Source organism: Lactuca virosa, chromosome 8, assembly GCF_052849685.1.
Source record: "Lactuca virosa cultivar CGN04683 chromosome 8, Lactuca_virosa_CGN04683_v6, whole genome shotgun sequence".
NCBI classification, from domain to species: Eukaryota; Viridiplantae; Streptophyta; class Magnoliopsida; order Asterales; family Asteraceae; genus Lactuca; species Lactuca virosa.
The window spans coordinates 391,565,897-391,637,985 of record NC_136433.1 but is presented as its reverse complement, the minus strand read 5'-3'; the positions used below and the strand labels follow the sequence as shown (position 1 = coordinate 391,637,985).

Here is a 72,089-nt window from a genome sequence, read left to right as displayed (position 1 = left end):
AGTCCTCCGTTCTAGATATCGTGCGGACAATTACATGGAACATAGTCATACTTATTGTCCAACAGTTTGTTTCTCGATCTCCGATTCGTCTGACATAGAACTTAATTGAACACATCAATTCAGTCCTGACCGGGCCCGACACATAAGTGAAAACAAATCATCGAGGGGCCCTGATATCGCTTTTACCCTCTTAGGATAAAAGGAACAGATAAACTTCGACTTATATGCATTTACTATTCACTAATCAAATCATACACAACAATGCGTTTTATAACATCAAGTTACTGATGAGTTTACGCATTATCAATGCATAACCAATTAGCAAACAATAAACCATATATCTAGGTTTTAAGACCATATGATATTATCGTCTTGCGATCACTCGTGATAAATTCCATGAAGTGATTCCAGCAAGCGTGGGTTTATTCCAATGCTCAAATCAAACTCATAAGCACTCATGAACGTTGTAGCAAACTTTTGCTATGTCTAATACATTTTAGATAATCTACACACCAATTCATGACAGTCTTCATTCATATCTACTTCCAACATATGAACGACTTTGGACTGTTCGAATAATCTCATTATTCAGGAAGTCAAAACATGCAAAGTGAAACAATATGTAAACAATTAACATAAGACAACAACCTTACTAATAAATAATACTCTTTTATTTAATCATCAAATGTTAATTACAGTTTATCTAGTACACGTTTCTAAACTATGTAATCCAAACTAATATCGTCCTTCAGCCCAATGCTCCTAGCGTGCTGCAAGTGTTTAACCCTACTCAGTCCCTTTGTAAGCGGATCTGCTGGGTTATCCTCTGGCGATACCCTCTTCACTACGAGGAGTCCTTCTTCCACCCGATGTCGAATAAAGTGATATTTTATGTCGATATGTCGAGATCTACCATGATCCCTTGGTTCCTTGGTCAAGGCAACCGCTCCTTTGTTATCACAGAAAATTTCCATGGGCTCCTTTATGGCTGGCACAACTCCAAGGTCTCTAATGAAGTTCTTCAACCATATTGCCTCCTTTGACGCTTCGCTCGCTGCAATGTACTCTGATTCGCACGTTGAATCAGCTACGGTCTCTTGCTTGGAACTTTTCCAGGTCACTGCTCCTCCATTAAGGGTAAAGACCCAGCCCGACTGCGAAAGGTAGTTGTCCCTGTCCGTATGAAAACTGGCGTCACTGTACCCTCGCACCTTTAAGTCATCACTCCCACCGAGGACTAGAAACCATTCCTTGGTCCTCTGAAGGTACTTAAGTATATTCTTGACTGCGGTCCAATGCGCTTTGCCAGGGTTCCCTTGATATCTGCTGACCATGCTCAAAGCGAAGGCCACATCAGGGCGAGTACAAGTCATATCATACATGATCGAGCCAACTGCAAAAGCGTAAGGTACTCGGCTCATCTCTGCTATCTCGACTTCGGTGCTCGGACTTTGAGTCTTACTCAACTTGGCATTACTTTGGATTGGTAACTCTCCCTTCTTTGAATTCTCCATACTAAAACGTTTTAGTACCTTGTCCAAGTAAGTATTCTGACTAAGTCCTATCAGTCTCTTACTTCTGTCTCTCACTATCCTTATTCCCAAAATATAGGAAGCCTCTCCGAGGTCCTTCATAGCGAAGCACTTCCCGAGCCAGGACTTAACTTCCTGCAGTGTCGGGATATCGTTTCCTATGAGTAGTATGTCATCGACATACAATACGAGGAAGCTAACTATACTCCCAATGTCTTTGACATATACACATGATTCATCCTCGCTTCGTAGAAAACCAAACTCTTTGACTTTCTCGTCGAAACAAAGATTCCATCTGCGAGACGCTTGCTTAATTCCATAAACGGACTTCTTAAGCTTGCATACTCTATTGGGATGCTTCGTATTGACAAAACCCTCTGGCTGAGCCATGAAAACATCCTCATCCAACTTCCCATTAAGGAAAGCGGTTTTGACATCCATTTGCCATATTTCATAATCATGAAATGCAGCAATGGCCAGCATCACCCTAATAGACTTTATCTTGGCAACCGGTGAGAAAGTTTCATCATAGTCAACTCTGGGAGTTTGAGTGAAACCCTTCGCAACCAATCGCGCCTTATAGGTGTGCACATTCCCATCCATGTCAGTCTTCTTCTTGAAGATCCACTTGCACCCAACCGTCTTACATCCGGGCATATGGTCAACCAAATTCCAAACTTGGTTGTCATACATGGACTGAATCTTGCTGTCCATCGCCTCTTTCCACTTCGCAGACTCCGGGCCTGCCATGGATTCCTTATAGCTGTTAGGTTCGTCCAGATTCACCAGTGTACTATCACTAATGAACGTATCCCCTTCGGTAGTAATATGAAAACCATAAAACTGGGGTTGAACCCTAACTCTATCAGAACGTCTAAGAGGTAAGGACTCGTCAATCGGTTGAACCGGAGTTTCCTCCTCGGGTTGAGCGCCAGCGTTAGAGGTTCCTTCATCACTCGACTCTTGAATCTCTTCAAGATCGATTTTCCTCCCACTGTCCCTTTGGCTTATGAGTTCTCGCTCTCGGAAAACCCCTCTCCTCGCAACGAAGACAACATTGTCACTCGGTCTATAGAAAAGATATCCAAAGGACTTCTGCAGGTAGCCGATGAAAATACATCTCTCACTACGAGGTTCGAGTTTGTCGTGAGTCTCTCGTCTTACGAAAGCCTCGCAACCCCAAACCTTGATATGTGCCAACGAGGGAGCTTTCCCTGTCCACATCTCGTGAGGTGTTTTGGCAACCTTCTTTGTAGGGACTAAGTTAAGGATATGGGCAGCAGTCTCTAAGGCATACCCCCAGAATGAGATAGGTAGTGAAGCACGACTCATCATGGAACGAACCATGTCCAACAAGGTTCGATTACGCCTCTCAGACACACCGTTTAGCTGCGGTGTCCTAGGTGGCGTCAATTGCGAAACGATTCCACATTCCTTAAGATAGTCGTGGAATTCAAGACTTAGGTACTCTCCTCCTCGATCGGATCGAAGCATCTTGATTTTCCTGCCTAATTGATTCTCCGCTTCTTGTTAAACTCTTTGAACTTTTCAAAGGTTTCCGACTTGTGCTTGATTTAGTAGATATATCCATATCTACTATAATCGTCGGTGAAAGTCACATAGAAGCGGTTCGCATCCCTTGTGGTGGATCTAAAGGGCCCACACCCATCGGTGTGTATGAGATCCAATAGACCCTCACCCCTTTCACAAGTATCAGTGAAGGGTGACTTGGTCATCTTTCCAAGTAAACAAGATTCACACACGTCATCGTCCCTAAGGTCGAATGACTCCAACACTCCATCCTTTTGGAGTTGGGCTATGCGTTTCTTGTTGACATGTCCAAGACGACAATGCCACAAGCATGCTTTATCCAAATCATTGGATGAATCAACACACAACACATCATTTCCTAAGTTATCTACAACCATCACAGTTTCATATATTCCATTACAAGGCAATGCTTCAAAATAAAAAACACCATTAAGATAAGCATTAATAGAACCCTTTTCATTATCAAATGAATATCTAAAACCTTGTCTATATAAACCATGAAATAAAATGATGTTTCTTGCCATATCTGGCGAATAACAACAATTGTTTAAATCTAATCCTAATCCACTATTGGGCATTAAAGAGTAAACTCCGATCTTGGTAACAGGCGACAATCTTCTGTTCCCCATGATCAAATTTATCTTCCCATGCTCCACATCCCTATCTCTTCTTAGGCCTTGCAAATCAGAACAAATGTGAAAACCACATCCTGTATCAAGTACCCAAGAAATGGAATGTGATGAATCATTAGATTTAATTGTGTAAATATCTGCGTAAGATGGCTTGATCTTCCCATCCTTGATGGCTTGCAGATATTCTGGGCAGCTTCTCTTCCAATGCCCTATCTTGTGGCAGTGGTGGAACTCTGCCTCCTTAGGGTTTGAGTTGGGTTTAGCAGAACCAACTTTGGTTCCACTAGAAGAGGTGCCATCTTGGGACTTTCCCTTGTGGTGGCTCTTTGAGGGAGCCTTCCTCTTCTTACCCTTCCCTTGATGTATTGCCAAGACAGGCGCATCAACAGGAGTGGGAGTCGGTGCAACAGACTTATCTTTGAGATTGCTCTCAGTAGTCCTTAGCAAGCCTTGAAGCTTGCTCAAGGTGACCTCTTCCTTATTCATGTGGTAGGTCATGCGGAACTGGTTGTAGCAGGGAGGAAATGAGTGAAGGATGATGTCAATTGGTAGCTCTTCATCGAAATTAACATTTATTTTCAGCAGGCGATCAACATATCTCCGCATCTTTTGCATATGAGCGGTAAGGGACTCTCCATTACCCATTTTGGCAGTGATCATCGAAGTGATGATCTCATACCTTTCTGGCCTTGCACTTTGGTGGTACCGGTCTAGCAAGTCTTGATGCATTTCATAGGGATACATGTCCTCATAGGATTTTTGGAGTTCTGCAGTCATGGTCACTAGCATGATGCAATGGACTTTCGTGGCATCACGCTCATGGGCCTCAAAGGCAGCGATCTCATCAGCAGTGGCAGTGTTGAGGTTGATCTCCTTCAGCTCCTTGTCAAGGACATACTCTTTGTCCTCGTAACGGGTGACCATTCTTATGTTACGGATCCAATCATTGAAATTGTTTCCGTCAAATATCACCCTCCCAGACAAGTTCATGAGTGAGAATGAGCCGGAGGAATTCGAGCAGGAAGCGTTGTTGTTGTTCATGTTCGACATCTGAAAAAGAAAAGAACAAAGTTTGATTAGAAATGAATCCCTAATTAAACTCCCAAATAAGAAATTAGGGCTAGGATGCAACAACATTATTTACATATTAAAAGAGGGATGTCGTAATCCAACATGCAAATAATTTGAAGGTAAGTGAATGACGATTCACTGATTCTCCACCATGAAAAATGAAAAAGAGATTAAGTTTTAAATGTATTGAAAACTCCTAGATCTTTTGAGATTCATTGAACTTTTCAATGGCATGTTCAAATCTCGATATGCCCCTCTAGTTTGTGACTGGGATGCCGAGGATCACAAAGCGGGTGTGAATAACCATGCGAATATACATGGTGCCCTCATTGTTACAGTCACCTATTCGATGTGCTGGTTAACCACACACACTCCATCGAACTATGAAAAACAATGAGTCACCCTTTTCCACCTTTGCTTAGAACCCAATTAGTGTGCCGGTTAACCACACACGCTCCACTAACTTCTTAGCAAGGGTACAAAGTGTAATTTCATGGAATTGCATCAATTCACTTTTGCCTAAAGTAACTAAGATTGGGAATTTTGTAAAAACATTTAGCTACTTTATATGGATTCATTATACTTTTAATGAGGAAAGGTTTGCCCTATCCTACCCGTTCGGCTAACGACCCTCCACCAATCAAGGAAGCGGTAGTGAGAGTGGACACCCATTAAACGACCATTTTATATGCCATAACCTTATACCCCCCTTATATATCGGCTTCGTGAATGAGGCCTACTAACGGTAAGACTAGCATTTTAAGTTATACATATTAATCTTATAATATTATAAAGTATAAGGTTGAATTTTAAACTTGAGGACAAGTCTTGAACTTTTCAAAACACAAAGGATCAAATAGCAAATAATTTTAAATTAAACAATTAATTTAATGATTATCTAAATTTGACCTAATCCATTTTATTTACTAGATAATTTACCAAATAAATCAAATAATCAAATATTATCACATAATTAATTTATTATTCAAATAAATGGTAATTATCTTTTAATTTGGTAAGGATAATCATAGCAAATATATAAAAATCGGATTTTATTATTCAAAAACAATTTTGGTAATTATCCAAACACAAAAACAGCCAAAAATCCGAGTTTTGAGCCATCTGATCCACAGACTCGTTGAGTAGCTAACTGCACTCGTCGAGTCTGTCTGACAGACTAGGCTCACGTTGTGAACTCAGAGAGTCACGTCGTGAGCTGGGTATTTTCAGAAAACGATTTTCAAATCAAGCAATGAATGAACATATAAGCATCAAATATAATTGAAACCAATCAAAGCTCTGATACCACTGATGGGTTTGAGCCACAAGAACATTCCTATGTGCACATGCAAACCCTAATGCTTGGATCTAGGTTTCTCTATTGTACATGCATTCATCCAAGACTTTCTAACCCTAGATCTAGTGATAATAATTCGAAATTATAATGACCAAAACAGATCTAGAAGATTACCTCTTGTTGCTTGCTTGAATCTTCTTGTCTTTGATGCTTAGAGTCACAAGTGTAACTCCTCTAATGGCTTACAAACACCAACTAGCAAGAGGGTTGTATATGAGAGAGGGAGGAGGCACACAAAATCGGCTCTAGGGTTCTTAGAGAAGCAGTGGCCGATTTCTGTAGCCTAGGGGTTCTATTTATACTGTGAGCAGCTAGGGTTTCAGTCAAAACCCTAATGGACAGCTTAAACATTAAGCAACCCATGGAACCTTCTGGAATAAGGCCATGGACGAAAATATGATGGGCTCCCATCATAATTTCGTTCACCCCTTTAATCCATTGGGTTTTCCTAGCCCAAAAACCAACTATCACACATTTGACAGTTTAAGTCCCCTTTATTCAATTAATCTCTTTTAGTCACCAAATTAATTCTTAATTAATTTATGACTGATATTAATTAAATAATATGATTTCTCTTTTAATATATTATTCTTATAATATATTAATAAACCATAATATCTTCTCTCTCTCTCTCCATAAATTACCCTGTTAAGTTGCTATGGTGAAGGCAACCCAAAAGGACCATGCACAACCGGGTCAAGTACTTACCAAATATAGTTACGGGCTTAGACACTAATCCAACACTTTTCAAGTCTTAGAACACGTGGGTCAGGGAGAACTATTGGAGGAGGTGGATGAAGTGAAGCATGATTTCCATTTCCACGATCCAATCGTGGAACATCACCTTCAAGTGGAAAGATTTTTCCAAAGGATTCGGGAAGACCATAGTCATTTGACATCTACAAAACGGGAGAAAATTCAAGTTAGTTGATATGAATCCTTGATATAACACCCAAATGAAATATCAAGGCTAGGATCCAACACAATATTCTGCAATTAGGAAGAGGGATGCCGTAATCCAATTGCAAAATATTTGAAGGTAGGTAAATGACGATTTACCAATTTCCACCATGAAAAATGAAAAGAAAATTAGGTTTTAAATGTTTTGAAACTCCTAGATCTTTTGAGATTCATTGAACTTTTCAATGGCATGTTTAATCTCGATTATGCCCTTCAAGTTTGTGACTGGGATGCCGAGGATCACAAACAAGGTTTGGATAACCATGCAAATTAGCTTGGTACTCTCGATGTTGATCACCACCCAATCAATGTGCCGGTTAACCATACACGCTCCATTGATCAATGATAATCTTACGAGAAACCCATTTCCATCCTTCATTGGTCCCATATTAGTGTGCCGGTTAACCATACACGCTCCACTAACAACCAACAAGGTGCAATGTGCAATTTCATGGATTAACACCAATTCCAAATTTTTCCTAAAGTAACTAAGATTTAGGAATTTGTAAAAGTGTTTAGTTACTTCGTATTTCATTATACTTATAATGGAAGGTTGTGTCCTATCCTACCCGTTTGGCTAACGACCCTCCACTAGTCAAGAGTGCAGTGGGTAAGAGTGGATACCCAATGGCGGTCATTTTACAGGTCGCTTCCTTAAACACCCCTTATAGACCGGCTTCGTGAATGAGGCCTACTAACGGTAAGACTGAATCTTTATCATACATGTATAATATTAGACTTTTAATTTTATATAGTATAAGAGTGTATTTTAAACATTTCAAATTACTAGGGTTTTTAATCAAATTTAAAATTTTCGAAAAATTAATACCTTTTAATTTTAAAATCTTAAATATGAAAACTTTGATTTAATAATTATCCAAAATTATACAATTAATTTAAATTATTAAATCTTAAAGGATTATCCATTAAATTAAATAATTAATTTAACTTAATCCCTTTATCCCCTATATTTCCAAAATTTGGGAAGGGATATTTCAAAATCTTTAAGTATCCATTTAAACAATTAATAAGATAATTACCAAAGATAACATTATCCTAATCCATAAAATTTTGAAATCTAATCTTGGGGAAGAAGGTATTTTTTGAAAACCCTAGGGTTTACCAACCCTAAAATCGAAAATATGGGGCCAAAGGAAAACGGTTCAAGAAACCCTAACAAATTCGAAAACTAGGGTTTTGACACCCTAATTTCGAAAATCCAAGCCCTAGGGTTTATTTGACATAAACCCTAATTTGTCAAATTCATACTTTTGTATCAAATATAATTGAAAACAACAACCAAAAGCTCTGATACCACTGTTGGGTTTTATATATAGCAAACAATCCTATGTGTGCATGCAACCCTAATTTGAGGATCTATGTTTTCACTATTAGACATACAAGCATTGAACACAAACTAGAAACCCTAGGAGGCATATGTAATTTTCGAAATTAACATATAATTAGGGTTAGGATACATACATTTATTGTTATATTGTAATAACAATCAAATCCTTGAAGATCTTGAACTTTGGTAGCAAGCGCCACAAGTGTCACGCCTCTAATGGCTCACAAACAAACCTAGCAACCAAGGATTACTATGTTGAGAGAGAAGGGAAGTGAAAACTCCGCTCTAAGCCTTTCTTGGAGTGCATGTGACGAAATCCAACCCTATAGGGGTTTATATAGGTGATAAGGAAGGTTTAGGATAAGGCAGGTGTATCTTAGATAACCCTAATCCCTTAACTTCCTCCCTAAGGCTTCCAAGGCACCCTTAGAGCCCAAGGAAACCCTAGAGCACTCTAGATTTCGTTCCCTACCTCTAAGGGAGGTTATAGAATGCTTCAATGCTTAACTTTTGAACATTGTCAGCTTTAGTCCCTGTAGTTTCAATTAATTCCTTTAATCCCAAAATTAATTCCAAATTAATTTCTAATAAAATATTAATTAAACAATATGATTTCTAATTAATATATTATATCCATAATAGATTAATAAATCATTTATCTTGATTTCAAATTAATTTATTAACCAAGTAATAAATTAATAAATCATTATTGTCTCTCCAACAGTTACCCTATTCAATTGCCACGTTTGAAGGCAACCCAAAAGGACATTGCTACTATCAATTCAAGTACATACCAATTATAGTTATGGGCTTAGACACCTAATCCAACACATTCCCTCTTCCTTCAATCTTCTCCCTCTTTACTGCAAAAAGCCACACCCTAACTTAGGGGTGAGCGCGGTGCAGTTATTAGCAAAAACCTCACCACTAATCGTAAATGCGGTTAATCCATTTTCAAAACCGCTTGGTGCGGTTATTTTTGCGGTGCGGTTAGGCGGTTATTTTTGCGGTGCGGTTTTGTTTTTTCTGTGTAGCGGTTATTAACCGCATGGATTTGGTGTGGTTATTTTGTGTGGTTTTTAACCACAGTTTGGAGCTCAAACGGCTTTAAAAGTTCAAACATATTACTTGTAATAATAAAAAACCATAAGGTATAAGACAATTAACTTAAATCACAAACAACTAATATCTTAAAAACGTCAAATCAATAGTAATTAACAATAAATATCTTAAAATTGTCTAATTTCACCATTTTTCAAAGTTAAACTTCACAAAAAACCAACACTTTTGTCTTCTAGTATTTTATCAATCTTTCATCCATGAAACTTGTCTTATTTTTAATATTTAATATATTAATAATTAATAAAAAAAATTATATATTATATATGCGGTGCGGTGCGGTTTTTGCGGTTTTTTGAAAACTAATAACAGCACCGCACCGCACCGCAAAGTTGCGGTTTTTGAAAAACAGAAAACCTCACCATTGGTTTTTATTGCGGTTGCGGTTAATCGGTTGCTGTTTATGCGGTTTTTGCGGTTAATTTTAGTTGCGGTGCGGTTTTTGCTCACCCCTACTAACTCACACAATAAGGTGGAAATGAAGATTAGGGTTACAAGGCCGATATTAGGGTTTGGAGGCTGATAAAGGATCAACCTCAAGAACTTAAGGAGGTTATAAAATTTAGGGTTTCTCATTCATCCGCCAAATCGTCGAGTTTTCCTCTCCAGCTCGTTGAGTTGGTCCAAAAAGATCCGCAACCCAAAGTTGTTCAACACGTCGAGTTGATGCCATCAACTCGACGAGTTCCAAGGGAAACTTGCCTTTGAATAGTAAATCTCATACATGGGAATCGGGATGTTACAACTCTCCCCTACTTGGATTAGGCTTCGTCCATGAAGCCTGCTGTGATGAAAAAATCTGGATAATGCTCCCGCATCTCAGCCTCCGACTCCCAAGTCCACTCGGATCCCCTCAGATGCAGCCACTGTACCTTTACCAAAGGTACATCCTTGCTATGCAGAACCTTTACCTTCCTTTCTAGAATAGCTACCGGCCTCTCGACATAGTTCAGGCGCTCATCAACTTGAATATCATCCAATGATACCACTGTATCTTCGTCCAAAACTCTCTTCCACAATTGCGAAACGTGGAAAGTGCTATGAATCTGACTGAGGTCCTCCGAAAGATCCAATCTATAAGCAACCTTGCCAACCCTGCCAATAACCCAAAATGGTCCAATAAACCAGGGAACCAACTTCCCCCTCTTCCTGAAGCGAATCACATATTTCCAAGGTGAGACCTTCAACAACACCATGTCACCGACCTGAAACTCCAACTCATATGGCCGCTGGTCGGCATAGCTCTTCTGCCGACTCTTTGCAGTCTAGAATCTCTGTCTAATCTGCTAGATTATCTCAGTAGTCTGTAGAACCTCCTCGGTCCGAACCGTGAACCTATGGCCAACCTCTCCCCAACAGAATGGGGTGCAACATATCCGCCCGTATAAAAGCTCGAAAGGTGGAGCACCGATGCTGCAGTGAAAACTGTTGTTGTAGGTGATATGTGCATATCTACATATATATTTTACATCATATCTTAATATTATTAGCTATATTTATGATTATTATAGAAAAAGGTGCTTATTATGTTTAATATCTTTTATGAAGCGTAAAAGACATTCTCGGAAGCAATATGGAAGCTGGAAGCAGGAATGAAGAGCTTAGGCAAGAAGAAGACACAAGAAGGATGTTGATGGACAGCTTGACCCCTCGTCAGTATTTTGGCCATATCTCATGACTCGTAACTCCGATTGACTTTATTCAAAATGATTTGAAAACTAGACACAATTTCGGACAAATTTCAAGTTTTGAGAAAATGCCGATTCTCGATAACCACGACGTGGTGATCCAACCACGAGGTGGTGAATGGAATCTTCACGATTCTTGACGCTGGCTTGGCGAATACAGGATAAACACGAGGACCACGACGTGGTGCCTTTACCACGTCGTGGTGGCCATATTTTAGGCAAGTACATATATTCAAACATTATGATGAATTGGGGGACTTGGAGGTGACTTTCTAGAGAAGTATTGCGACAAAAACCCTTCTAAGAACCCTTTGGGATCGATTTTGAAGCTAGGAAGTCGATTGGAGCAAGGATTCGCATTTACACATTCGGTTTGCTTAGTTTAATGATGTTTAGCTTAGTTTACCTTATGTTTATGTGTTCATCAGCTGTGATTATGGGATAAAAAAACCTTGCTTTCGTTTAGTTAGATGAAATCTCAAACTATGAGTTAGTTTCTTACTTTATGGATTATATGAATTTCGTTTATGCATGTGTTTAATTATCATTACCTAACATGTTTAAGTTTGTAACTTTGTTGCTTAATTTCAAGTGTAGTGTAGATTAGTGACCATTAAATTACATGAACTTGATTACCTAGTGATTTAGTGACCATTAAATTGCTAGAGCTAGGATCGACCAAATCTTAGATAAGTAATAAAAGTAACAAATTTAGCTATTCTGGAGAACATAATTGTGACCATAATTGTGTTTTCTTAGATAAATCTTACATAGCCCATCTATAATGAATAACTAATTTTGTGTTTTTCTTGTGTATGACCATACAAGGTAATTCATGAATTGGTGAAAATATTAGTAAATTTGCACTTGAATTGCTAATTACTTATAACTTGGTAACCAACTTCATTAATCCATAAATAATAACTAACCATAGGAAAAAGGTGGATTCGAAACTAAACGAACGTGTTTAGATATATTGATAACAACCATATTAGTTGAGTGCTTAAGTTTGTCTGAACTTTAAAAATCAGATAAAAAAACCCTCATTTTAGCTGTTTTTCTTAGTTTAGCTTTTAGTAGTTATTTTATTAATTAAATACCATTCCCTGTGATCGACATCCGACTTACCTACACTATTCTATAATTCGACTAGGTACACTGTGTAGGTGCATTCTAGCTATTTAAGTTCGTTAGGTTATAAATTTAAACCTAGTGGGTAATTTTTAGCACATCAATAGGAGAACTCAGCAAGAGGTAGCTAGGAGTCTCAGCTCCCACCAAAATCAATAACGCAAGCTCGCAACATATGATGGGTTTTGTATACTACAACATCCTATGGTGCACATACAACCCTAAATACCTTGGATCTATGTTTTCACTAATTATACATGCAAATGGTTTCCAAGGCATTAAACCTATAACTAGCATGCAATTTGTCATAAACAATACAAGATACTAGTTAGAGTAGCATACCTTTTTATGTGGCTTGAAGTCTTGATGTATTTGGTGTTGCTAGATAGACTTTGGCCTTTAAGAACTTAGTGCCCCAAGTGTTACCCCTCAAATGGAATCACAACTCACCTAGGACAAAGGTGACTCTTGAGAGAGAATTCCATGCACCAAAACACCTCCATATTTCTCTAAGAAAAGAAGCACACGTTTTTGTTCATGATACATGTATTTATATGTGTGGATTCCAAGGGTCATGGGTATAACCCAAATCCATACCCATGGGTTTTATGATCCATGGTTCATGTGGCCCAACTCTTTATGTACCCATACATAAACTTGGTCCAATGTGGATCATAAGCCCAACACATATAAATATAACTAATTACCATAATTAGTCCCCATAGATTTAATTAGTCTCTTTTGATCACTAAATTAATTCCAAATTAATTCTTGATCAATACTAATTAAAACATATGATTTCATATTAATATATTATAACTTATAATATATATTAACAAATCATATATAACCTTCTCTCAAGAGTCCATCCTAACAAATTGTCCTGGTGTTATGCAACCCAAATGAACCATGCTACTCTCGGGTCGAGTACATAACAATAATAGTTATGGGCTTAGAAATCTAATCCAATAGTCTCCCACTTGGATAAGTCTAAAACTATTATTGCAAATATAACTCCAAGATCCCGACTAGCAATCGTAGCTCTTAAAAGCCGTTGTCGAACTCTGACCTAATGACGTGTCCATAAGATAAGGGATCATATATTCCTCCATTCTAGATATCATATGGACTGAGAGATGGATTATAATCATTCTCTCTGTCCATTTGTTGTTTTCCGATTTCTGATTTATGTCGACCGACTAATTGAACAAATCAAATCAGTCCAGGCCCGGCCGAGCACTTACGTTTGTCATCACCAAATCATCGAGGGGTCCATAGACATCGCTTTTATCCCTCCAAGGGTAAAAGGAATGGATAAACTTCGACCCCAATGTTCGCTTGCACTTACTCATCAAATTACACACAACGATATGTTTTATAACAACCAAGTTACTGGTTGCGTTTACATATGTCAACGTGCAACCGACGCGCAACTACAACTCACACATCTCCGTTTGAAGAATATAAGATATTATCGTCTCATGATCACTCGTGATAAAATCCATGAAGAGATTCAAATGAGCGTGAGTTTAATCCAATACTCGAATCTCATTCTAGGAGCACTCATGAATGTTGCAGCAACTTTTGCTATGTCTAAACACTTTAGACATCTACAAGCCCAATTCATGACAGTCTTGATTCATACCTACTTCCAACGTATGATTGACTGTGGGGAGTTTGAATAACCTAGTTATTCGGGAAGTCAAAACATGCAAAGTGAAACACAAGAATAATCGAATCCAATATGGTCTCAGAACTTATGAATATAAATAAAACACCTTTTATTTATCACCATATTGATTACACATTATTCATTGTATAATGTTTCGATTTATCAACCTAATACTTGAATTAAAACAATAGTCATGCCATGCTCCAAGCATGCACACTATGTTTGTCCAAAACAATAGTTATGCCATACTCCAAGTATGCACACTATGTTTGTCTACGATCCTTACTTTGTGACATAGATCAATTGAACATGTTCCCAATTATGCTCATTTCACAATCCCAAATCCTTATCACAAATGTAAGAATACAATATTCTTTTCCATTTACTGAAATCTGTTAGATTCTAAACTTATATGCATTGATCCTCTTGTGATGACTATGCACAAAAGTCACAAAGACTTGGCAACAGACATTTACAAAGTATTCCAATGGAGAGAAATTCCATGGAAACGAAGTCTGAAATTCAAAGTACATTCCTTTGAACATCCTTCTTGCATTAAGTTTTCTAATCCTACAAAGATTTAATGAATAACTTCCACCTATGAAACATTTCCATATTCCCATTTTGACTATCACTTCTGAACAAGAGTTGCCTTCTTTCAGAATATGTCAATATGGTCCTTTCCAAAAATAACACTATACTTCCAACTGTCCATGAGCAACCAATCTTTGGTAAACCTCAGATTGTCCTCGACAATTGCTTAATCATTTTAGTCATATACGGTTCTGGTCCTTTTTCCCTCTTAATGCCCTAAGCATTTGGAAGAATTTAGAACATATGAATATTACAGCACATGTAATCGATCCTATATTCTAAGCATATGGGACACAATTCATGATGTCTCACATAAAGACATGATCCTAGACCAGTCTTTTGCTACAATATTTTTTATATTTGCCATGTTTTCATAATTCGACTATGAAGAGGGATGCCGTAATCATGATCAAATTTTGAGAACGCAATATATATAGAATTTTCTTATGTTGAACCATTCCAACATAAAATTCATATATATATATATATATATATATATATATATATATATATATATATATATATATATATATATATATATATATATATCCTTGACTAAAGATGATTAAAATCTCAATCTAAGCTTTTAGAATTGAAATGAAGTATAATTTCCTCTCCCTTAATTATAGCAAAACAACTTTTCAAACCCTGCAAAGTACGACTTGCAAATTGAAACTTTTGTTTTCTATAATTAACATTGCTAACTTGCAACACTTAACATAATAATCATGCTCCCACTAACATGATAATTATTAGCATAACACTTATGCTCCCACTAGCTTTGACATGTATCCAAAAATCAGCTGGACTTCTAGAAATCAATACTTTATTGACTTTCTTACCAAAGTTCAGATTTCTGATACGAGATGCTTTGATAAGACTTTATCGTAATCATACACCTTTCCTTAGATAGCTCACATGTGTGTCTAAACAATTTTTTAGAACTATGAAAAGGGATGCCGTAATCATAGTCTCAATTGTCTAGACCTTTGCCATTTCTCACAAGTCCATGTTAGTGTGCCGGTTACACGCTCCACTAACGACTTTAAGAATGCAAATATCACAATTGCTATCTACTTAAAATCTATCTAGCGAAAACGTTTCTTCACCATCATTTTCATGAATCGGAGAGAAACCTTATGACACTTAGATTTTATGGTGTATGAGTTCCTATCCATGTTAATTTGTCATAACCACAAGAGGAGGTTAGTAACAAATCTAAACTCATATGGACTGAACATGTTTAATCTTAACTTCTTGCCACCTGGTAGCACAAGACCTACCATTGGTTCCAAGTAGTCACGCAAACAACTGAGAACTCATAGAATCCACATGCATAAACACCTTTAACTGGAATGGGAACATAAATAAGAATATGTCAACACGATAGGTTGCAAACCTCAAGTCGTGTGCTAGTGATAAACAATACCCTTGATTAGTTCTTGAAACTTTTCAAGATCTTTAAGACTCCCACTGACCTCTTGATATATAAGATTCTCTTGTCAAGAACTATTCCTTGACAAAGCAAATATTCAAGAGTTAGTGTGGATTCTTATCAAGACAAACACTTCACACAATTGGTCTTAGTTGGTCTTTGTTTTATCCAAAAACATCACAACTTACCAATTTCAGTACAAGAGTAAGAAAACATTTTACTCTACATTTGACAAGTGTTATAAATCTTCTAAGGATTATGTCACTCAAGTTAAAATCTTGGAGTATGACTCTAAGACTTGTTTTGAAACGAAGTATGATTCATCCTTTTGATTTTTAACCATTTCAACAATTCACGATTCCTCTTCCTAGTCAAACAAATGCACTAAGATGTCCTTAGAGGATCAATTGTGATATGGTTTCATAATCACTAAGATAATCATAAAACAAGATACTCAAGTATTCTCCCATCTTTTCAGATTAGAGAAAATTTTATCTTTCTGCCTAATTTGATTCTTCTTATTCGTTCTGCCTTACATTGAAACTTTTCCAATGTTTCAGAACTACACTTAAACTTGTAAGCACAACCATATTTAGTAAACTTTAGTAAATCATGACGAATAGTTTTATCGTTCTTTGTGGTGGAACTGACAAACGCACACGCAAGTGTACCCGATTCCCTAATACTTCACTTGACTCACATATACATGTGATCAAGGAATTAGTCTTAATTTCCCAAAGATGAAAATTCTCATTCATTATACAATACAAGTTGCATGATTCCAAGTATCTATCCAACTAAAACTTGGGTGATGAGAATCTTTCCTTATTTGGTAATTATGACACTACCAAAAACGAAAGAATCAAATCCATTTTCCAATATTGCTATCAATGGAATCATATAAACAACAATTTTTCACAAATGCCATTGTAAGGATATTTAAATCCATTTGCGATACGATTTGCGATACGATTCCGGGATTTGACTGTAGCGATTTCACTAATAAGGACACCGCCACCCCTAAATCCCAAAAAGCTTTGGCGTGTGCCCTTTTTAGCAAAATCGTCCAAGATATGGAAGTCGACTTCGACATGACTGTCAGACAGAAAGCAGTCTTTGAGTGTCTTACGACACCTCATGCTCAGGATTTTCTGCTAACTATCCCTATTGATGGTCTTGGCCAGCATATGTCTCTTGTAGAGTACCGAACTATCCTTCGTTATCTCCTCATGATTCCCATATTCCCAATTGACGAGATATGCCCAGTTTGCCGCAAGGCATGTTTGGATACCTTTGGGGAACACACGGTTCATTGTAGAGAGCTCCCTGGTTTCAAGTACAGACATGATGTGGTTCAGGATGTTCTCTTTGATGCTTGTCGGCGTGCTGATATTTCTGTGAAGAAAGAAGCGCCAGTGAACTTTTTGACAGACCCAGGATGGAAGGTCCACACTTAGACCGGCTGGCATTTTGGTCTTTGGATGGATAGGAGGGAAGCATGCGTGTGTGGATCTTACTGGGGTCTCTCCTCTCGTTGGTTTGGAAAGCGGGGGTTTCACAGCTGGGCAGACCGCTTTGAAAGCCGCCGCGTGCAAAGTGGTAAAGCACAAGAATGCATGTATAGAAAATCAACATGTGTTTGTGCCTTTTGCATTCGATACATTTGGTTTTCTCGCACCAGAGGTGGTGGAGCTCATCAATAGAGTCCAACGGGTCCTGCATTCTAATGTCATATCTCCTAGATCCACAAATGTTGTTTTCAAAAGAATTGGTTTTGCCATCCAGAAAGGGCTAGCGGCGCAGATTGTTGCCCGTTTGCCTTCAATCGATATGTATTGAACTATATTATGAATTTGGTTAATAAAATTGGTTATTTAAAATAAATAAAATTAAAACCTTTTCTTTTATTTTAAAACTTGCGGAAAAAACTTATCCTTACAATGCAAATGCATATGAAAACAATGTTGTTATTTATTCCTAGGCAATCTATCCCAACTCTAAGGCAACAACTCAAAATTCTGATCACCGAACCATGCGATCGAAATCCATCTTCGCGATCAGAATCAACATATTCTTTCTTTCAACTTCCTCTCTTTTTGTTTGATCCTTAAAACATCAAAATGCTACCTAGTCACATCATGTAATAAGAATCTCAAAATAAGAACTTAATAGAGTTAGATAATAGACTTTACCCGTCGAGTACCACAATGGACTCGTCGAGTCCCCTGTCCAGACAGCAAAAAACTTCGATTTTCAGCCTTTTCAGCAAGTATAACTTGAAAACAACCCATGGCTCTGATACCACTGATGGGTTTTGTATACTACAACATCCTATGGTGTACATACAACCCTAAATACCTTGGATCTATGTTTTCACTAATTATACATGCAAATGGTTTCCAAGGCATTAAACCTATAACTAGCATGCAATTTGTCATAAAAAATACAAGATACTAGTTAGATTAACATACCTTTTTATGTGGCTTGAAGTCTTGATGCATTTGGTGTTGCTAGATAGACTTTGGCCTTTAAGAACTTAGTGCCCCAAGTGTTGCACCTCAAATGGAATCACAACTCACCTAGGACAAAGGTGACTTTTGAGAGAGAATTCCATGCACCAAAACACCTCCATATTCTCTAAGAAACGAAGCACACGTTTTTTGTCATGACGCATGTATTTATATGTGTGGATTCCAAGGGTCATGGGTATAACCCAAATCCATACCCATGGGTTTTAAGATCCATGGTTCATGTGTCCCAACTCTTTATGTATCCATACATACCCATGTATTTATATGTGTGGATTCCAAGGGTCATGGGTATAACCCAAATCCATACCCATGGGTTTTAAGATCCATGGTTCATGTGTCCCAACTCTTTATGTATCCATACATAAACTTGGTCCAACATGGATCATAAGCCAAACACATATAAATATAACTAATTACCATAATTAGTCCCCATAGATTTAATTAGTCTCTTTCGATCACTAAATTAATTCCAAATTAATTCTTGATCAATACTAATTAAAACATATGATTTCATATTAATATGTTATAACTTATAATATATTAACAAATCATATATAACATTCTCTCAAGAGTCCATCCTAACAAATTGTCCTGGTGTTATGCAACCCAAATGGACCATGCTACTCTCGGGTCGAGTACATAGCAATAATAGTTATGGGCTTAAACATCTAATCCAATAACATATCCTTGAGGGTCTGAATGGTCAGCTCACTCTGGCCGACGTTCTGCGGATGGTAAGTTGTGCTGAAATGCAGCCTCGTGCCAAGCTCCTCGTGAAACTTCTGCCAGAATCGGGAGGTAAACCGAACATCACGGTCTGAAACAATAGAGACCGGAACCCCATGGCGAACAACGATCACGCGAATATACACATCAGCCAACCTCTCGGCGGATGAGCTCTCCCGAAATGCCAGAAAGTGGGCACTCTTGGTTAATCGGTCCACGATGACCCAAATAACATCAAAACCCTTTGCCGTCTTCGGCAAATTGGTGATAAAGTCCATCAATATCTGCTCCCAGTTCCACATGGAAACCTCCAGAGGCTACAGATTGCCATGCGGCCTCTGATGCTTGGCCTTGACCATCCTACAGGTTAAGCATCTCTCGACGTACCAAGCTATCTCTCTCTTCATGAACGACCACCAATAACTCAATCTCATATCCCGATACATCTTGGTGGCCCCCGGGTGAATAGAGAAGCGAGACTTATGAGCCTCCTCCAGTACGGTATGTCTGACCCCACCAAACATAGGAGCCCATACCCGACCGCAACGGGTCAACAAACCACAACCATCCGGAACAAATCTGGTAATCTCACCCTTGATCCTCTCAATCTTCCAATTCTCCTCTCGAACACCCTCAGTCTGAGCCGCCCTAATCAAACCCACAAGTAGAGAATCCACAAATATCCTCATACATGTCACCGGAACAGAAGATCAAACCGACTTGCGGCTCAGGGCATCCGCCACCACATTCACTTTACCCGGATGGTAAAGGATCTCGTAGTCATAATCCTGGACTACGTCCAGCCACCTGCGCTGCCTCATGTTCAGATTAGGCGGATCCATAATATGTCTCAAGCTCTTGTGATCCGTGTAGATAGTACAGCGGGCCTCATAAAGGTAATGCCTCCAAATCTTGAGGGCGAAAACCACCGCCCCCAACTCAAGATCATACGTGGGATATCTCGTCTCATGCGGCTTCAGCTGCCGTGAAGCCTACCCGTCCTCTCTGCAAGAGGACTGATCCCAAACCGGTGATGGATGCATCATAGAAAACCAAAAAAATCCTCCATTCCCTCCGGGAGGTTCAAAATAGGGTCCTCGCAAAGTCTCTGTCGAAGGGTCTCAAATGTGGACTGCTGCTCAGGGTCCCATCGGAAATCCACCCCCTTCCTCGTCAGACGAGTGAGGGGTACTGCAATCTTGGAGAAATCTTGAATAAATCTCCGATAGTACCTTGCCAAACCCATAAAACTCCTTATATCCGAGGGAAACTTGGGAACCTCCCACTGCATCACCGCCTCGATTTTGCCCAGATCGACCAAAATCCCATCTTGGTTAACGAGGTGTCCAAGGAACTGAACCTATCGCAACCAAAAGTCGCATTTTAAGAACTTAGCATAAAGCCGTTCTCACCTCAAACCCCCAAAAGCTCACAAAGATGCTCCTCATGCTGCTCTCTGGTCTTGGAATACACCAAGATATCATCAATAAACATGATAAGTGAGCGATCGAGCATCAGCCTGCATACCCGATTCATCAAATCCATAAATATCGCAGGCACATTGGTGAGCCCAAATGACATCACCACGAACTCGTAATGCCCATATCGAGTCTGAAACACGGTCTTCTCCACGTCCTCCTCCCTCACCCTGACCTGATGGTACCTAGACCTCAGATCAATCTTGGAGAACCAATATTATCCTTACAACTGATCAAAGAGATCATCAATCCGCGAAAGGGGATAACAGTTCTTCACCGTTAACTTGTTCAACTCCCCATAATTTATGCACATCCGGTGCGAACCATCCTTCTTCCTGACAAATAACATCGGCGCTCCCCACGTAGAATTGCTCGGACGGATGAACTGCTTGCCTAGCAACTCCTGCAACTGAGATGACAGCTCCTGCATCTCAGGCGGTGCCAATCGGTACGACGCCTTGGCAATAGGGGCCGCACCTGGCACAAGGTCGATCCTGAACTCGACTTGCTTCTCAGGTGGCACACCGGGTAACTCCTCTGGGAACACATCAGCGAACTCCCTGAAAACCGGAACATCAGCAACTGACACCTGATCCCCAATTTGCGTGTCCACCGCATAAGCCAAATAACCTGCACACCCGTGCTGAATATACTGTCGAGCCCTGGCTACCGAACAAAACCCTGAACCCAACCTGGTTCCCTCTCCATAAATAACCAGTTCTACACCACTTGGGGTTCGAACTAGCACATGCTGACCCTCGCAGTCAATCATGGCACTGAAACGGCTCAACCAATCCATAACCACAATAATGCAAACATCCCCCATGGGAATCGGAATCAAGTCGATTGGAAAGGATACCCCGAAGATCTCCATAATGCAACCCTGATAAACAGAAGAAGCAGAAACCCCGTGTTCGTTAGCGATAGAAACTCGCAACGGACACTCCAACTCCCCTATGGGCAAAGCAAACTCCCTGCTGAAAGACCGAGAAACAAAGGACCAACTCACACCCGAGTCAAACAACACTAAATCAGGCAAGGAGTTCACTAGAAATGTACCTACCAAAGGTACATACAAATGAGCATAAAACAAACATAATCAATAAGATAAGGGAAAGAAACATACCAGGCATGACATCTGGTGATATCCTGGCCTCCTTAGCAGTGAGCTGGAAAGCGCGACCTCGAGCTCTCGGGCACTCCGCCCAACCCTGACCCCCGTTAGTGATCCTCAAAGTAGTTGGCGCGGGGGCCTGTGCCGGCTTAGCGGTGATCAACGGACAGTTGACCTTCACATGGCCAACCTGATCACAATGATAGCAAATCCTCATACTCTTAACCGGGGCTGACTGGCGGCAGTCCCTCGCATAATTCCCCTCCTTGCTACATTTGTGGCACACACTACCAAATCGACATGCTCCAACATGAACCTTTCCGCACTTCCCACAAGTGCGGCCTCGCTGACCTCCAGACCTAGAATCAGTGGCCTTGAACCGCTTCGGCACCGGCTGCGACTGAGTCGGTTCCTGCCTCTGCTCTCTCAACTGAAGCTCTATCTCAAGCTCACGTTGCCTGGCGGACTCCTGCAACTCTAGCAAAGTATCACACCGCTGAGTAGAAACAAACTGCCTGATGTCTGTCTTGAGCATCGTCAGATAACGGGTCATCTGAGCCTGCTCTGAATCAAACTCAGGGCAAAACATAGCCCCCTCAGTAAACATCTGGGTGATCTCTGTCATTGACTCTGATCCCTACCTCAAGTCTAAAAACTCCTGAGCCAACCTCTCTGGCTCGACCCGAAGAACGTAGCGAGTACGAAAAATATCCATGAACTGATCCCAAGATATCGCAGCCCTCTGCTCAGCAGAATACGATCCTGTAACAAGTCTCCACCAATCCTTCGCTTGGGACCTTAGAAGGTTCAGAGCACAGCTGAACTTCTGGTCATCAGGGCATGAACAAGTGAAGAAATATCCCTCCACATCAGATAGCCACCTCATGGCTATGATCGGGTCCTGGACTCCATCGAAAGTTAGGGGATTCGTATTATCGAAGTCCTGAAACTAAAAGATCCGCCCTGTCCCAACACCTGCAGCCGCCACAGCTGTGGAGGCCGCAACAGTAGCCGTCTCAACAATGGCTGCATAGCGATCATCAAAGAACTCCATCATCGCGATCTTGATAGACCCAAACATCTCCAGAATCTGGCCCCGGACAATAGCAACCATCTCCTCGCGAATGATCTCCCTGATGTGGTCCTCTGACAATACCGGCTCACCCTATCTGCCGGCTCCTGATCCCGATCCGTATCCGATCTCAACTCGCCTCATAGTCACCATACTGAAAATACACCAGGAAGATATCAGATAATCCACATGTCATAACGGGGAACCAACTCCCACGAAGCCCTAGGGGCTGTGACTTCCTTGCTACGCGTACAGGTCCTGTGCTTTCAATAGTACGAGGCCATACTACCTTCCAGACCTACCCGTATTTGTCTCAAGGATCATCACAGCGCCCTAACAATACTCATATGCATAGACGAACACTCAATCCTCACTCCCTAGAGGAAAGGCTAAACATCTCACAACTGGCCGACTGACCCCACACGACTCGCCCATGAAACTTCCACCAACCCTGCAGCACTCGTGTACGTTAGCCATACATAACGCTGGACCCTATAGACATTCGAATACTTGATCCTACCCTAAGCCCTTCATCAAACAAGAACAAGAAATAAGGTCAAAGCATACATTCTCAGGCTATAATATTTTATTTATATATAACCATGATGCATACACTAAGCAACTACAGTAATGATGTCAATTCCATAAAAGAAAGGTCCTAGGTTATCAGGCATCATATAATCTGGCAATTCTATCATGCAAAGGGAAATATGACCAAGAGTGGTTCGAATATATATATATATATATATATATATATATATATATATATATATATATATATATAAAGAATTTCCTTTTTTATACTTCGTACTATTAGATAGTGTCCATAAACCTCATAATAGGTCCCCACAGATTCATAGTGAATTTCGATGGGAACTTCTCTTGCAGTAATAACGCATTGATCTAGTGATCTAGTCGCCACCGCAGCCACAAGGGACTACCTATATTGATTCGTTTTTTGCCGATACGCTCCAATTGCATCATAGGTCACTAGCATGTTGTTCTAACATAACACAATATCAAATAATAGTATGGTATTTTTGGGTCTACTTACTGGCTCCGACTGATCGTACACATCGCATCCTCCTTGAGTATTTTGAAAATCATTTTTGAAAATCTTTTCCTTAGTTTGAGACTGGATTCACACGAGTATCCCTCCAATCACTCAAACCAAGGCTCTGATACCAACTTGTAACATTCGAAAAATTCTTTAAAATTTTAAACTTTTTAAATAACCACAAAACCATCATTTATTACAATTTTTTCAAAATAAGTTTCACATCAGAGTTTTCCCAGAAATCATAACACAAAACATGAGGAGGTGCACGATCAAGCCTTCGCCTTCTCGCGGTCATCTGAGGTACCTGAAACATAATAAAAAACTGTAAGCCCAAAGCGTAGTTAGTCTTCCCCAAAATACGACCACAATACATAATCACAACTATCACACAACAACACGCATACAGAACCCTCAACATGTCTTGACCGCCACACCGGGCCTTCAGCATGACTGGACCATTCTCCAGGCCTTCGGCTTGACTTGTCCGCCTCGTATGCCTTCAGTCTATCCGGGCCGCCCTGGGTCTGTTGGCTTTCATCATAAAGAAGGACCGCTTCAACCCAACCACACACATGTCGACATATACATAACTCATAAACACATAATCAATCAACAGACAAACACAGATCGTACAGATCAATAAGCATATCATCATCCTATCTACCAGAATTCAGATCTAACAGATCACTACAACACTCAATCATACGATAACCAGGATAACAAACCAAGGGTCGTGCACGATTTAAACAAATAAAAATATAAATAAAACTGCTCTATTGCACTAACAGGTAGTACAGGTAAGCAAGGTCGGATCCTCAGGGACACGTCCTAAAGTTTACACCTCTTTGCGTAAGGCGTGAACTAATTCTTGATGAATGCAATAAACATAAAGGGGGGGGGGGAGGGTTATTTCTGAAAATTGGACTAATAAAAATCGAAAATGTCAAAAGAATAACTAAATTTAAAGTGATGAAAATTCAAATAAGAGAAAGCAATTCCAGTTTCGCGGTGACTCCCCTGATCATATAATTAACCTTCAACACAATGTTTGACTGTGCACTTGTTCAAACTGGTACTGAAGTTCATTAACAAGCTCTAATGACCTCTATTACAAAAATTATTTAATCAAAATAAGTTCTTTGAACTAAACCTAACTTTTTACCCAATTAACCAAACAAGCTCTTGATTAACAAAGAAAAGTTGCATTAAACACAATGTAATTTCCCAGTAAAGTTCAATACCCCTCATAAGCTCGGAGACGTTAAAACTTGTTTGATCATTTCATATTAGAGTTAACCCTAAACGCAAAATTAATCTAATATATGTCACTTTTTACTAATTAGTCTAGACAATTACGGATCTAAATAATTAGATGACTAGAATGATTCACAAACAATTTAAGTGACCAACATAAATTAAAATCAAAATCGAAAATTTAATTAAACACATAATTGATCAAACTAAATAGTAATCACAGTCAAACATAGTGCCTAATGATTAATCATACGAAAAGGTTATGTCTTGCGAAACTGAAATCTGAGTTTTTAGCCTGACATGGCTAAAAACGGATTACAAACAGTAGAAAATAGAGTCTAAACGATAAATCTTACTAAACAATGTAAAGAAATTGAATCGCCTCCTTTAGGTCTACGTTCTTCACTTGAAACCCTCTGAAAATCGCCTTAGAATTGCCAGGAATCGCCAATTAGGGTTACTGGATGAGCATGGGGCTCTATTTATACGTCTGGCGGTAAAAACGCCATGTCTGCGATCGCATAGAGCTATACCTGCGATCACATGTATCACCCAAAACGTACCACGGGCATTTTAAATGAAGTACATTACCATTTCGAAGCATTTTGGCCAACCTGCGACCGCAAAGGCACAACCTGCGATCGCATGTATCTCTTTTTCTAAGTCTAATGAATTTTTGGCACAAAAAAACAACGAAGCGAGGCTGCGACCCAACCTGCGATCGCAAAGGCATACCTGCGATCGCAGGTTTTCATTTTTCGGCTCATTTGATCATCGTTCTTCCTTCCAAGCAGTTCTTGATCATTTCTCGGCATCCTTCCTCGTTCTAGACTCCAATTAAGCTCCAAAGCATCCACTAACGCATCCCGAATTCGCGCAATCATCCATGTGCTCCATGTACCCTGAAAAGTCATAACAAAAGTGAGTAGTACGGGCATTCTACAAAATAATCACGAAATACGAAATATATTAGAATAATCGGGAGTTAGTTAGCATTTTATGACAAAATACCAAGGAAATTGTGCTAAAAGATGCATATAAAATGCATCTAACAAACCTCCCCAAGCTTAGACCTTACTTGTTCTCGAGTAAGGAAAGGATAAACGTGGTAATCGGAATAGAGGGCAAGGTTAGTAAAGGAATAAACTAGACACACTAACAAACAAAGGAAAAACCTAACTACAAGAACGACAGAAAATAAACAGAACAAGAAATAAAATATGCATGCCAAAAATAAAGAAAATGAATAATGAACGAAAATAACATGAAAAAGAGAGACGAACAAATAAAATTAAACATGCTTCTCTTTTCTTTTATATTTTTTATTATACGATCAGACTTTACATCGAAAATGGGCTCCAATCACTAACACCAAAGCAACCATCCTGCTACCTTTCATGTATCATAGACTCCCAAAGTGAGGAAGACCACAAAACGGTGTAACCCAATAATCCAACTCTAGTTTTATTTAAACTTTATACCTTAATTAGCTTTATAAGCTAAAATAATACAGTCCGGATCTCATGTCCTTAAGACTAGATGGTCAAGAATCAGAATCGAGGCATCCTTAAGAACTCGCATGACCAAATCAGCTTTCGCCGAAGCAGCAAGGGCCAACCCCCGTAGGAGCCCGAGCTCTATGCTTTCACTTTTTCGAGAGCCACAAGTATCATATCACACAGTTCTTTATTCGCCAGATGTAACTTTAAAATGGCTTCTAACTTGATTGAACTTTGATTTGTACTTCGTTTTGAGCTTGAATTCTTCAATCTCTCCTTTTTTTTTCCTTTTTTTTTGGAATTTCTTGAAATTTCATCACTTGAGCACTTGAAATTCATTGATTTGGGCACTGGATATAACGTTGTATCTTTTCTTCTTTCTTGACTGTGTGGGTCTGAAACTTAAGCTCTTTGTTACCACAGGGGTAACACATGTCAACAAATAGGGCCATGTTATGTGGGTTCAGAGTTGCCGATAAAGATTCTTTTTAAACATTCAGAAGCAAATCATCCTAAAGCTGTTATTACCACCCACAAAACGTTTCAGTACGCCATTTTTTTATTATCAAAGGTTGGGGTCTCGAATCACAGTGTCTTGGGTCCCCTAGTTATGACAGCTGATTCTACACTTCCAATAACAATCAGGTCGCTTCGGATTTTTTCATTTTTAATTCTCAATATCCCACTTCATGGAGCTATCGTATGTAAAGAATATCATCATCTTTTTTTTTTTTTGAAATCATGCAAATGCGAAATGAAGCAAAAAGATTTTTTTTAGAAAAAACTAGGAATAAAATAAAATAAAAATTAAGGACATAAATGAAAAAAAAAATTGGATTTTTTTAAAACATTTTTTAATTTTTTTTATGAAAAATGACATATAAAAACTTTTTACAAAAGGATATCCCCTCCCCAAGCTTAAAATTAAGCATTGTCCTCAATGCTTAGGGAGGAGTGGTAGACGTTTACTCTGGCGAGGATGGAAAGCTATGGAAGAACTCGTCGCGGAAATCGGTAAAGTCATCGCGATAACCTAAGACCTCGTCACGATACCTGGAAATCTAAGTGCTATAAAGCTGGTAATCGAGGCGGAGACCAGTCATAGTCTGCTGAAGAGAAGCAATATCATGACGGAGGTCAAGGAGTTGGGGTCAGGGTGAGATGGTTGGGTGGGGGATGATCCTGAAAGTCAGTCTGCATGGGATCAGGCTGGCTATAGGAGATCGGTGTGGCATTCTTGTAATCTGGATGCATAGTGGACAAAGATGGTCGATCTGAATGCGGACGCGGGGCCTGCTGTGACCTACGTGGGCGAAGAGGTGGTGGTAGGTTTGACGGAAGAAACCACACAGTCTCGCTAATGGGGTCAGCGAGGGCGATGTCATCAGGACCAGTGACCTTGAAATAAGTGGATCGGCCCTGCATCCAAACATACCCACCCGGGGCGGAACGTAACATGTGCATTGCCCGAAGGTTCTACAGGGTCAAACGGAAGGATTCACCCGTAAAGAAGTTGTACTCCAGGGGAGACTGCTCAACGAGGGTGCGAGCAATGACGATGATCAGACCACCACAACGAATGGCACCGCCGGTGTGCAGGTTTAAAACTCTGTGGAATCTTTTGATGATTAAATCACCAAAATGAGGGCGGTACGATCCGGTGACCATGTGTCGAACCCCCAAACCAGAACGGCGGAAACGTTCGGGGGCGGAGGACTTAAGGTAAGTATCACAACACATGTAACATAGTAATCAAAGTACAAACAACCATTGCATTAATAAGTATAAGTTTTACATAAGTGTTTAAACATTACATATTCAAATACTAAAGTAGGTACAGCAGAAGACAAGAGTCGCGATACGGTACTAGGTAGTCTTCTCAAAAGCTTCGGGAGTGTACCTGTCTACTGGATTCCTGAGAATACAAGTTATTTGGAAAGAGTAGATCAGCATTTAAGCTGGTGAGTTCATAAGTATTTTAGTTCTATTAAGTATACCTTAAGTTCTATGAATAAGTTCACTGGTTTCTCCAGGAAATCCTATATCTCCTAAGGTGATTAACTGATAACCTCAATAGTTTCCCTCTGTAATTACTTAGTTTATACTGAATATACATAACATAATATTGAATTGACAGTTAAATGGGTGTATCTGCCCTAAGCCCACAACCAAACAAGGAACAGGAAGTAAGGCGGAAGTCACACATTTCACTGTCAATCGGATATTACTTATGTACAACTCTGATGTAATAACTAAGGAATTATAGAATTAACCACTAAAGGTCTTTTATGTTATACTAGTTTACAAAGATTGAATGACTAAGTTTCATTTGATAAGTGGTTTAATCCCATAAACCGTTTCATTTTGTAAAAGTAGTTTAATCCCATAAACCGTTTCATTTGTAAAAGTGTTCTTAGTTATATCTGTTCTATAGTAAAAACCTTAGTATTAATCCTGGAGAGTATTGTATTATCCATAATACTGCCTTGTGATTTTAAATGTTCAAAACCAGAAGTACAATACATGGTTTCATGATACGTAGCTTTTACTGTAAGTAAAAACTACTGAAGGTATATCTGGTCGGTATGTAATTAACTTTTCTTACTGTTATAAGAGAAGTATATTACTTTGTAATTCACTCGTTGTTTTATCCATGTGAGTCCTATTAACCATACTAATATGACGGAAATGCCTGCAGCGACGTTCTTCAGGCGTCGGAACTGGAATGATATTTGACACCCTAGGCCTGCCGGCCAAACTGTAGCGAACAGTAAAGGTGCGGGATTGTCAGTCCCATATAGATCTATACACAAATTCACGCTCTCCCTACAAGAGATTCTGGCTAATAGTTCAGGACTTAAAAGGTCGTACTTAGATAAGCACACCGTGAAGGGTCTCACAAATTTATTGTTTCAACGAAATTTCCGATGTATTATTATTATTACCCGATGAATGCTAACTCTGGTACTTTGAATCGTACCCTTGGTTAATGCAAACCCGGTAAGATGTATTATTACCTCGAGTTTGCTAACCCGGCAGAATGTATTATTACCTCGTGTTTGCTAACTCTGGTACTCTGTATAGTACCATTGCTAATGCAAACCCGGCAGGGTGTATTATTACCTCGTGTTTGCTAACTCGGGCATTCTATATAGTACCTTTGCTAATGCAAACCCGACATTACCACGTGTTTGCTAACCCTGGTACTCTGTATCGTACCTTTGTTAATGCAAACTAGGTATGATGTATCTTTACTTCTTTAATATGTTGTTCGTATATTAAAGGTATTATACATATCTTGGTATAGTTGAATGAATTTTGGTAATTTCCTTGGAAAGTATACAGTTGTAAATCATACTTGTATCTTTAGTTTTAAATGATAAATTATACCTATTATAATTTATATGTTCTATCTGATTAGCATGGTTTCTCATGGATGAACACCTTTGCTCAGCGTGATACAAAGGTGATGATACCAAAAGGAGTAACCTTTTGTACTCATATATGTATAATATATATATAATTAAGAAGGAAACGACCTTCGGATAAATAATACAACCCTAATTCCACATCCAAACAAGGAAAAGGATATAAGGTAATTCATTAGTCCTAAGCCCTTCAAATCTTATTTATATATTTATACATATATAAACATGATTTTGGCATTTATACTTTGAAATAGCTTATAAAACATTTTTCAAAGATTTTAACGGAGTTTTTACATGACTTTAAAGATTTAACATGGCTTCACGTTATTTTGGAAGTATTTGGTAATTCTTAAAAGCATACGGAAACATTTTGTGTGATTATTATCACATACAGTTATTAACACAATTTAATATTGTGTTAAACATGTATTCTCCCCCTAAAAAGCATTTAAAAACCATTGAACAGGTAAATTATAGGGGTATGAACTCACTTTGATAAGCGGTGATTCGGGCAGCGTTTCGTTTCCCGTAAAGAGTTTATTTAACGAGAAACCGGCTCAAACCGGGCAGAGTTTCGACAGGAGAGAGGTTACTTCTAGGGAATCTCGGTGCTTCGAGGCTTGCTTAGGGTTCGAGACTTGATACCGGGGCTTTAGGAGTTGTATATGAGTTTGTGGAAGTGGAAAATGTGAAAGAGAATGAAAATTGGGGTGAAAAGTGTAAAAAAAATCCGGAACCCTCGCATGCTTTATATAGTCCAAAGGTTCGGACCCGAGCCTATGCGAGGCTGCCACGCATCGGACATATGGCGAAGGGAGGGGGCTTCTTCAGACCGGAGGCTCGCTGCTGGCTGGCTCGGATTGGACCGGACTTCGGTCCAATAGAAGGAGGACACGTGCGAAGGAGGGTGTCCGAGGGGTGTCGCCGGGGCATCTCATGCGAAGCTGTTCGCTTCTTAGTGGACCTCGGCTGCGGTCCAATCAGGAGGTGCCACGCATGGCTTCGGTCCACTCAGCAGCTGCCACGTGCGAGGTGACGTGTCACATGTGAAATTGCCCGGTTTTTCTTATTTTTCTTTATTTTTGTGCCAAAACTTGCGAAAATCATAACATTCGCATACGAGCTCTGTTTTTGGCGTTCTTTATATGCACGCGTAGGTAAAATCATACTCTACGACTTTCGTTTAGACTTCGTCGGCTAATTTTGAATTTATTTTTAATATTATTATTTTAAACAGACCGGGACGGGAATCCGTTAAAAATTCATAACTTCATCATACGACGTCCGTTTTTGTCTGTCTTTTTACCGTTGTGCTACTTTTGACGAGACCTTCGATTCTCGTTTAAGTTGTGTCGGCTAAATATCGATCAATTTATATTTCGAATTTTTAACTGTCTACTGCTAAACCGAAACTTCGAAAAATCATAACTTCCTCATACGAAGTCGGATTTTCACGTTCTTTTTATGAACGTTTCGGTTTAACATATTCTACGAGTTTCATTTAGATTGTTAAGGCTAAAAATCCTTTTATCGAAAATTCGCTTTTTACACTGAACAGTGTTTTGCCGGTTTTACCGTGGATTTTCGATTGGTCATAACTTCTTCTTTATAACTCGGATTTCAGTGTTCTTTATGTTTTTGGAAACCTTGTTACAATCTCTACCACTTGGTTCATCCCAAATTATGATTATTGATCAATTAATTTTTGACCAAACTTTGACTGGTGTAACATTATGCCCTCGTTAGAGGGAATTTCGTCCCGAAATTAAGTTTAAAGTGAGACTCATGGACTAGGTCTAATCTTTCCTTCCCAAGTGAATCCAGGTCCCTGGTTTGTAATCCAGCGAACCTTCACTAACGGGATAAGACTTAGCGTGGTTCTTCAGATTTCCCTATCCATGGTTTTTATTGTTTCTTCTACAGAGTGTAGACTTTTATTTAACTTGATTTCATCGAGTGAAATAACAAGTGTTTTATCGGATGGACACCTCTTTAGATTTGATATGTGAAAGATGGGATGAATGTTATTAAGTTTTTGTGGTAGTTCAAGTTTAAAAGTACAAGACCTATTCTAGTAAGAATCTCAAATGGTCTTATGTACCATGAATTTTGTATTCCACGCTTTCACAAGCGCATCTTGTCCTTCCAGGGTGAGACCTTCATATGACAAGGTCATCAATCCTGGAATTCCAAGGGTTTTCTTTTATCGAAGCCGTAGCTTCTCTGGTTAACTCTGGAAGCTTTATGGCTTTTTCCCGATTCGTATTTTGTTTTTGGTAGTTTCTCGGATGAATTCCAGATCAGCGAGGGTGCTGTGTGGAAATTGGATCTCTAGCTAGTTGCGTATTACCTACTTTAGTCCAGTGCATATAGAATTTGTACTTGTGACCATAGAAGGTTTCCAATGGAGCAACTTAAATGCTAGCGTGTTAAAGGACTCGACTAATTGGTAAATGGATATCCCATTCTTGACCATAGTCGATCCCATAGAATCATGACTACTCTGGTTCCTAGAGATTTTTGGGTAACGGCCTGAACTGAGAGATGATTCTATTATCTCAGTGGAGATAACAAATATTGGCATACCGTACACTCACACGTTCTAGTTATCTTCTCTACTTGCCACATTTTCAGGTTTCAAGGCTTCCTGTTGAGCCTCCTTACTCTATGTGGAGAGATTTGAATGGGTTATCATAGTCCATGATTGGTACTATGACTTGGGTACTCCTTCCGACTTAGGGTGTTAGCTACTATATTGGCTTTGTCGAGATGATAACGAATTTCAAATTCGTAGTCATTTAGTAGCTCAACCCATCGTTGTGGTCTCATGTTGAATTATACCTGATAGAATATATGATGCAGGCTTTTGCTCCGAAGTTCATGATCAGACTCATACTTGGCTCATCCACCATAACCTCGTGTATACAAGTCGTATATAATTTAGATTTCACAAGACGTTCGGATGGGTGACTCTACCCCAGGTTCACAACCAAACAAGGAACAGGAGATAGGGCGGAAGCACACATCCTTAATCTTGTTAAGTCTAACTTATATACCACCCTCGTGTATATACTTAGCAGCGATAGATTAACTTAATGAGTTCTTAGTCTCTATTCTTGAACTTGACCTGCGGTACAATGATTTTCCTATGAGATCTATTGAGGTACTTCGGTAGTTACTGACTTCTAAGACTACTTCGGTGCTTTTCGTTTGAAGTTTCCTATCTACTGAGTAGGCTAGAATGGCGGGGTACTCTTCGCATGGGTACTTCTGAAGTTTTGAAACGAGAGACAACCTAAGGGTTTTGTGTTATGGATTGAAAGAATTTCATCTTACGGCTGATTAAGGAAAAAGTTCTCTTATACAGCATAAGAATTTTCACATGGTAAGGGCCAGGCCAAACCCTGTCGAATGAGGATGTCGGAATTTTCTCGATAAAATAGATAATAAGTCGTTCTAGGATGAATGCTTACTAGGATGATATCCTATGTACCTAAGTTCTCAGCGTTTCTAGTTTTATTATGTTATTATCGCTACGAACCCCTTTTGATTCGAAATTGGCGGGTACTACCAATACGAGGGTTCCGACAATTTGAAATTATGAACTTTCATGAAACGATCCTTACTAGGTCTCTCTATAATCGCTTGGTGTATACAAGTCATGTATAATTAAGATTGGTAAGACCTTTGACTGAGCAACCCTGCCTTAAATCCACAACCAAACAAGGAACAGGAAATGAGGCGGTATTACTCACTCTAAGTCTACAAATCTTAATTATAAATGACCCTTATGTATACACTAAGTTATCATAGCTTACCTGTTAGGGTTTTAAATTTTTATATAAGTGTTATGATTTTATTTGAACGGAAGAGTAATTATAGATAATTATCGGGGTTTGGAAGCGTACCAAAATATAGCAGGGTTCTTTGATGCTTTCCCATGTATTGGGATTAAAATCCTCCTGCTCCCTCGTCGTTCTTCTCTATTGGACAGTCCCTCTTATAATGTCATATTTCGCCATAAAGGTGACATATGGGAATGGTTCCAACATTGGCAGTTGAAGTGATGAACTCGACCGGAGTTCTACAGATGCGGGCGGTATGCCCGTTCATGTTGCATCTATTGCAATGCAGCTCTCGACAAACTCCATGATGATGGTAGTTGCACTTGCTGCAGTGTGGGATGTTTCCTAAGTACGGCTTGGTTGGTGCTAGAATAACAGGGCTGATGGGGGTATCGATTTCCCCAGTTCGTTGCCCTCTGCTACGTTCTTGAGTTGAACAACTCCCTTCCTTGTTCTCGAACTTTCGTTTAAGGATATTAGGCTTAAGGTTCGAGGTGTTCTTACAAGTAGGTGATTGTGGCTGTACTTGGCCATCACCACGATCGGGGTTACCGATAGCATTACTACTAACATTTGCATTGTTAGCATTAAGGTGTGCCATGACAGCTGCTACAGCTGCTGTGACCGCAGCTTGAAACGTAGCTGCATCTATCTGAAGGATTGGTGTTTCGCTGGTGGGTTGGTTACACTTTTTTGGAGGCATGATTCTGTTACATGATAAGAAAATGAGTTCGTGAGCGACTATCGTGTCTTTAGATGTATTCTAACCATTTGTATCTATGTATTAATCTTTCGTTTTGTTATATTGTTCTTAATGATTCGACCTGCATCCCTATGATGCAGTCCTGGTAAGGAACATAGTTAAGTTTCTAGAATGGTTAGGAACCGAGTATTATCCAAACTAAGTTACCTTTGTTTGGTGGATATCGTTTCCCAATTTTCGAAAATATTCGAAAATAATTCATAACAGTGTCTACATAAAATAGACTTATGAATTTGACAAGTAATCACTATCATATAAGATTTCGTGATCTGATTTATTGTTATTAGCCGTGACAGGAAAAGAGGATAAGCTCCAAACCTAATGTGAGTAATGAAATCACTAAATCACTAGGTTGAACCGATTTACTAGTTATTACTTAGATGAAAAGGTGCTCGAACACTTCACATGAATCATGCGTGGTTTCCCTTTGTTCTATTCTGGGTGGTAATGATTTGTTCTCTCTTGGATTCTATAGGGTGTCCTTCTCCTCTGTAGGTATATTGAATTCCCGGGCTGTCTTACTTCCGATTCTGACACTGATCCCCATCACTTTGTAATGAAGATTTTGAATCTTGGAAGTTCATGTGAATCTCTCATTGGTGTCCTTAATAAGGTAAGGGCACTAAATGATTTCTATAGTTTGTTTACTTCTCCTATGTTTCTTCTTGGGATTCTCCTAATGAAGTTCTGTTGGATCCTCCTTGACTCTTCTCTTGATTTCTGGAGTAACTATGTTTATCTAACGGGTTTATATGAGAATGGGAATGTCTAAAGAATCTATGAGAAAATTTGAATTTTTACAAAGGTGATTCTTTCTGGTCCTTCTATAATCAAATGGTGTGTACCGATTATATATAATCCAGATCAAATAGACCTTTGAATAAGTAATCCTACTCTAAAACCACATCCAAACAAGGAAAAGGAAGTAGAGTGAAAATCACATATTCTAAGTCTATAAAATCTCGGCTATATATAATCTTAATGTATCCACTTAGTAAGTATAGACCTATCAGAAAAGATCTTTTAACATTTCCCCAAAGGTATGAAACATACCTCCATGTTATTTTAGTTATGAGTTTGATTCTTGGACTTCTAGATACAAGAACTTAACAAGTTTTCAGTTTTCTTGTTATAGCATCCTAAAATACTCCCATAGTATTTTAGTCTTTGGTTCTAGAATTCTTCTGGTGCTTAGGTAAGTTTTAGACCAGTTGCAACATTACAATCACTCCCCTAAACACATGTTGGTCATATCTCGGATGAATATAGTTGATCAGGCTATATTGATCCCAGATATGATTACGTCACTGTCTAGGTTTAACTGCAATGTCCAACATCCAAATACTTTTGTTTTGTTCTTCTTGTGATACTCATTCTAGTATATATACTCTGCATGTACTTATACTTTTATAAAATATTAATATATTTTTAAAGTATAACTCTTGGTCAGAGTGTTTTTATCCCAATGGGTTTATAGTTGTATATCTTTTATGACTGATATACTGAGTTCACTATAAACACTGCTCTGATACCAATCTGTCGCACCCCCAAACCAGAACGGCAGAAACGTTCGGGGGCGGAGGACTTAAGGTAAGTATCACAACACATGTAGCATAGTAATCAAAGTACTAACAACCATTGCATTAATAAGTATAAGTTTTACATAAGTGTTTAAACATTACATATTCAAATACTAAAGTAGGTACAGCAGAAGACAAGAGTCGCGGTACGGTACTAGGTAGTCTTCTCAAAAGCTTCGGGAGTGTACCTGTCAACTGGATTCCTGAGAATACAAGGTATCTGGAAAGAGTAGATCAGCATTTAAGCTGGTGAGTTCATAAGTATTTTAGTTCTGTTAAGTATACCTTAAGTTCTTTGAATAAGTTCACTGGTTTTTCCAGGAAATCCTATATCTCCTGAGGTGATTAACTGATAACCTCAATAGTTTCCCTCTGTAATTACTTAATTTATACTGAATATACATAACATAATATTGAATTGACAGTTAAATGGGTGTATCTGCCCTAAGCCCACAACCAAACAAGGAACAGGAAGTAAGGCGGAAGTCACACATTTCACTGTCAATCGTATATTACTTATGTACAACTCTGATGTAATAACTAAGGAATTATAGAATTAACCACTAAAGGTCTTTTATGTTATACTAGTTTACAAAGATTGAATGACTAAGTTTCATTTGATAAGTGGTTTAATCCCATAAACCGTTTCATTTGTAAAAGTAGTTTAATCCCATAAACCGTTTCATTTGTAAAAGTGTTCTTAGTTATATCTGTTCTATAGTAAAAACCTTAGTATTAATCCTGGAGAGTATTGTATTATCCATAATACTGCCTTGTGGTTTTAAATGTTCAAAACCAGAAGTACAATACATGGTTTCATGATACGTAGCTTTTACTGTAAGTAAAGCTACTAAAGGTATATCTGGTCAGTATGTAATTAACTTTTCTTACTGTTATAAGAGAAGTATATTACTTTGTAATTCACTCGTTATTTTATCCATGTGAGTCCTATTAACCATACTAATATGACGGAAATGCCTGCAGCGACGTTCTTCAGGCGTCGGAACTGGAATGATATTTGACACCCTAGGCCTGCCGGCCAAACTGTAGCGAACAGTAAAGGTGCGGGATTGTCAGTCCCATATAGATCTATACACAAATTCACGCTCTCCCTACAAGAGATTCTGGCTAATAGTTCAGGACTTAAAAGGTCGTACTTAGATAAGCACACCGTGAAGGGTCTCACAAATTTATTGTTTCAACGAAATTTCCAATGTATTATTATTATTACCCGATGAATGCTAACTCTGGTACTTTGAATCGTACCCTTGGTTAATGCAAACCCAGTAAGATGTATTATTACCTCGAGTTTGCTAACTCGGATACTCTGTATAGTACCTTTGCTAATGCAAACCCGGTAGAATGTATTATTACCTCGTGTTTGCTAACTCTGGTACTCTGTATAGTACCATTGCTAATGCAAACCCGGCAGGGTGTATTATTACCTCGTGTTTGCTAACTCGGGCACTCTGTATAGTACCTTTGCTAATGCAAACCCGACATTACCACGTGTTTGCTAACCCTGGTACTCTGTATCGTACCTTTGTTAATGCAAACTAGGTATGATGTATCTTTACTTCTTTAATATGTTGTTCGTATATTAAAGGTATTATACATATCTTGGTATAGTTGAATGAATTTTGGTAATTTCCTTGGAAAGTATACAGTTGTAAATCATACTTGTATCTTTAGTTTTAAATGATAAATTATACCTATTATAATTTATATGTTCTATCTGATTAGCATGGTTTGTCATGGATGAACACCTTTACTCAGCCTGATACAAAGGTGATGATACCAAAAGGAGTAACCTTTTGTACTCATATATGTATAATATATATATATATATATATATATATATATATATATATATATAATTAAGAAGGAAACGACCTTCGGACAAATAATACAACCGTAATTCCACATCCAAACAAGGAAAATGATATAAGGTAATTCATTAGTCCTAAGCCCTTCAAATCTTATTTATATATTTATACATATATAAACATGATTTTGGCATTTATACTTTGAAATAGCTTATAAAACATTTTTCAAAGATTTTAACGGAGTTTTACATGACTTTAAAGATTTAACATGGCTTCTCGTTATTTTGGAAGTATTTGGTAATTCTTAAAAGCATACGGAAACATTTTGTGTGATTATTATCACATACAGTTATTAACACAATTTAATATTGTGTTAAACATGTATTCCCCCCTAAAAAGCATTTAAAAACCATTGAAAAGGTAAATTATAGGGGTATGAACTCACTTTGATAAGCGGTGATTCGGGCAGCGTTTCGTTTCCCGTAAAGAGTTTATTTAACGAGAAACCGGCTCAAACCGGGCAGAGTTTCGACGGGAGAGAGGTTACTTCTCGGGAATCTCGGGGCTTCGAGGCTTGCTTAGTGTTCGAGACTTGATACCGGGGCTTTAGGGGTTGTATATGAGTTTGTGGAAGTGGAAAATGTGAAAGAGAATGAAAATTGGGGTGAAAAGTGTAAAAACAATCCGGAACCCTCGCATGCTTTATATAGTCCGAAGGTTCGGACCCGAGCCTATGCGAGGCTGCCACGCATCGGACAGATGGCGAAGGGAGGGGGCTTCTTCGGACCGGAGGCTCGCTGCTGGCTGGCTCGGATTGGACCGGACTTCGGTCCAATAGAAGGAGGACACGTGCGAAGGAGGGTGTCCGAGGGGTGTCTCCGGGGCATCTCATGCGAAGCTGTTCGCTTCTTAGTGGACCTCGGCTGCGGTCCAATCAGGAGGTGCCACGCATGGCTTCGGTCCACTCAGCAGCTGCCACGTGCGAGGTGACGTGTCACATGCGAAATTGCCCGGTTTTTCTTATTTTTCTTTATTTTTGTGCCAAAACTTGCGAAAATCATAACTTTCGCATACGAGCTCTGTTTTTGGCGTTCTTTATATGCACGCGTAGGTAAAATCATACTCTACGACTTTCGTTTAGACTTCGTCGGCAAATTTTGAATTTGTTTTTAATATTATTATTTTAAACAGACCGGGACGGGAATCCGTTAAAAATTCATAACTTCATCATACGACGTCCGTTTTTGTCTGTCTTTTTACCGTTGTGCTACTTTTGACGAGACCTTCGATTCTCGTTTAAGTTGCGTCGGGTATATATCGATCAATTTATATTTCGAATTTTTAACTGTCTACTGCTAAACCGAAACTTCGAAAAATCATAACTTCCTCATACGAAGTCGGATTTTCACGTTCTTTTTATGAACGTTCTCGGTTTAACATATTCTACAAGTTTCATTTAGATTGTTAAGGCTAAAAATCCTTTTATCGAAAATTCGCTTTTTACACTGAACAGTGTTTTGCCGGTTTTACCGTGGATTTTCGATTGGTCATAACTTCTTCGTTATAACTCAGATTTCAGTGTTCTTTATGTTTTTGGAAACCTTGTTACAAACTCTACCACTTGGTTCATCCCAATTATGATAACTTATCAATTAATTTTTGACCAAACTTTGACTGGTGTCACACCATGCACCATAAGATAAAAATCTCGGCTTTGCCGGCTTTGATAGTCTCAACCTGCGCGTAAAGAATATTGCAAATAATTTTCAAAGCGATTTTTAGGACTGGATGGACAATGCTGGTCTGAACGGATTGGGACGAATCGTAAAAGTCCAATCCGGTAATGGAGTGCCAAAAATCGCGCACGTCGAAAGCAGCGGCAGGATGAGATAAGTTGGTGGTGGGTGTGTGAAAGAAAGTACATAACTGGTCCACGTGAATAGAGTGAGGGGTGCTAAAAATGCGAAAAGCATAGTTTCCCTCATGGTTGACCTCACTCAGTGTAGCTAGGAACTCTCGGGTCAATAAAGAACAAGTACCAAAATCTGCACCTAAAAGACGCTCCCAACCAATGTTGGCGAAGAGTGCACGAACACCATCATAAATATGGAGTTCCCGCATTAATGTGCAGCTAGGGGACCAGACCTGCGATAGAATTTCTCATTCCTGAAGTTGCTGAAAACAGTCTAAGGCAGCCGGGAGCCTAAATCCAAGGTCACATTGTCCACTTGGACGGTGTATGACGGGTCCGGAGTGTCAACATTTCAGCGTGAACGGGAAGGTCTAGGAGGCATTTTTTAGGTCAAAATCTGGGACAAATTTGGCACGATTTCCAGATAATCAATTATCAAGCAAAATAAAATTTTCTAACTACTCCCACAGCAGATACGCAAGCCCGCACAAATAGATGACAAAAAAAGAGTTCAGTTTCAGAACGAATATACATGACTGCGCGCTGAGTAGCAGCATATTTTTCACGTCTGAAAATTTTTTGATTTTTGAAATTCCGTCCGGATGAACCTCTTATGAATTGCGTCCCGGGCAAACGTTTCAACTTTTCGTGGCCTGCGAAGTGCTAACGGAGCGTAGATCTGAAAAAGAAACTCACAAAAATTCAAATTTCAAAATGAAGAAAAAGAGTGTTTTAGAGAATTTCAACCGTTAAAACATGATTTCGTTACCGTAGAGATGTTGTAGAAGTAAAACATAAGAGATTGATACCTTGTTTGCTTGATTTGGATGAAAAATGAGTGATTTGAGGGATTTTTGGTGAAATAACTCGGAAATAGATGGAATCCAGAGAGAAATTTGGAGTTGTTGTGGTTACAAATGAGGTCTGCGACCGCATGTACTGGGACTGCGATCGCAGGTTTTTAAAAAAATGTACCGTTCGTTGATTTTTCGATACAGGTAACGTCTAGATGCGCAAATTTGATACATGTGATCGCATCTATATAACCTGCGATCCCAGGTTTTAAATAAAATACTGGATTCGATCGTTAACGGTTCAAGGGTATGGAAGTGATAAATTAAGTGATACATGCGATCGCATGTATAGAACCTGCGATCACAGGTTGTCTTTTTTCGTCAAAAATCGTTCCAAAAAAACCTCGACGGCCTGCTACGACCCCAAAATGCATAACTTGCGATCGCATGGACCACCAAAACTGATTTTTTTCAACATTTTTCAAATTCTCTCCGTTCCTTTTTGTATTAAAAACACGATTCAGTTAAAAAGAGATGACCTAAGTAACTAAAAACACACAAAAAATGAAAAGAAGTTGCAAAAACGAAAACCAAAAAAAACGCCCGGGTTGCCTCCCGGTGAGCTGCCCGTTTTAATTGTCGTTGGCTCGACATTGTTACTTAGTCTCCTCAATTGCGGAAAGTCGGGACCTTGACTACCTCCGCTTCTTCATTTGTAACTTGAAACCCTTCATAAAATGGTTTGAGACGATGACCATTTACCTTAAAAATCTTTCTTGTTTGTTCACTCTTAATTACTATGGCACCATGATCAAACATGTTAGTAACAACAAAAGGTCCCACCCAACGAGACCTCAATTTACCGGAAATAAGTTTGAAACAAGAATGATCTAAGAGTACCTTTTGACCGGTAGTGAATACCTTTCGCGAGATCATATTGTTGTGAAAAGCTTTTGTCTTCTCCTTATAGATCGCTTTGTTCTCGTAAGCATCATTCCAGATTTCTTCTAACTCTTGGATATCCAATCTTCTTTTATTACCGGCTTCATCCATGCTCATATTCACTTTTTGACAGCCTAGTATGCTCGATACTCCAATTCAACTGGTAATCGACATGGTTTGCCAAAAACAATTCAATGTGGTGACATACCGATAGAAGTTTTGTATGCTGTCCGGTGAGCCCATAACGTATTATCCAATCGAATACTCCAATCTTTCTTGACCGGATTGATGGTTTTCTCTATAATGCCCTTAATCTGTTTGTTTGAAGCTTTAGCTTGCCCATTGGTTTGCGGGTGATATGTTGTGGATACCCGGTGTGTGGCACCGTATTTCTTGAGGACTGCTTCGAGGGTGCGGTTGCAGAAATACGTACCCCGATCACTAATAATGGCTTTTGGTGTCCCAAACCTAGCAAATATATTTGTCTTGAAAAAATCAACTACAACCTTGGCATCGTCTGGTCGTGTAGCTTTTGCCTCAACCCATTTGGACACGTAATCCACAGCAAGTAAGATGTACACAAACCCAAAAGAAGGCGGAAATGGGCCCATGAAATCTATACCCCAAACGTCAAAGATTTTGCATACTAAGATTAGAGTAAGTGGCATCTGATTACGAGATGTTAAAGACCCAATCATTTGGCACCTTTCACATGTTTTGCAAAACTAAAAAGAGTCACGAAAAATATGAGGCCAATAAATACCGCTGTCCAAGACCTTGCGTGCGGTTCGTTGTGGACCATAATACCCTCCACAAGCTTCTGAATGGCAGAAATTCAGAATTGACTTGACTTCATCTTGAGGCACACATCATCTAATCACCTGATCAACACAATGTTTCCATAGATACGACTCGTCCCAAACATATCTTTTCGTCTCCTTCTTTATTTTATCTTTCTGGGCTCGGGTAAGATCTGACGGGAGTTCTTTGGAGACCAAGTAGTTTACTATATCAGCAAACCAAGGAGGGTTCTGAACCGCGAATAGATGCTTGTCAGGAAATGTTTCGCGAATCGGTGTCGGGTCTTCGGGTGGAGTGAGTCGGATCAAATGATCAGCTACCAAGTTTTCTCTCCCGCTTTTATCCCTGATCTCTATATCAAATTCCTATAGCAGAAAAATCCATCTGATCAACCTTGGCTTTGAGTCTTTTTTGGCAAGAAGGTACCGAATAGCTGCATGATCAGAAAAAAATATAACTTTCGTGCCCAGCAGATATTGTCTGAATTTTTCCAATGCAAACCCAATTGACAGCAACTCTTTTTCTGTGGTGGAGTAATTTGCTTGGGTGTTGTCCAAAGTTTTTGATGCGTAGTATATAACGTGAGGAACCCGGTCTTTTCTCTGTCCTAAAACAGCTCCAACAACAGTGTTACTGGCATCACATATTATCTCGAATGATAAATTTCAATCTGGTGGTTGAATAATGGCGGTAGAAGTAAGAAGATTTTTCATCACATCAAAAGCCTTCTTGCAATCTTCATTGAAGTCGAATTCAACATCCTTTTGCAGTAACTGGCACATAGGAACTGATATCTTCGAGAAGTCTTTTATAAACCTCTTGTAAAAACCTACATGACCAAGAAAGGAATGCACTTCCCGAACATTCTTCGGGTAGGGTAAGCTTTTTATAACATCTATTTTTTCTTTATCGACTTCCAAACCTCTTTTTGAAACAATATGACCAAGAATCAGACCTTGTTCAACCATAAAGTGACATTTTTCAAAATTTAAGACCAAGTCTGTTTTAATACATCTTTGTAAAATTTTTGTGAGGTTTTTCAAACAAATATCAAAGGAGTCGCCATAGACGGTAAAATCATCTATGAAGACTTCTATGGTATTCTCGACATACTCAGAAAAGATACTAACCATACACCTTTGAAAGGTAGCGGTGCGTTGTAGAGTCCAAAGGCCATACGCCTGTACGCGAATCTCCCGAAAAGGCACGTGAAGGTCGTTTTCTCCTGGTCTTCTGGAATGACTGGAATCTGTTGGAAACCTGAAAATCCATCCAAACAGCAGTAATGAGATTTTTCAACAAGCCTCTCTAGCATCTGATCTATGAATGGGAGAGGAAAATGATCTTTCCGGGTGGCTGCGTTTAATTTTATGTAATCGATGCAAACGCACCATCCATTCTGAACTCGAGTTGGAACCAACTCTCATTCTTTGTTTTCTACCACTGTCACCCCAGCCTTGTTGGGTACAACTTGAACTGGGCTGACCCCTTTGCTGTCAGATATTGGGTATATCATCCCAGCATCCAATAACTTCATAACTTCTTTTTTAACCACCTCCATCATTGGTGGGTTTAATCTATGTTGGGCTTCCCGCGATGGCTTATAATCTTCTTCCATCAAATTTTAATGCATGCAGAGAGATGAGCTGAGTCCTTTGATGTCTGTAATAGTCCACCCAATTGCACTTTTATACTCCTTAAAATTCTGATCAGCTCTAACTCTTCTTTTTCTGACAACTTGTTGGATATGATAACTGGTATTGTTTCTTTTTCTCCAAGATATGCATATTTCAGGTGTTTTGGAAGTGTCTTCAGCTCCAAGATGGGAGCTTGCACTACAGAAGGAAAAAGCTTGGAGTTAGAAATTGGTAATTTAAGAGTTTGGGTACCATACCTCAACTTTCTCTGCTGGTCCATATGAGCTGCCATTTCTTGAACTTCTCTATCAACCACATAATTTTCTGATATAACCTGAGCTGCATTAATAGACAAATTTCTTTGGAGCACTAATGCTAGTGACTCACGGTTAGCAATCTCAAAATATTCTGCAGATAATGGTTCAATAACATCAATAAAACTAAGGGCTGAAACATCATCAGGATAACACATGACGTCATAAATATTGAAGTTGATAACTTCACCATCAAATTCCATTGAAAGGGTAGCATCATATACATCTATTTTGGTTTTGGCAGTTTTTAAAAATGGTCTCCCCAAAAGAATGGAACCTGAATTTAGTGAGTCATCATCTCCCATATCTAAAACATAGAAATCAACTGGGAATATAAGTTCATTCACTTGAACCAAAACGTCTTCCAGCACACCTTTTGGGTGCACCAGAGAACGATCAGCTAACTGAATGATGACTCCAGTTCTTTTTAATGGCCCTACCCCGCTAATTTTAAAAAGTGAATACGGAAAAACATTTATAGAAGCTCCTAAGTCCAACATAGCTCGTAGCACTGAAAGGTTCCCCAACTTGCAAGGAATGGTAAATACTCCTGGATCCTTACACTTTGGGGGTAGCCTTTTCTGTAAAACAGCTGAAATATTCTTGCTTACTTTAACTGTTTCGTTTCCTTTTAATTTTCTTTTTGAAGTACATAACTCTTTTAAAATTTTAGCATATCGGGGTAGTTGTTTAATTGCATCAAGAAGGGGAATATTTATCTCAACCTTTTTGAAGAAATCCATAATGTCTTTGTCTTCCTTTTCTTTTTTCGTGTTTTTCAGTCTTGAGGGAAAAGGAGGAGGGGTAATTTTCACTTCAGCTTCAGCAGGTCTATCTTTTTTCTGCACCTCTTCAGTTGCCTCAGATTCTTGCTCAACCACGATCTCTTCTTCCTTATCTTCTTGCTGATCTAGTCCTTTGTAGTTTTTTCCACTTCTGAGGGTGACAACACAAGCATTGTGCTTCGGGTTTTTCTCAGTCTGAGATGGGAATTTTCCTTGTGTTTGTGCTTCCAATTTGCTCATAGAGTTCGCGAGTTGTGATACCTGTTGCTGCAGATTTTTTATGCTGGACTTTGTTTCATTCTGGAAAGCTTGGGTAATGGTAGCAAGACTTTTAACTATGTCTTCCAAAGACATGTTGGAACTATTAGTTTGTGACTGAACAGGTGGTTGCTGAAAGTTGCTTTGGTGCTGATTTTGATTGAAAGGTTGTTGAAACCCAGGTGAAACTTGGTATTGGTTTCTTTGCTGAAAGTTTTGTTGAGGTCTTGGCTGGAAATTGTTATTTTGAGTCCCTCCCCAAGCTTGGTTGTTGCGATGATGATCAAATGGCCTTTGCTGAAATCCTCCCATATCTTGCACAGATTCATTATCTTCTTGAAGTAGCGGGCACATATCAGTAAGGTGCGCGGTTTTGCAGCAGATCCCGCAAGGTTTGACCTTTGCTTTAATACCTTTTTCTTTTGTCAACAAAAGGACAACCTTTGTCAATTCTAAAATCTGAGATTCCAGGTGGGCGTTACTTATTTCTTTGACTCCTCTTGGCTGGTCTGGGTACCATTCTTCTTCAGTTGCTGAATGCTTAGATTCATTTGCCAGCTTTTCAATCAAGGTCCTGATCTATGTTGGTGTCATGTCTGAAAGTGACCCTCCTTGGGTATCAATCCTTCGCAAAAACACTGATATAACTGATAATCACTAATGCCATGTTGAGGGCATCGGATCAACAACTTCTTGAAACGCTCCCAATAAGTGTAGAGAGCCTCTCTTTTGCCTTGCTTTATACGAAGAATCTCTCTGCGCAGGTCTGACACTTTCGCCTCAGGAAAATATTTCTCTAGAAAAAGTTTGGCGAGTTCATTCCATATTGTTATTGAACCAGACGGGAGGTCATATAACCACTCCTTTGCTGCATCTTGAACTGAAAAAGGAAACGCCCTTAGTTTGATCTGTTCTTCAGTAACTGCGTAGGGTTTCATTCCGGAACAGACGACATGGAATTCCTTGAGAAATTTGTGAGGGTCTTCATTCTCAAGGCCTCGGAACGGGGGCAGCAGATGGATTAAACCGGATTTGAGCTCACAGTTCTAAGCTTCTGGAAAGGTGATACACAGAGGTTGCTGGGTAACCTCTTGTGTTGCCCATTTGCGGAGAGTCTTTTCAGCATCGTCTCCGGTTTCACTCATGATGGATTCTGTTTCGGTTTCAGAAGAATCTGTGAGTTCGGGTTTGTCTGAAGATGATGATGAGTATGTTTTGAACGGGCTGTTAATGGGTGAAGTAGGTGGTGCTTTTGGAAAAGGATGAAATGAGGCTTTAGATTCGTTCCACAAGGGAGTGCCTTGTGGTGTGGGTATTTTGTAATGCGAGGGGGGGGGAAGAGGCTGAGGTTCCTGCTTGTTGCTTCCGAAGTTTTGCTTCCTTCTTTAGCTTCCTAGCAGTCTTCTCAATCTCTGGATCAAAAATTTGATCACATGTACGTGAAGATCTTGGCATAAAACTATTAGTGTTTACCGTGTCCCCGGCAATGGCGCCAATTTGTTAAAACCGCTGTCGTGCACGATTTAAACAAATAAAAATATAAATAAAACTGCACTATTGCACTAACAGGTAGTACAGGTAAGCAAGGTCGGATCCTCAGGGACACGTCCTAAAGTTTACACCTCTTTGCGTAAGGCGTGAACTAATTCTTGATGAGTGCAATAAACATAAAAGGGGGGGGTGGTTATTTCTGAAAATTGGACTAATAAAAATCGAAAATGTCAAAAGAATAACTAAATCTGAAGTGATGAAAATTCAAATAAGAGAAAGCAATTCCAGTTTCGCGGTGACTCCCCTGATCATATAATTAACCTTCAACACAATGTTTGACTGTGCACTTGTTCAAATTGGTACTGAAGTTCATTAACAAGCTCTAATGACCTCTATTACAAAAATTATTTAATCAAAATAAGTTCTTTGAATTAAACATAACTTTTTACCCAATTAACCAAACAAGCTATTGATTAACAAAGAAAAGTTGCATTAAACACAATGTAATTTCCCAGTAAAGTTCAATACCCCTCATAAGCTCGGAGACGTTAAAACTTGTTTGATCATTTCATATTAGAGTTAACCCTAAACGCAGAATTAATCTAATATATGTCACTTTTTACTAATTAGTCTAGACAATTACGGATCTAAATAATTAGATGACTAGAATGATTCACAAACAATATAAGTGGCCAACAGAAATTGAAATCAAAATCGAACATTCAATTAAACACAGAATTGATCAAACTAAATAGTAATCACAGTCAAACATAGTGCCTAATGATTAATCATACGAAAAGGTTATGTCTTGCGAAACTGAAATCTGAGTTTTTAGCCTGATATTGCTAAAAACGGATTACAAACAGTAGAAAATAGAGTCTAAACGATAAATCTTACTAAACAATGTAAATAAATTGAATCGTCTCCTTTAGATCTACGTTCTTCACTTGAAACCCTCTGAAAATCACCTTAGAATTGCCAGTTAGGGTTACTGGATGAGCATGGGGCTCTATTTATACGTCTGGCTGTAAAAACGCCGTGCCTGCGATCGCATAGAGTTATACTTGCGATCGCATGTATCACCCAAAATGTACCACGAGCCTTTTAAATGAAGTACATTACCATTTCGAAGCATTTTGGCCAACCTGCGATCGCAAAGGCACAACCTGCGATTGCATGTATCTCTTTTTCAAAGTCTAATGAATTTTTGGCATAAAAAAACCACGAAGCGAGATTGCGACCCAAACTGCGATCGCAAAGGCATACCTGAGATTGCATGTTTTCATTTTTTGGCTCTTTTGATCGTCGTTCCTCCTTCCAAGCAGTTCTTGATCATTTCTCGACATCCTTCCTCGGTCTAGACTCTAGTTAAGCTCCAAAGCATCCACTAACGCATCCCGAACTCGTGCAATCATCCATGTGCTCCAAGTACCCTGAAACGTCATAACAAAAGTGAGCAGTACGGACATTCTACAAAATAATCACGAAATACGAAACACATGAGAATAATCGGGAGTTAGTTAGCATTTTATGACAAAATACCAAGGAAATTGTGCTAAAAGATGCATATAAAATGCATCTAACATGAACTGATAAAATCTAACTACGAATCTCGGTTCCCGACTCAAATGCCTACAACTAACATGTGACCAAATCCATCAAAATCTCGAAATACCCAAAATGCCCTCCAAAGTCCAACTTGGTCAACCACGGTCAAAGTGAAAGTCAACGGTCAAGGTCAACAGTCCATGTTGACCCAACTCGTCGAGTGTACCTCTTAGACTTGTCGAGGTCTACAGAACTCAGAAAGTCGGGGAAAACCCTAGCCAACTCGCCGAGTTGTCTGGACAACTCGTCGAGTTTTCTCCAACTTAACACATCATCTGATTCCACGATTTTAGGGACTTTAAGGCTCAGATCTAAACTCCAAATGTGTCTAAAAGGATAAAGTTTCCAACTTTATCCTTTAGGACTACTCCAAATGCTCAAAAACCCTTTCATAAGGCTTGAAAACTCAAAGGCTTAACCATTAAGCACAAAAAGCCTTGAGATTTAGAACCCGACTTTATCCACGAGAGATTCTTACCTCAAAACGTCCCAAAGGTGGGTGCTTATAGACATGCATGTCTTGAACCAAAAATGAGCCAAAAAGGGGAAATATGACCTAAACTCCATGCATGGCTTCAAAACTTCGCAAAGGACCAGATCTAACCCACTCCAAATTCACCTTGACCTGGGGATTCATAAAGTTGCAAACTTTATGAAGCCCATCCATTGCAACACCCAAGAATAAGGAGGAAAAGGGACCAAACTAAAGATCTATCTACATAGATAGATACAAATTCTGAAATGACTTGATTTGATATTATATCATATCAATGATATTTTGGGACCAATTCCCTAATAACAAATGCTTTAAATAAGCACGAACAAAAATATTTAAGATGACCATAAAAAAATGGGGATGACACAACTATTGAACGATATAATTGTGATAGTTGTATATTTTATAACATGCTTGAAAATAATTACAAATTTATATATCAACTTAGTGTAAGACTCATTATTTTGTAGTTAATGTATTATCATTTTCAACATGTATATGCAAATTAATTAACTATATAGTTTTATTCCGCGCAACGTGTAGATATTCGCCTAGTTTTGCATAAAAGGTGCAATTTTTCATGAAGAACCCATATTTACTTCTTTTATCAGTTTTTTTAAACAACGAATATTATTAAAACTAGCAAGACATTAGTGAAAGTAGCAAAATATTAGTACAAACATTATAAGGAGAACAACACCAAACATTCCAATTAAGACATATAAGAGTGGCACGACACTTGAACCATTTAAAAGTGATATGTTGAATCTAGCATGTCGTCTTTATGAATGAGCACCTTTGCTTCTTGAAAATAAGAGTGTTACAGGCTTTCCAAATCATCCAAATGGTAGTACAAATAAGACCAAGTTTCATCTTTTTATAATTCTTACTCATACCATTACATCTCAACTTCATTAAGATATTCGAAATGCTAACATGAAGGGAGGGTAAAATAACTGATCAGTTAGAAAACCAACTCCTGATAGTTTTAAATAAATAGGAACGGAAGAAATATGATCAATATCCTTGTTAACAGTCAAACGGAAGGGGTAGACATTGGATATTAAATTAACCTTTCTCGAGAAAAGATTTATGGCAACGAGAATCTTGTCTACTCTAATAAATAAAAATTCATTTTTGTCAAATATCACATGCTCATTCATTTGCCACATGTAATTTCGTGGTTATTTTAAATTAGTTTTCTCCACATGTCATATTATGATTTTTTCCATTTTATTAAATTTCACATAGTATATAAATGCAATAATTATAATAAATACTAGGCGAATATCCGCGCGTTGCGCAGGATACAACAATATATTTGAAATCTCTACAAATATATGTTTTTTTAAATATATCAATGACATTGTTGTTAGCTCTTATATAATAAATATTATAATAATTTGGTATAAACATTGTTTGCTTTAAATTATATGATAATGTAGACGTCTTTTAAATTTTATAATCTCAAGTGTTTCAATGGTTTCTACATGCATGTTACTCATAAATTAAATTAAATATAATATATGGTTTGATGATATTTACAATTGTTATGATTTATTAATTTTAAAAAGTTTATTTGTTTAACATTTTAATTTATATCAATGTAATTATTTAAAATATCAAACATTGTTTTTGTTTTTAAAGATAACAAAATATATTTCTTGTATATAATGTTACTTTTAACTATTGTTGTTCTAAGTTAATGTAAAATAACGTATTTGAAAAGTCTTAATTATTTTAACTTGGTTTCAGCAATTTAATTTTCTAAAAGTTTATTGATGAATATGATTACTTTCTTTGATTGTAATTATTTAAAACAACAAATATTGTTTTTTGTTTTTAAAGATAACATTATAATTTTTTATATAATATTACTTTTAACTATTCCTATTGTAAGTTATTTTTAAGCTACTTATTTAAAATTCTTAATGATTATAAAAAATAGTTTCATGGTCTTTTTTGTTAATTTAGAATGACAATTTAGGTTTAACATTATAATTTATAACTTTGAACTATTTATAAAATAATCTCTCGATTTTCTTCAAGTTTAACTGAAATTTTGATTTATGTTAACCGTTTAACATATATTTAAGTTAATAATTTAACTATTTTACATAAAATCATAAATTATACAAAAGTTGTTACTTTAAAATGACAACTGGTCACATTCGACGGTATATTTAAACTAATAAGTTAACTATAATATGTTAAAAAGTTAAAGTCATAATTTTATAAATAGAAGTAAAATACAAACTTTTAATATTGTAGTTTAGTTAAATTATGATTAAAATTTAGTTTTTATATTAATTTAACAGTTTTAACCAATTTATAATAATTATTAGAAAAAAAATTGAAAAGTCATGAAGGTTTCAAATGAATGTGGTGCAAGTAAAAATGTCTCTTGTCTTTACAAATATATGTTTTTTTTAAATATAGCAATAACGTTGTTGTTAAATTTGATATAATAATTCGTATACTAAACTGATATAATATATTGATTATTTTGAATTATATGATAATATATACATCTATTATAACTGTATAATCTCAATCGTTTGAATGACTTCTACCCGCGAGTGACACATTAATAAAATTAAAAATAATATATGGTTTAATGTTATTTATAGTTGTTGTTATTGTTAATTATTTTTTTAAAAGTTTATTTGCTTAATGTTTTAATTTCTATCATTATAATTATTTAAATATCAAACATTGTTTTTTGATTTTAAAGGTAAAATTATCATCATTTATATAAAGTTATTTTTTAACTATTGTTATTGTAAGTTATTTTAAGTTACTTATTTGAAACTTTTAACGATTATAAAAATATCTTAAAGAAATTTTAGTTAAATTGAGATTACAATTTCGTTTTTGCATTTATCACTACAATTTATCACTTTTAAGTATTACAAAATATTCTTTGGTTTTTTAAGTGAAACTGAATTTTATATTTAAGTTGACATTGTAATGTTATATTTAAAATAAAAATTTAAGTATTTTGTCAAAACTGTTCAAAAGTTGTAGCTTTAAACTGATAATGGTTTACATACAACAACATATTAAATCTAATAAATTAAATATAATATGTTAAAAGTTAAAGACATAACTTTATAAATAGAAGTAAATATATTATTTTAAAGCTGAAATTTAGTATATTTATGATTACACTTTAGGTTTGATATTTATTTAACCTTATTAACCAACTTATAATCATTATTAGAAAAACTCTACAATTAATCACTTTTAACTATTTACAAAATATTCTTTGGGTTGTTTAAGTTAAACTCAAATTTATATTTAAGTTGACACTGTAATGTTATATTCAAATTAATAATTTAAGTATTTTATACAAATTGTTCCAAAATTGTATTTTAAAATGATAATGGTTTATATCCAACAAAATATTAAAACTAATAAATTAAGTATAATATATTAAAAGTTAAAAAACATCACTTAATAAGTAGAAGTAAATATATTATTTTAATATTGAAATTTAGTTTATATATGATTACACTTTAGGTTTGATATTTATTTAACCTTATTAACCAACTTATAATTATTATTATAAAGGAATTGAAAAGTCATGGAAGTTTCAAATGAATGTGGTGAAAGGAAAAATGCATGAGAGTTTCAAATGAATGTGGTGATATGAAAAATGATTTCTTTATAATATAGTATGATATTAATAATAAGAGTAAATTACACGAATAGTCCCTATGGTTTAGGATAATTTGCGTGTTTGGTCCCTAACTTATTTTTTTAACTCGGAAGGTCCCTATTGTTTGTTTTTGTTACGCGCTTGGTCCCTGTCTTGCCTAAAAAAAGACTATTTTTGCCATTGATTTTTTGATTTATTTAAATAAACACACCCCCTCACCTTACCTTACATACCCCACCATTGTTTTCCTATTTAAATAATAGTCTTTTTAGGTAAGATAGGGACCAAACGTGTAACAAAAACAAACAGTAAGGACCAAGCACGTAACAAAAACAAATAGTAGGGACCTTCCGAGTTAAAAAAATAAGTTAGGGACCAAACGCGCAAATTGCCCCAAACCATAGGGACCATTCGTGTAATTTACTCTAATAATAAATAGATATCAATTTCATCAATGCAACTTTCCTTTTAATTTCAAAATTCTCAAATTAAACCCCATTATTTCATTTGTCTATTTATTTAAATTATTTGTTTAAATTTAAATAAGCAATTTAATTTCAATAATTCAATATTTTTCAAAATTTACTTTCAAATTTAAACTTTCTAAATGTTTAGACGTTTATATATAACTTATTTTCTAATAAACTCGTGTAATACACGAGTCTCACAACTAGTTTATAAGAAATCTCCACACAAAACAAATAGTTTTTATGGGAATCCATGAGACCCAATGTAATTTTAGTGACTCAGCCACCATCAATATATTATCAATTAGACCACAAAGTGATTTAATAGATAAAATATCACTGTTATCGACCTTCCATGTTCATCAGGAGTCGTGGACAGCTGCACATTAGCGACCAAACTGTTGAGCGCATTCGATCAACTGTATACATTCAGTTCATTTTCTGAGATTTCTCCTCCAACACCAATTTCCAATAGCTCCAGAAATCAGTATCCTATCAGCAATTTTGCAATTATTTGAGACTCCAACAAGTAAAGTTTTGGGAAAGCTTTTTAGTCAAGGGGTTTGTGAGTTTTCTTGGGGAGATGGTGTGAGCTCTATTTCTAGTTTTTTATGACATTGAAGACGTTAGTCAATGGATTGACTTTTTTTGGATTTGTAAGCCTAAACGTTAGGGCTTGGAATCGATCATCATAATTATGTGGTGGCTCTTATGGAATTTTCGGAACAATATTCTTTTTAATGACCAAAGTCAAGGGATTTATGGGAGATGGTGTGAGCTCACTTTTCCACTTTTTGATGGCATTGAAGACATTAGTCAATGGATTGACTCTATTTGGATTTGTATGCCTAAACGTTTGGGCTTAAATCGATCGTTATAATTATGTGGTGGTTCTTATGGAATTTTCGAGACAACATTCTTTTTAACGACCAAAATCATAAAAGAAAATTAATTATTGATAGTTTGATCGATTATTCCTATAATTGGTTCGTTATTCGTAATAAAATGTTTAGTATTAGTAGAAGTTCATGGCGGTTAAACCCCATTATGTCTATTCCTTTGTAATTTTGTTAGTGTTTTGCTAACTTTTGTTTTAATATAAATTCAGCCGTTCGAATTTTTTTTTTTAGAAAAACAGCTTTAAGAGTTGTATTATCAAACCAAGCATCCATCCACAAATGTATTTTCTTCACCTGCCCCTATGCCCCTATTTTTCTTTCAACGAGAATATCAAATGAAATGTTCTATTCAACCAACTCCAAACCGACTCAAGCAATCGATAACCAAGTCCTCGATAACCCACATTTAACTATGGCTTGCCATCAATGCCGAGAATGTGACACAAAACAATTATGCAAGATACACATGACTAATATGTAAAAACGACAAGTTTTTTTTAACAACTAAGAGTAAAAACAAAAAGTTAAGTCAAGGTTTTACCATATATTATAAAAAAATTACTTATTATCTAATTCACCTATCAGTCATAACCCTTTCATTTTTTGAGTGGGTTAATTGGATCTCTTTTGAGACCAATGGTTTCGTGTGGCGTACACTTTAAATAGGATCCCAATCTCTTCTAATCTTGTAATAAGAGGGTTTTAAATTACCCACTATCTCCTATCCCTTTTGCTTATCTTGTGACGAGCCTGTTGGACAACTTTTTTTTTACTGTAATTTTTCTACGCCTATTTGTAGATGGTTACTTTCATGGTCAAGTATTTTACCTTGACCTCCTACGAGTTCATCAGACTTGCTTTTGAAGATGGATTGTAAGAGGCTTAATAAGAAGTATGAGAAGATGAAGCTCGACCTAATTTATTCAACCATTTGGTTTATATGGAAATCCCGAAATGCTCTTATGTTTAAGAAAGTAAGGAGCTCCCCAATGAAGATGGCGGATGAGATACAACTTATTTCGTACAATTGGTTCAAAAACCGTGCCAATCTTAGTCGTTTAAATTGAAATACTTGGTGTTGTTCTCCGATTTCAGCTTGTACTAATGCATTGTGTTTTTCTCTAGCGTCTTGCTAGATGTTTCTAATATATTTGTTGTTTAAAAAAAAAGATAAATCTTATTAATAAATAAAAAAGAAAAATAAGTTTTAGATTCATATAATAGAACAACAATAATACAACGTAAAATATATTTATAAAGATAGTCTAGATTGTAACAAAACCAAAGTTGCTAATTTTGAATGAAGGAAATGTGAACGATTATCCCATATTATTTTCTTGCAATTAATGCACTTTGACTTTCAATGAAAGGGTTTTGGGTTTACGAATACAAAAGGGCATTGATGACCTTAGGTTGGTTACTTCTTACGGTTCTCTGAAGAGTCATTATAACTAAATGGACTGATCGATAATTATCTACGTCGACTAAATTGTATTATATATCATATACAAGTTCCCATTTATTGCTAATGATTAGGCTCAAAAGAGTACACGCACAAAGAATTCGAATTATGGTTGTTAAGATTTCAACATTGATCTTGATCTTAAGAACTTACGATTTTAAAATCCTACAAGCCAAAAACGATACCGATCTCACTAGAATTTGTATGAAACAAGATCTATAATGGGATCTTAAGATCTTAACACGATCCGATTTCACCTATCTAGTTTTATTATATTAGTCAAACCTGAAAAATTCGTCTATTCAACTTGAAGTCGAGTATCGCAAGTTGCAAGAAACCTTATAGAGCATCATCATTTCATCAATTCATCATGAATTAGGCAAGTTACACTCATGATACGATTTGTGATCTTAAGCCTTTAGTTGTAGATCATAATGATCGTGTTTCTTTTTGTAATTAATATGTTTTCTTCCTAATTTCTATGGTTTTCAACAACAAAAATTATGGTTCATGTTTAGAAAGTTAAAGTTGGTTCCATATCGAAATTTTAATTGACATCAAATAATAATAAGATCTTGTAACATATAAAACGAACTTAAGTAAGATTTTGATCTTAAGAACCTTAATTGAAACCATACAAAACTCATAATGAGACATGATCAATTTGGACTATCTTAAATCATACTGCTTTGTATAATTTTATATTCTTTTTGTTTATATATATTTTTTGAACGAATCTTCTTCTCTGCATGTGATTGAACTCATGACCTCTAGTTAGTAGGTAAATTAGAATCTCCATATTAGCCAAATGAACTCACTTTTTTGATGTAATCATTTCTCATAAATGTCTTAATTGACTACATAAACGTAGATAATTTTACGTGCTCTAAAAAATCACACATAGATGTATATGATATTGGAGATGATTGAGATGACTAAATGATTATAGTATATATATTATAAAATAATTAACCATAGTTTTAAGTATTTTGATTATATAGATTTGTGTTTTGGGATATTTCAGTTTCTCTAAAAAATTTATTTTTCTTAAAACTTTTCATATGATAAATTCAAGTTCTCGTATATTTATTTAATAAAAAGTAACTTAAAAAACGGATAAAATGGAAGATGAGAATAATATAAATAAAACAAGTAAAGGTGGCCACTTGGAGTGGTGGTCTGGTGGTATGTGGTGAGTTGACAAAGTCCACACGCTTCTAATTCGCCACCAGCGTCTCCATTTCTGCCACACCCTCAAAATCATAATTTTGTGATACCACATGGTACTAACTTCAGTTTCTTGTTAAACCTTTTATTTTCGTACTTTTTATGAGGAAAAAACTATGTATATGCAATAAAATTTATCGATAGATCTCATAATAGCTTAAAAAAGACCTTGTAAATTTTGATCAAAGCTTTTTGTTAATAACTAGTAAAAAAGTCCGGACTTTGTTCTGGGTTTTTTTATTTTTTTTATTTTTCTTATTTTTTATTTTTTATTTTTTTGGTATTGTGTTATAACCAAGATTGTACTTCTACATCTTTTCCAATCAGGGCATAGTTTGAAAGGTTCATACAAACCAATACTGTTTATTTAACTTATTAGAAATACAGTTAAAATAGGAGGTTGCTTTCTATCCAAAGAATGCAAATACAATGATTTCTCATATGTTCTCTTTTTATTTTGAAAATCTATACAATAGAATCAACGCAACTTAAGCTCTCATCTACTTTCATGTATTTTGTACAATGGTAAATGTTGGTAGTTTTAGCAAATTGGAACCCCATCTATGAAAAATGATAAATAAATTAAAAAATTACTAAAAAAGTTATATATATATATATATATATATATATATATATATATATATATATATATATATATATAAGTTTATTGCTGTCAGTAATATGCATAGAAATATGATGGAAATTGAAAATTAGAAAAATAATATGTTTCTTGTATCAGTGGCATCATTTTTGTCCATTAAAAAGTTTTGTATTCGTTGAATTGCACTGCATAGATGATTTAAAAGTAACATTTTCTTCAGAACTCACTTGGACCAACAGTAAGCAAGTGCAAGCATAGTAGACAATCTTGAACTAATGCCAGATGACGATCACAAGCGTCTCCCACTTGTTGCAAATCCCGTCTTAAACATCCAACTTCACTCAGTATTCCATCTTTTAGCTTCATTGCAGGGTTGGTCCTGAGGATTCAAATGCACAGGGCGAGCAGAAAAAAAGGCCCTTAGCCCTAACTTGTAGCAAACTAAAATACATAAACTATTTTTTTTAAACGACGATAAACTTTATAGAACTAAACAAAGCAAAATTATGTTTAGCAAGAAACTTCACTACTGCAATGATTCTCAAAATGACTTGTTTCTAGTAATCTCTTTCTTTCTTGTATTGCTCATATTGAACTTTATCAATCGTTTAGTTCAAGTTCAATCTTTTACGCATATCAAAGCAATTATTCCTATTTATGAGATGATCCAAGGAAATTTCAGTTCTTTAACTCTACTGGTAACATGGTGCCAATCTGAATAACCTTCATCACCCAATTTACCTTTAGAAATCCGTTTTTTAAATACTTTACAGCAGAAACAAAATACATTGTCAAGCTCTTTCGAATATACTATTTCTCTATCACACTTCTTAAAATTTGATAAAGTTCTTGTATATAATGCTGCAGAAAATCGTCTACCATTTTTATCACAGGGACCATACATAATGCTAGTATCTCTTTTAGGACCTCTCTCGACCAAAAGTTTTATCTCCTCATAAGCTTTTCCTACCTTCTTGGATCACATATATCAACAAGCTCTTTAACGGGTTCTTCTTCTTCTGCCTCTTCTACTACTACTTTTACATGCTCTTGCTCTTCAACATGATCTTCAACATGTTCTTCAACGTGCTCTTCAACATTCTCTTCAATGTGCTCTTCAACATCCTCTTCAACATGTTTTCTATGGATAAACTTATCTAGAGAACCAACGTCAGCCTTTCTCTTTTCTTCATCTGGTTTTCTCTTTTTACGTTTTTGAAAACCGGATGGTTGTTTAGACTTCATCATTGCAAGTTCAATAGTTTCAACTTTCAAGATTCAAGTTACATCAACCGATAAACATAATTGATAATCTTATAATCTAATTTCAACACAATTAGCATATTCTGATTTCTCATAATTTGATTTTTTGATTTCTTATTTCAACATTCATTAACATATTCTGATTTCTCAATTCTCATAATCTGATTTCTGATTTCAAGTAACATTTATTAACATATTCTGATTTTTGATATTACGAAACATTCAGAAAAAGTACAAAACATTCAAGTTCATTATTAATCTGATAACATTCACATTCTAAACCCTGATTTCTGATAATAGATAATCTAATAACACTCACATTCAATTCCTGATAAGTAATTATGATAATTTGTTTCTAAAACAAAAAAGAAAACAAGAAAAGTCCAATAATCGACTGATATCTGAATGAATTGAGAATAATTACCGTTGTTGCCCTTTTGATTTCTGAAATTTGAATGAATAAAGAATAATTATCGATAAGTGAATGATTGATTGGAAGAAAAAACCTCAATCGTCCCTCGTTGAACGCTGCTCCACGTTTGTCGCTCATGCTCACAGAAAACTTGTCAGCATTAAAGGACTATCTCTGCCTGGACCATTGGAGCTGGACTTGAGGTAGTTGGGCCTAAATCTGATTTCAATTTTTATTACAAATAATATAAGTAAAAAAAATTTGGGCCCCTGGAAAAAGAAGGCCCTGTGCACAAGCCCTTCTTGCCCACCCCTATCACCGGCCATGCTTCATTATATCTTCTAAACTCGCCTAAAGTGATATTGTTTTATTAGAAAAAAAATCATTAGAAGATTAAAAGAAGAATTTGTGTCAATAATTTGATTGACTTACTTTAGTATTAGTGAATTGATCTTGTTGCACATCATGGTAGCCACGTAAATTGCTTAAATTTTCAGTCAACACAACCTTTTCTCGTTCAACGTTCTTAAGTGTTTCTCCGATTTGATTAAGCTTTGTTTGCAGCTTACTTTTGTTGTAACGTCCCAAAAACATGACCTAAAAATTTCATTTTTAATTTAATAACAACAGTATTCCAAAGACATCATCAATACGAACCAAATAAAGTAAGTGTATTAAACATCATCTCAAATCAGAGTAATCACAAAAGTGGAATTATGGGGTGTGTGCAATGCAGTCATCCCGAGCTCTTCCCCTTGGAACCAGAAGTACCTGAAACATAAACTGAAAACCGTAAGCACAAAGCTTAGTGAGTTCCCTAAACTATCCAATACCATACGTAATAAACCACATACTGGACCCTGCGCTCCATCGGGCACCAGTCGGTATCAAGTCCCTTCTCGGCTTCGGGCCCCGCCTGACTTCGAGCCCCGCTCGGTATATAGATCTATTATTCTTAGGCCCTGTCTAACATCGGGCCCCGCCCACTATACACATAGACATATATCACATAATCATACTAACACATGCAATGATCATAAACAATAGCATACGATACAGTCATCGGGCTTCGCCCATCATCGAGCCCCGCCCGATACACATAGAAACACATATCACATGCAAGGGTCATGCAGACTCCTAGCATCCTAACATAAATAACAAGGGTCGACATTGGTGCCTTAGACCCGATAAACCCAATTAGGAAACTCACCTCAACTGCTGAATCTCACTGAAATCCTTGGTTGCTGGTCCGACGAATCCCCGTACTATCATTACAAAATAACACCCAATTTCACATTTGGGTTCCAATCCATATCCAACAATCCATCCTTGGGGCAAAAAATACCATTTTACCCCTCACCTAGTTTGGTCCAAGATTAAGACCCAAACTCACAATCTAAAAGGCCCAAAACCAATTAATCATCCAAGGCCCACTTATGGCCCAATTTTCCAAATTGGGCCCAAACCCTTACATGGGCCTTACCCTAAAGCCTAATAATTTTCCCTAGTCCAAAACACTTGCTCTCAAATGGCCCATCAAGAACCAAAATGCCTAAGCCAATAGAGAGGCCCAACTCGAAGCCCAAAGAGCAAAAACCCAACTCACTGAGTACTCGGGGCGTACTAAGCTGTACGCTAAGCGTATAAACTAAAAGGCTTGTACGCCGCACGTACAGACTTGTACGCCCAGTGTAGTCACTCGATAAGCCATAATCCATTTTAAGCACTTAATGCTTAAGTCCATAAGTCCAAACCATAGTTCTAAGTCCTAATAAGCGTCTAAAACCATAAAGTCACTGACTTGATGACTTTGCATGCCCCATAAGGCCCCAACTTCAAGATATAGCACTCTACTTTCAATAAAGGGATATAATTTCATGCATGGGTGATTCTAAACCCTAAAGGTGCTAACTTTATGGACCTTGAACCTCAGAAACACCACAAGTAGCAACTTATAGCTCCTGGAGTGGTATCAAACCACTAGATCTCATTCATGGGGCCAAAAAGGGTCCAAAACCCATATAAACTAGATCTAAGCTTCTAATGAGCAAGGTCATAGCTTTTTACCTCAAACAAGCTGGAAATGAAGCAGATAATCAAGATCCACAAGCTCTTCCTTGATCTACCACCTTGCACCAAGCTTCTACTTCTTGATTATGGACCAAAGCACACCAAAATGGACACAATGAGCTTAAAACACAAAGGAGAGGTTTAGGGTTTCGTGTATGAGGCTATAAGGACAGTGGAGGCTGAGAAATGAGGGTTTCATGAGCCAAAAATGTGTTTATATAATGTCCAACCCCGAAATCAGGGTTTTCATTAAATCACACGTACGCCTCGCGTACGTGTCCGAAATCCCGTCATAGCCTCGCATGAGTACGCTAAGCATACCATGTGGTACGCCCCGCGTACTCGCTTCACATCTTGTATGCCACCATACCATGTGGTATGCCCCGCGTACTACACAAGGACCAAAATGCAACTTATAAATACACAAGGGGCAATAATGAAACATACCAGAATTCAAGTGTTACAATTCTCTCCCACTTGAATCAGACTTCATCCTTGAAGTCCGCTACCCTGAACAACTCCGGATAGTGCTCTCTCATCTCATCCTCATGCTCCTATGTCCACTCTGATCCCTTGCGGTGCTACTATTGCACCTTCACCAGCTCCACAACCTTGTTCCTCAAGGTTTTCGTCTTCCAATCCAGAATCTCCACCGGTCTCTCAATATAATTCAGAAGGGCATCCACCTAAATATCCTCCAATGGTACCACTACGGAATCATCCACTAAGCACTTCCACGGCTGAGAAACGTGGAACGTGCTATGAATCTGACTGAGCTCATCTGGAAGATCCAAGTGATAAGCAACCCAACCCACCCAAGCCAAAACCATGAAAGGACCAATATACCTGGGGCCCAGCTTGCCCCACTTCCTGAACCGGATGACACTTTTCCAAGATGACACCTTCAGGAGAACCATATCTCCCACCTGGAACTCTAAGTTTGGCCGGCGCCTGTCGGCATAACTATCTGCCGACTCTGAGCTGTCTGGAGCCTGCTCCGAACCTGCTGAATCAGCTCAGTGGTCTTGAGTACCACCTCGGTACTCCACATAACCCGCTGAATGACCTCACCCCAGTAAACCGGGGTCCTACGTTCCCTCCCGTAGAGCATTTCAAAAGGAGGTCGATCAATGCTGGCGTGATAGCTGCTGTTATACGAAAATTCTGCTAACGAAAGATATGTATCCCAACTCCCACCGAAGTTCAGAACACACGCCCGCAACATATCCTCTAGAGTCTGAATTGTCCAGTCACCCTGGCCATCGGTCTGCGGATGGAATGTTGTGCTGAAATGGTGACGAGTGCCCAACTCGTCATGAAATTTCTTCCAAAACCTGGAAATAAATCAAACATCTCTATCAGAAACCACTGATACCAGAACCCCATGACGTGCCACAACCTCCCTGATATAAACCTCAGCCAACTTCTCTGTAGAAATACTCTCCTGAACCGGAATGAAATGCGCATGCTTAGTCAAACGACCCACGATGACCCATATTGAATCCACTCCGCATGCAGTCCTGGGAAGCTTTGTGATAAAATCCATGGTGATGTCCTCCCATTTCCATACGAGAATCTCCAACGGCTGCATCTTGTCGTGAGGTCGCTGATGCTTGGCCTTGAATTTCCTGCAAGTGAAGTGTTGGATTTTGTATACTACAACATCCTATGGTGCACATACAACCCTAAAAGCTTTGGATCTATGTTTTCTCTAATTATACATGCATATGGTTTCCAAAGCTTTAAGCCTACAGCTAGCATACAAATAACATATGTATAATAAGACAAGTTTTAGACATACCTCTTGATGTTGTTGATGTTGCTAGGAAGACTTTGGCCTTTAAGAACTTAGTGCGCCAAGTGTTGCACCTCAAATGGAAGCACAACTCACCTAGGACAAATGTGACTCTTGAGAGAGAATTTTCATGCACCAAAAACACCTCCATGAACTCCAAGAACCAAAAGTATGCGTTTTTAGGTTATGGATCTTATATTTATATGTAGGATTCCAAGAGTCATGGGTATAACCCAAATCCATACCCATGGGTTTTATGATCCATGGTTCATGTGGCCCAACTCTTTATGTATCCATCCATAAACTTATTCTAATATGGATCATAGGCCCAACACATATAAATATAACCAATTACCATAATTAGTCCCCATAAATTTAATTAGTCTCTTTTGATCACTAAATTAATTCCAAACTAATTCTTGATCAATACTAATTAAATCATATGATTTCATATTAATATATTAGAACTTATAATATATTAATAAATCATATATCACCTCTTCTCAAAAGTCCATCATAACAAATTGTCCTGATGTTATGCCACCCAAATGGACCATGCTACTCTCGAGTCGAGTAGATACCAGTAATAGTTATGGGCTTAGACATCTAATCCAATAGTATCCCACTTGGATAAGTCTAAAACTATTATTGCAAATACGACTCCAAAATCCTGACTAGCAATCGTAGCTCTTAACAGCCGCTGTCGAACTCTGATCTAGTCAATGACGTGTCCATTAGATAAGGGATCATATATTCCTCCATTCCAGATATCATATGGACTGAGACATGGATTATAATCATTCTCTCTGTCCATTTGTTGTTTCCCGATTTCTGATTTATGACGACCGACTAATTGAACAAATCAAATCAGTCCAGGCCCGGACGAGCACTTAGGGTTGTCATCATTAAATCATCAAGAGGCCCAAATATATCACTTTTATCCACATGACGTAAAAGGAACGGATAAACTTCAACCCAAATGCTCGCTTGTACTCACTCATCAACTTACACACAACGATATGTTTTATAATATCCAAGTTACTGGTGCGTTTACATATGTCAATGAGCAACCGAATCGCAACTACAACTCACACGTCTTCGTTTGAAGAATATAAGATATTATCGTCTCATGATCACTCGTGATAAAATCCATGAAGTGATTCAAATGAGCATGGGTTTAATTCAATACTCGAATTTTATTCCAGGAGCACTCATGAATACTGCAGCTATGTCTAAAACATCTAGACATACTACAAACCCATTCATGACAGTCTTGCCTCAATACCTACTTCCAAAGTATGATCGACTGTGGACGGTTTGAATAACCTAGTTATTCGGGAAGTCAAAACATGCAAAGTGAAACACAAGAATAATACTAATCCTATATGGCCCCAAAACTTTTGAGCCATATTGATTACTCTTTATTCATTGTATAATGTTTCAAATAATCAACTTAATACTTGAACTAAAACAATAGCTATCCCATGCCACAAGCATGCACACTATGTTTACCTATGGTCCTTTCTTTGTGGAATAGATCAATTGAAAACATTTCAATGATGCTCATTTCACAATTCCAAATCCTTATGACAAATGTCAGAATACACCATTCTTTGCCAATATGTTAGATTCTAAACTTATATGCAATGATCCTCTTGTAATGACTATGCACAAAAGCCACAAAGACTTGGCAACAGACATTACAAAGTATTCCAATGGAGAGCAATTCCATGGAAAAGAAGTTTCACATTTAAAGTACATTCCTTTGAACATCCTTCTTGCATTAAGTTTTCTAATCTTACACAGATTTAAAGAATAACTTCCACTTATGAAAACATTTCCATATTCCCATTTTGACTATCACTTCTGAACAAGAGTTGCCTCTTTTCAGAATATGTCAATATGGTCCTTCCAAAATTAACACTATACTTCCAACTGCCCATGAGTAACCAATCTTTGGTAAGCCTAAGATTGTCCTCGACAATTGCTTAATCATTTTAGTCATATACAGTTCTGGTCATTTTTCCCTCTTAATGCCCTAGGCATTTCGAAAATTCAGAACACGTAGAAATATTATAGCATATGCAATCGATCCTATACCCGAAGCATATGAGATACGATTCATAATGTCTCACATAAAGACATGATCATAGACCAGTCTTTTGCTATAATTTTTCTATTAGCCATGTTCTCAAAATTTGGACTATGAAGAGGGATGTCGTAATCATAATCCAATATTGAGAACGCAATTAATATTTCCATATATATAATTTCCTTATGTTGAACCATTCCAACATAACATTCATATATATACTTGACTAAATTTGATTAATATCTCAATTTAAGCTTTTAAAATTGGAATGAAGTATAATTTCCTCTCCCTTAATTATAGCAAAACAACTTTTCAAACCCTGCAACTTTGCAAATTGAAACTTTTGTTTTCTATAATTAACATTGCTAACTTGCAACACTTAACATAATAATCATGCTCCCACTAACATGATAATTATATTCTTATCAGTATAACACTTATGCTCCCACTAGCTTTGACATGTATCCAAAAATCAATTGGACTTCTAGAAATCAATATTTTATTGACTTTCATTACCAAAGTTCAGGTTTCTGATACGAGATGCTTCGATAAGACTTTATCTAAGCTTCCCAAAATCATACACCTTTCCTTAGATAACTCACATGTGTGTCTAAACAATTTTAGAACTATGAAAATGGATGCCGTAATTATAGTCTCAAATGTTTAGACCTTTGCCATTGCTCACAATTTGAATTATGAAAATGGATGTCGTAATCATAATTGAATTTGAGAATGTAAATATCACAATTTCTATCTGCTTAAAATCTACTTAGTGAAAGCGTTTCCTCACCATCATTTTCATGAATGGAAGAGAAACCTTATGACACTTAGATTTTATGGTGTATGTGTTCCTATCCATGTGAATTTGTCAAAAACATAACCACAAGAGGAGGTTAGTGAGAAATCCAAACTCGTATGGACTGAACTTGTTCAATCTTAACTTCTTGCCACCTGGTAGCACAAGGGCCTACCATTGCTTCCAAGTAGTTATGCAAACAACTGAGAACTCATAGAACTCACATGCATAGTCAACTTTAACTGGAATGGGCACAAAAACAAGAATATGTCAACACGATAGGCTATAAACCTCAAGTCGTGTTCTAGTGATAAACAATACCCTTGATTATTTCTTGAAACTTTTCAAGATCTTTAAGACCCCCACTGACCTCTTGACATATAAGATTCTCTTGTCAAGAACCATTCCTTGACAAAGCAAATATTCAAGAGTTAGTGCGGATTCTTATCAAGACAAACACTTCACACAATTGGCCTTAGTTGGTCTTTGTTTTATCCAAAACATCACAACTCACCAATTACAAATGTACAAGAGTAGAAAACATTTTACTCTACATTTGATAAGTGTTTTAAACCTTCTTAACATTATGTTACTCAAGGCTCGATCTTGGAGTATTACTCTAAGACTCAATTTTGGAACGAAGTATGATTCATCTTTTGATTTAACCATTTCAACAATTCACGATTCCTCTTCTTAGTCAAACAATTGCATTAAGATGTCCTTATAGGATCAATTTTGATATGGTTTTTCCTAATCATTAAGATGACCATAAAACATGATACTGAAGTACTCTCCCATCTTTTCAGATTGAAGAAACTTTTATCTCTCTGCCTAATTTGATTCTTCTCATTCTTCCTGCCATACATTGAAACTTTTCCAATGTTTCAGAATTATACTTAAACTTGTAAGCACAACCATATTTACTAAACTTTAGTAAATCATGATGAATAGCCGTATCGTTCTTTGTGGTGGACCTGATCAGCGCACAACCAAGTGTACCCGATCTCTTAGTCCTTCACTTGACTCACATATACATGTGAACAAGGACTTAGTCTTAATTTCCTAAAGATGAAAATTCTCATTCATCATACAATACAAGTTGCATGATTCCAAGTTTCTATCCAACTGAAACTTGGGTGATGAAAATCTTTCCTTATTTGGTAAATTATGACACTACCACAAACGAAAGAATCAAATCCATTTTCTAATATTGTTATCAATGGAATCATATAAACAACAATTTTCACAAATCCCATTGTAAGGATACTTAAAATAAATAAAATCAAAAATTTTCCTTTTATTTTAAAATTATGGAAATAACTTATCCTTACAATGCAAATACATATGAAAACTATGTTGTTATCCATTCCTAAGCAATCTATCCTAACTCTTAGCAGCAACTCAAAATTCTGATCTTCAGATCATGCGATCGAAATCCATCTCTTCACGATCAGAATTAGCTTATTCTTCCTTTAAGTTTCCTTTCTTTTCTTCGATTCTAAAAAAGATCAAAATGCGACCTAGTCACATCATGTAATAAGAATCTCCAAATAGGAACTTAATAGAGTTAGATAGTGGACTTTACCTGAAGCATAGTCAAATTTTTTGACTTTTACCATCCTAGTGAACTTTCAGGTAAATAAGGCAGCTTCGCAACCAATGCCCCTTCCTTTGGCAATAGAAACATATGGACTCTTTGGCAATGGTACATGGGACTATCTCAGACTTAGCCTTTCTCTTTACCATTTGGTCAACCGGGTTGACTATGGCCGATCCCTTTCCATTGGGAAGAGAAGACTTTTCTGGACTTCCAATGTTTCCATTGTCAATGTCCATGTAAGTTTGGGAAGTAGATCTTCCAATCAAATTTGCTTTACCAGTGTTCCAAATCATTGTTGATTCAACAGCAACAAGCATATAAGTAAGATTGATAAGGGTCATGTCGTGGTCTATCACATAGTAGTCCTTTAAAGAACTCACTATATGACTTGGAGAGTGATTGAAGAACCCAATCAACAGTCAACTTCCTTGAGACTTCGACACCTAACTCTCCCAGCTTTTCAATATGAGACTTCATCTCCAAGATGTGAGTACATATAGACACTGCTTGCCAATAGGGTGTTGGATTAATGTCTACGTCCATAACTATATTTGGTATGTACTTGACCCGACCCGGCATGGTCCATTTTGGTTGCACTTCACCGGCACAATTTATATGGATAGTCATTTGAGAATAGTATATTTATGATTTATATTAATATATTATAAGTTCTAATATATTAATATGGAATCATATTATTTAATTAGTATTGATCAAGAATTAATTTAGAATTAATTAAGTGATCAAAAAGAACTAATTAAATATGGACTCTTATATATATGGAATGGGCCAAGTTCATTTAGGTTGGGCTAAGCTTTCATGGATGGTCCATGGAGCTTTTAACCCATGGATCCTATGTAAATGAAAGGTCATGGGTATTAGGGTTTACATGGATGTAACCCTAATCCTCCATAATATATAAATGGGTCCTTGGCTCACAAAATTGGCACAAGTGTGTGAAAATAAGAGTGGGCCGGTTTTAGTGTGCATACATATTCTCTCAAGTTCTTCCAAGGTGTTTTGGTGATTTGTGATTCCATTTGAGGCTTCCACACTATTGGGGCTAAGCTCTTAAAGCTTGAAGACATCAAGCTACATCAAAAGGTATGTCATCTAACTAGAACTTTGTAGTATAGGTGCTTCATAATATGCTAGTTAGGATGAAACCTTGGAATAGTTAATATTTGCATGTATAATAGAGAAAAACATAGATCCAAGGTTTATAGGGTTGCATGTACACCATAAGAGTGTTAGAATGCTCAAAACCCAACAGTGGTATCAGAGCCATGGGTTGTTTTCTGTTATATTGATGCAAATGTTTTATTTTCAAGTTGAAAAAAAAGGGAAAAAAAACATGACGTTTGTCAAATTTTAAGATAATTACTTGTTTTGTGAAACACGAATTATTTGTAAAATTTGAATCATTTGTTATATGAGTTGAATTAGGTCAAATTTAGTAAAAGATAAAATGATATGATTATTTTATTAGTTTTAAAAGTTTGATCTAAATGTTTTAAGGAGTTACATATTTTGTCATAAAATTTTGGAGCTCAAAAGTTTTTTTTTTAAAGTTGTGATCTTAAGGGTTTTTGAAACTTCCATAAGTTATGGATATGAAAGTTTTTTTTAAAAAAAAAATTTGATTCAAAGTTTTTATGGAGTTACAAAATTTGGTGTTAATGTTTTAAAGAATTTCATAACTTGTTCTTAAGTTATGGAACATGGAAAGTTTCATCATAAAACACCATTAATTCCATAAGTTATGGAATCCAAAGGTTTTCAAGAATTACAAAACTTGCCCTCAAGTTTTGGAATTTGAGAAAAGTTTTTTATGAAAAAAGAATTGAATTCTAAAACTCTTGGGTTCATAACTTAAACAATTAATTAAATGGTTTTAATTTTGAGTTTAATAATTGGAGTTATGATGTTTTGTTGAATAGTTCAAATTAACTCTTATGGACTTTATTAATAGTTAATTAAAGCGTTTAATTAAAGGAGTATTATTAATCTATAAATATATGGTTTGAGTTTAATTAAATTAAAAGTCTAGTTTAATTAATAGATTAAACCACCAAGTATTTTAAATGTCTAAAATACACCCTTATACTATTATAATATTAAAAGTTTAATATATTATATGTATAAGAGCAAGTCGTCTTACCATCAGTAGGCCTCATTCACGAAGCCGGTCTATAAGGGGGGTATAAGGTTACTGCCTATAAAATGGCAGTTTAATGGGTGTCCACTCTCACTCACCGCTTCCTTGACCGGTGGAGGGTCGTTAGCCGAACAGGTAGGACAAGGACTATAATTCTCCCTTCATTATAAGTGTAATGATAAATACTAAGTAACTAAACACTTATAAATTCCCAATCTTAGTTACTTAGGAAAATGTGAATAAGGTGCTAATCCATGAAATTACACTTTGCACTTTGTTTAAGCTGTTAGTGGAACATGTGTGGTTAACCGGCAGACTAACCTGGACTTAACAAGGTAGGCAAAGGGTAACTTAATGTTTATCATAGTATCGTTGGAGCGTGTGTGGTTAACCGGCACCATAATTGAGGGGTAAATATTAAGGGTACCAAGTATATTTGCATGGTTACTTCACACCTTGTTTTGTGATCCTCGGCATCCCAGTCACAAAACCTGAAGGGCACACTCGAGATAGAAACATGCCATTGAAAAGTTCAATGAATCTCAAAAGAATCTAGGAGTTTCAAAACCAATTAAAACCTAATAATACATTTCGTTTATCTTGGTGGAAATTGGTGAATCGCCATTCACCTACCTTCAAATATTTTATAGCTTGGATTACGGCATCCCTCTTCCAAGTTATAAAATAGTTTGTTGGGTCCTAGCCTTAATATATCATATTGGGTGTTATATTAAGGACTTAAATCAACTTTACGTGAATTTCTCCCATTGTTGATGTCTGGTTTAGACAACAATGATCTTCCCAAACCAAGCTTTCCTAATGAATATGACTTCCCGAGTTTGGCTCATGGAAGTCATACTTCTCTTCCTCCACCTCCTCCAATTATTCTCCCTAACCCACAAGTTCAAGGTCACTCAAGCCCTAATGGCAAGCAAGGTCTATGTGTGATCACATCTTAGAGATGAAGTCACATATTGACAAGCCGAGAGAGTTGGGTGTCAAAGTCTTGAGAAAGTTGGATGTTCAATCACTTTCTAAGTCACATAGTGAGTTCCTTTGGGACTACTATGAAACAGACTATGACATGAACCTTAATGATCATATCTATTTGCTTGGTGCTGCTGAATCAGCAATGATTTGGAACGATAGTAAAGCAAATTTAATTAGAAGATCAACTTCCCAAAAACTTTATGGACAGTGACAATGGTGACACTGGAAATCCAGAAAAAGCATTCTCTTCCCAATGGAAATGGATTGGCCATAGTCAACCCGGTTGACCAAATGGTAAAGAGAAAGGCTAAGTCTGAGATAGTCCCATTACCAAAGGGTCCATATGTTTATTTTGCCAAAGGAAGGGGCGTTGATTGCAAAGCTGCCAAATTTACCTAAGGATGTTAAAGTCAATAAGTTTGACTCTACATCAGGTAGAGCCCATTATCTAACTCTGTTAAGTTCTATTCTGAGATCCTCATTACATGATGTGACTGGGTCACATGTTGATGTTTTAAGAATCAATGAATAGAGAGAAATCTTAAAGGAAGTATATGCTGATTCTGATCGCGACGGTGGATTTCGGTCGCATCAGAATTTTGAGCAGTTGCTTAAGAAGTTATGATATATTGCTAAGGAATAGATAACAACAATTTTCCATGTGGATTGTAAGGATAAGTTTTTCTGCAAAGTTTTAAAATAAAAGAAAATTGTTTAATTTTATTTATTTGAAGTATCCTTACAATGGCATTTGTGGAAAATTGTTGCTTATATGATTCCACTGACAGCAATATTGGAAAATGGATTTGATTCTTTCATTTGTGGTAGTGTCTAAATTTACCAAATCAGGAAAGTTCCTCATCACCCAAGTTTCAATTGGACCGAAACTTGGAATCATGCAAGTTGAATAGTATGATGAATGAGAACTTTCAAGCATTGGAAAATCAAGACTAATTACTTGTTCACATGGATGTGTGAGTCAAGTGAAGGACTAAAGGGATCGAGTACACATTCTTGTGCACTGGTCATGTCCACCACAAAGCTCGTTAAGACTATTTGATTTACTAAAGTTTAGTAAATATGGTTATACTTACAAGTTTAAGTATAATTCTGAAACATTGGAAAAGTCTCAATGTATGGCAGAACGAATGGGAAGAATCAAATTAGGCAGAAAGATAAAAGTTTCTCAAATCTGAAAAGATGGGAGAGTACTTTAGTATCATGTTTGTGATCATCTTAATGATTTAGAAATCATATCATAATTAGTACTCTAAAGGTCATCTTAGTGCATT

At 37.1% G+C, this 72,089-nt stretch overlaps 2 protein-coding genes across 2 annotated transcripts; both read right to left on the bottom strand.

Annotated features, from left to right (window-relative positions):
- Positions 1-43,380: 43,380 nt before the first annotated feature.
- Positions 43,381-44,276, bottom strand: LOC145131998 (putative mitochondrial protein AtMg00860). Its single transcript, XM_079066639.1, has 3 exons — positions 44,157-44,276; positions 43,846-43,975; positions 43,381-43,670 (listed from the first exon to the last, which is right to left on the bottom strand). The coding sequence occupies exons 1-3, from the start codon at positions 44,274-44,276 to the stop codon at positions 43,381-43,383; spliced, it is 540 nt and encodes a 179-aa protein (XP_078922765.1).
- Positions 44,277-44,332: 56 nt separating this feature from the next.
- Positions 44,333-46,647, bottom strand: LOC145131997 (uncharacterized). The gene is made up of 2 exons (XM_079066638.1): positions 46,347-46,647; positions 44,333-46,242 (listed from the first exon to the last, which is right to left on the bottom strand). Exons 1-2 carry the CDS (start codon positions 46,645-46,647, stop codon positions 44,333-44,335), a joined length of 2,211 nt encoding a protein of 736 aa, XP_078922764.1.
- Between the last annotated feature and the right edge of the window lie 25,442 nt (positions 46,648-72,089).

Bases quoted from the DNA above. Each gene is read 5' to 3' on its own strand.
- LOC145131997 (XM_079066638.1), bottom strand. From the start codon at position 46,647: ATGAAACCCTACGCAGTTACTGAAGAACAGATCAAACTAAGGGCGTTT. The intron at 46,243-46,346 runs GTTTTTGCGAAG...CTAAGCATTCAG, and splicing joins TGATTATCAGTTATATCAGT to CAACTGAAGAAGAATGGTAC.
- LOC145131998 (XM_079066639.1), bottom strand. From the start codon at position 44,276: ATGGAGGTGGTTAAAAAAGAAGTTATGAAGTTATTGGATGCTGGGATG. The intron at 43,976-44,156 runs GTAGAAAACAAA...ATGGATTTTCAG, and splicing joins ACAAGGCTGGGGTGACAGTG to GTTTCCAACAGATTCCAGTC. The intron at 43,671-43,845 runs GTTAGTATCTTT...TGGTTGAACAAG, and splicing joins CTACCTTTCAAAGGTGTATG to GTCTGATTCTTGGTCATATT.